We start from the raw sequence: 72,089 nt of genomic DNA on the forward strand, positions 1-72,089 counted from the left end.
AATCAATAACTAGTGTCACAGGAATGGTTCGAAACATAAACAGTAAAAAGAGTCAGTTTTCTTGTGCTTATGTCGGCATTGTGCCTTTTGTATTTAGTTCCGATGCAATTTCTGTGTTTCATCGTCAATAAGAAGGTCAGAGGGATACAGAAAAACCTGAAGTGAAGCATCGGAATCTATAACTAGTGTCACAGGAATGGTTCAAAACATAGACAGTAAGAAGGGTCAGTTTTCCTGTACTTAAGTCGGCATTGTGCCTTTTGTATGTAATTCCGATGCAATTTGTGTTTCATCGTCAATTAGAAGGTCAAAGGGATACAGTAAACCTGAAGTGAAGCATCGGAATCTTTAACTAGTGTCACAGGAATGGTTCAAAACATTGACAGTAAGAAGAGTCAATTTTCTTGTACTTAAGTCGGCATTGTGCCTTTTTCTATTAAATTCCGATGCAATTTCTGTGTTTCATCGTCAATAAGAAGGTCACAGAGAATACAGTAAACCTGGAGTGAAGCATCGGAATCTATAACTAGTGTCACAGAAATGGTTCAAAACATAGACAGTAAGAAGAGTCAGTTTTCTTGTACTTAAGTCGGCATTGTGTGTTTTGTAATTAATTCCGATGCAATTTCTGTGTTTCATCGTCAATAAGAAGGTCACAGGGATACAGTAAACCTGTAGTGAAGCATCGGAAATCTATAACTATTGTCACAGGAATGGTTCAAAGCATAAACAGTAAGAAGAGTCAGTTTTCTTGTACTTAGGTCGGCATTGTGCTTTTGTATTTAATTCCGATGCAATTTCTGTGTTTCATTGTCAATAAGAAGGTCAGAGGGATACAGTAAACCTGAAGTGAAGCATCGGAATCTATAACTAGTGTCACAGGAAAGGTTCAAAACATAGATATTAAGAAGAATCTGTTTTCTTGTACTTAAGTCGGCATTGTGCCTTTACTATTTAATTCCGATGCAATTTCTGCGTTTCGTCGTCAATAACAAGGTCCAAGGGATACAATTAACCTGAAGTGAAGCATCGGAATCTAAAACCGGTCTCACAGGAAAGGTTCAAACATAGACAGTATGAAGAGCCAGTCTTCTTGTACTTGAGTCGGCATTGTGCCTTTTGTATTTAATTCCGATGCAATTTCTGTGTTTCATCGTCAGTACGACGGTCAGAGGGATACAGTAAACCTGAAGTGAAGCATCGGAATCTATAATAGTGTCACAGGAATGGTTCAAAACATAGACAGTGAGAAGAGTCAGTCTTCTTGTACTTAAGTCGGCATTGTAACCTTTTGTATTTACTTCCGAAGCAATGTCTGTCTTTCTTCGTCAATAAGAAGGTCAGAGGATACAGTGTTCCTGAAGTGAAGCATCGGAATCTATAACTAGTGTCACAGGAATGGTTCAAAACATAGACAGTAATAAGAGTCAGACTTCTTGTACTTAAGTCGGCATTGTGCCTGTTGTATTTAATTTCCGATGCAATTTCTGTGTTCCATCGTCAATAAGAAGGTCAGAGGGATGCAGTAAACCTGAAATTAAACCATAACAAGGTCGAAGGGATACAATTAACCTGAAGTGAAGCATCGGAATCTAAAACCGGTCTCACAGGAAAGGTTCAAACATAGACAGGAGGTATAGCCAGTCTTCTTGTACTTGAGTCGGCATTGTGCCTTTTGTATTTACTTCCGAAGCAATGTCTGTCTTTCTTCGTCAATAAGAAGGTCAGAGGGATACAGTAAACCTGAATTGAAGCATCGGAATCTATAACTAGTGTCACAGAAATGGTTCAAAACATAAACAGTAAGAAGAGTCAGTTTTCTTGTACTTAGGTCGGCATTGTGCCTTTTGTATTTCATTCCGATGCAATTTCTGTGTTTCATTGTCAATAAGGAGGTCAGAGGGATACAGTAAACCTGAAGTGAAGCATCGGAATCTATAACTAGTGTCACAGGATAGGTTCAAAAGCATAGACAGTAAGAAGAGTCATTTATCTTGTACTTAAGTCGGCAATTGTGATTTTGTATATAATTCCGATGCAATATCTGTCTTTCGGCGTCGATAAGAAGGTCCAAGGGATACAGTAAACCTGAAGTGAAGCATCGGAATCTAAAACCGGTCTGAGAGGAAAGGTTCAAAACACAGGCAGTAAGAAGAGCCAGTCTTCTTGTACATGAGTCGGCAATTGTGCCTTTTGTATTTTAATCCGATGCAATTTTTGTGTTTCATCGTCAAACGACGGTCAGAGGGATACAGTAAACCTGAAGTGAAGCATCGGCATCTATAACTAGTGTCACAGGAATGGTTCAGAACATAGACAGGAGGTATAGCCAGTCTTCTTGTACTTGAGTCGGCATTGTGCCTTTTGTATTTAATTCCGATGCAATTTCTGTGTATCATCGTCAATACGAAAGTCAGAGGGATACAGTGAACCTGAAGTGAAGTATCGGAATCAATAACTTGTGTCACAGGAATGGTTCAAAACATAGACAGTAAGAAGAGTCAGTCTTCTTGTACTTAAGTCGGCATCGTGCCTTTTTTATTTAATTCCGATGCAATTTCTGTGTTTCATCGTCAATGAGATGGTTAGGGGGATACAGTAAACCTGAAGTGAAGCATCGGAATCTATAACTAGTGTCACAGGAATGGTTCAAAACATAGACAGTAAGTAGAGTCTGTTTTCTTGTACTTAAGTCGGCATTGTGCCTTTTCTATTCAATTCCGATGCAATTTCTGTGTTTCGTCGTCAATAACAATGTCCAAGGGATACAGTAAACCTGAAGTGAAGCATCGGAATCTAAAACCGGTCTCACAGGAAAGGTTCAAAGCATGGACAGTAAGAACAGCCAGTCTTCTTGTATTTGAGTCGGCATTGTGCCTTTTGTATTTAATTCTGATGCAATTTCTGTGTTACATCCTCAGTACGACGGTCAGAGGAATACAGTAAACCTGAAGTGAAGAATCGGAATCTATAACTAGTGTCACAGGAATGGTTCAAACATAGACAGAAAGAAGAGTCAGTCTTCTTGTACTTAAGTCTGCATTGTGCATTTTGTATATAATTCCAATGCAATTTCTGTGTTTTATCGTCAATAAGAAGCTCAGAGGGATACAGTAAACCTGAAGTGAAGCATCGGAATCTATAACTAGTGTCACAGGAATGGTTCAAACATTGACAGTAAGAAGAGTCTGTTTTCTTGTACTTAAGTCGGCATTGTGCCTTTTGTATTTAATTTCGATGCAATTTCTGTGTTTCATCGTCAATAAGAAGGTCAGAGGGATACAGTAAACCTGAGGTGAAGCATCGAAATCTATAACTAGTGTCACAGGAATGGTTCAAAACATAGACAGTAAAAAGTGTCAGTCTTTTTGTACTTAAGTCTGCATTGTGCCTTTTGTATTTAATTCCGATGCAATTTCTGTGTTCCATCGTCAATAATAAAGTCAGGGGGATACAGTAAACCTGAAATGAAGCATCGGAATCTATATCTAGTGTCACAGGAATGGTTCAAAACACTAGACAGTAAGAAGAGTCAATTTTCTTGTACTCAAGTGGCATTGTGCCTTTTCTATTAAATTCCGATGCAATTTCTGTGTTTCGGCGTCAATAAGAAGGTCCAAGGGATACAGTAAACCTGAAGTGAAGCATCGGAGTCTAAACCGGTCTCAGAGGAAAGGTTCAAAACATAGACAGTAAGAAGAGCCAGTCTTCTTGTACATGAGTCGGCATTGTTCCTTTTGTATTTAATTGCGATGCAATTTCTGTGTTTCATCGTCAATAAGAAGGTCAGCTGGATACAGTGAACCTGAAGCGAATCATCGGAATCTATAACTAGTGTCACAGGAATGGTTCATAACATAGACAGGAAGTATAGCCAGTCTTCTTGTACTTGAGTCGGCATTGTGCCTTTTGTATTTAATTCCGAAGCAATTTCTGTGTTTCATCGTGAATACGACGGTGAGAGGGATACAGTAAACCTGAAGTGAAGCATCGGAATCTATAACTAGTGTCACAGGAATAATTCAAATCATAGACAGTAAGAAGAGTCAGTCTTCTTTTACTTAAGTCGGCATTGTGCCTTTTGTATACATTTCCGATGCAATTTCTGTGTTTCATCGTCAAAAAGAAGGTCAGAGGGATACAGTAAACCTGAAGTGAAGCAACGGAATCTATAACTAGTGTCACAGGAATGGTTCAAAAAATAGACAGTAAGAAGAGTCAGTGTTCTTGTTCTGAAGTCGGCATTGTGCCTTTTGTATTTAGTTAAGATGAAATTTCTGTGTTTCATCGTCAATAATAAGGTCAGAGGATACCAGTATACCTGAAGTGAAGCATCGGAATCTATAACTAGTGTCACAGGAATGGTTCAAAACGTAGACAGTAAGAAGAGTCAGTCTTCTTGTACTTAAGTCGGCATTGTGCCTTTATTATATAATTCCGATGCAATTTCTGTGTTTCATCGTCTATAAGAAGCTCAGAGGGATACATTAAACCTCAAGTGAAGCATCGGAATCTATAACTAGCGTCACAGGAATGGTTCAAAACATAGACAGTAAGTAGAGTCAGTTTTCTTGTACTTAAGTCGGCATTGTGCCTTTTGTATTTAATTCCCATGCTATTTGTGTGTTTCATCGTCAACAAGAAGGTCAGAGGGATACAGTAAACCTGAAGTGAAGCTTCGGAATCTATAACTAGTGTCACAGGAATGGTTCAAAACATAGACAGTAAGAAGAGTCAGTCTTTTTGTACTTAAGTCGGCATTGTGCCTTTTGTATTTAATTCCGATGCAATTTCTGTGTTTCATCGTCAATACGAAAGTCAGAGGGATACAGTAAACCTGAAGTGAAGCATCGGAATCTATAACTAGAGTCACAGGACTGGTTCAAAGCATAGACAGTAAGAAGAGTTTGTTTTCTTGTACTTAAATCGGCATTGTGCCTTTTTTATTTAATTCCGATACAATTTCTGTGTTTCGTCGTCAACAACAATGTCCAAGGGATACAGTAAACCTGAAGTGAAGCATCGGAATCTAAAACCGGTCTCACAGGAAAGGTTCAAAGCATGGACAGTAAGAAGAGCCAGTCTTCTTGTATTTTTGTCGGCATTGTGCTTTTGTATTTAATTCCGATGCAATTTCTGTGTTTCATCGCCAATACGAAGGTCAGAGGGATACAGTAAACCTGAAGTGAAGTATCGGAATCAATAACTTGTGTCACAGGAATGGTTCAAAACATAGATTGTAAGAAGAGTCAGTCTTCTTGTACTTAAGTCGGCATTGTGCCTTTTGTATTTAATTCCGATGCAATTTCTGTGTTTCATCGTCAATGAGATCGCCAGGGGCATACAGTAAACCTGAAGTGCAGCATCGGAATCTATAACTAGTGTCACAGAAATGGTTCAAATCATAGACAGTAAGAGGAGTCAGTCTTTTTGTACTTAAGTCGGCATTGTGCCTTTTGTATTTAGTTCCGATGCAATTTCTGTGTTTCATCGTCAATAAGAAGGTCAGAGGGATACAGAAAAACCTGAAGTGAAGCATCGGAATCTATAACTAGTGTCACAGGAATGGTTCAAAACATATACAGTAAGAAGGGTCAGTTTTCCTGTACTTAAGTCGGCATTGTGCCTTTTGTATGTAATTCCGATGCAATTTCTGTGTTTCATCGTCAATTAGAAGGTCAAAGGGATACAGTAAACCTGAAGTGAAGCATCGGAATCTTTAACTAGTGTCACAGGAATGGTTCAAAACATAGACAGTAAGAAGAGTCAATTTTCTTGTACTTAAGTCGGCATTGTGCCTTTTCTATTAAATTCCGATGCAATCTCTGTGTTTCGGGTCGATAAGAAGGTCCAAGGGATACAGTAAACCTGAAGTGAAGCATCGGGATATATAACTAGTGTCACAGGAATGGTTCAAAACATAGACAGTATGAAGAGTCAGTCTTGTTGTACTTAAGTCAGCATTGTGCCTTTTGTATTTAATTCCGATGCAATTTACGTGTTTCATCTTCAATATAGAGGTCAGAGGAATACAGTAAACCAGAAGTGAAGCATCGCAATTTATAACTAGTGTGACTGGAATGGTTCAAAACATAGACAGTAAGAAGAGTCAGTTTTCTTGTACTTAAGTCGGCATTGTGTGTTTTGTAATTAATTCCGATGCAATTTCTGTGTTTCATCGACAATAAGAAGGTCACAGGGATACAGTAATCCTGTAGTGAAGCATCGGAATCTATAACTATTGTCACAGGAATGGTTCAAAGCATAAACAGTAAGAAGAGTCAGTTTTCTTGTACTTAGGTCGGCATTGTGCTTTTGTATTTAATTCCGATGCAATTTCTGTGTTTCATTGTCAATAAGAAGGTCAGAGGGATACAGTAAACCTGAAGTGAAGCATCGGAATCTATAACTAGTGTCACAGGAAAGGTTCAAAGCATAGATATTAAGAAGAATCTGTTTTCTTGTACTTAAGTCGGCATTGTGCCTTTACTATTTAATTCCGATGCAATTTCTGCGTTTCGTCGTCAATAACAAGGTCCAAGGGATACAATTAACCTGAAGTGAAGCATCGGAATCTAAAACCGGTCTCACAGGAAAGGTTCAAACATAGACAGTATGAAGAGCCAGTCTTCTTGTACTTGAGTCGGCATTGTGCCTTTTGTATTTAATTCCGATGCAATTTTTGTGTTTCATCGTCAGTACGACGGTCAGAGGGATACAGTAAACCTGAAGTGAAGCATCGGAATCTATAATAGTGTCACAGGAATGGTTCAAAACATAGACAGTGAGAAGAGTCAGTCTTCTTGTACTTAAGTCGGCATTGTACCTTTTGTATTTAATTAAGATGCAATTTCTGTGTTTCACCGTCAATAATAAGGTCAGAGGGATACAGTATTCCTGAAGTGAAGCATCGGAATCTATAACTAGTGTCACAGGAATGGTTCAAAACATAGACAGTAAGAGGAGTCAGTCTTCGTGTACTTAAGTCGGCATTGTGCCTTTTGTATTTAATTCCGATGCAATTTACGTGTTTCATCGACAATAAGAAGGTCAGAGGGATACAGTAAACCTGAAGTGAAGCATCGGAATCTATAACTAGTGTCACAGGAATGGTTCAAAGCATAGACAGTAAGAGGAGTCAGTCTTCTTGTACTTAAGTCGGCATTGTGCCTTTTTTATTTAATTCCGATGCAATTTCTGTGTTTCATCGTCAATAAGAAGGTCACAGAGATACAGTAAACCTGAAGTGAAGCATCGGAATCAATAACTAGTGTCCCAGGAATGGTTCGAAACATAAACAGTAAAAAGAGTCATTTATCTTGTACTTAAGTCGGCATTGTGATTTTTGTATGTAATTCCGATGCAATATCTGTCTTTCGGCGTCAATAAGAAGGTCCAAGGGATACAGTAAACCTGAAGTGAAGCATCGGAATCTAAAACCGGTCTCAGGGGAAAGGTTCAAAACACAGGCAGTAAGAAGAGCCAGTCTTCTTGTACATGAGTCGGCATTTTGCCTTTTGTATTTTAATCCGATGCAATTTCTGTGTTTCATCGTCAAACGACGGTCAGAGGGATACAGTAAACCTGAAGTGAAGCATCGGAATCTTTAACTAGTGTCACAGGAATGGTTCAAAACATAGACAGTAAGAAGAGTCAATTTTCTTGTACTTAAGTTTGCATTGAACCTTTTCTATTAAATTCCGATGCAATTTCTGTGTTTCGGGTCGATACGAAGGTCCAAGGGAAACAGTAAACCTGAAGTGAAGCATCGGTATCTAAAGCCGGTCTCAGAGGAAAGGTTCAAAACATAGACAGTAAGAAGAGCCAGTCTTCTTGTACATGAGTCGGCATTGTGCCTTTTGTATTTAATTCCGATGCAATTTCTGTGTATCATCGTCAATAAGAAGGTCAGCTGGATACAGTAAACCTGAAGCGAAGCATCGGAATCTATAACTAGTGTCACAGGAATGGTTCAAAACATAGACAGGTAGTATAGCCAGTCTTCTAGTACTTGAGTCGGCATTGTGCCTTTTGTATTTAATTCCGAAGCAATTTCTGTGATTCATCGTCAATAAGAAGGTCCAAGGAATAGAGTAAACCTGAAGTGTAACATCGGAATCTATAATAGGGTCACAGGAATGGTTCAAAACATAGACAGTAATAAGAGTCAGTCTTCTTGTACTTAAGTCGGCATTGTGCCTTTTGTATTTAATTAAGATGCAATTTCTGTGTTTCATCGTCAATAATAAGGTCAGAGGGATACAGTAAACCTGAAGTGAAGCATCGGAATCTATAACTAGTGTCACAGGAATGGTTCAAAACATAGATATTAAGAAAAGTCTGTTTTCTTGTACTTAAGTCGGCATTGTGCCTTTACTATTAATTTCCGATGCAATTTCTGTGTTTCGTCGTCAATAACAAGGTCCAAGGGATACAATTAACCTGAAGTGAAGCATCGGAATCTAAAACCGGTCTCACAGAAAGGTTCAAAACATAGACAGTAAGAAGAGTCAGTCTTCTTGTACTTGAGTCGGCATTGTGCCTTTTGTATTTAATTCCGATGCAATTTCTGTGTTTCATCGTCAGTACGACGGTCAGAGGGATACAGTAAACCTGAAGTGCAGCATCGGGATCTATAATAGTGTCACAGAAATGGTTCAAAACATAGACAGTGAGAAGAGTCAGTCTTCTTGTACATAAGTCGGCATTGTACCTTTTGTATTTAATTAAGATGCAATTTCTGTTTTTCACCGTCAATAATAAGGTCAGAGTTATAGAGTGTACCTGAAGTGAAGCATCGGAATCTATAACTAGTGTCACAGGAATGGTTCAAAAAATAGACAGTAAGAAGAGTCAGTGTTCTTGTACTGAATTCGGCATTGTGCCATTTGTATTTAATTAAGATGCAATTTCTGTGTTTCATCGTCAATAATAAAGTTCAGAGGGATACAGTATAACTGAAGTGAAGCATCGGAATCTATAACTAGTGTCACAGGAATGGTTCAAATCATAGACAGTAAGAAGAGTCAGTCTTCTTGTACTTAAGTCGGCATTGTGCCTTTTGTATTTAATTCCGATGCAATTTCTGTGTTTCGTCGTCAATACGAAGGTCAGAGAGATACAGTAAACCAGAAGTGAAGCATCGGGATCTATAACTAGTGTCACAGGAGTGGTTCAAAAATAGACAGTATGATGAGTCAGTCTTCTTGTACTTAAGTCAGCATTGTGCCTTTTGTATTTAATTCCGATGCAATTTCTGTGTTTCGTCGTCAATAACAAGGTCCAAGGGATACAATTAACCTGAAGTGAAGCATCGGAATCTAAAACCGGTCTAACAGGAAAGGTTCAAAGCATAGACAGTAAGAAGAGCCATGCTTCTTGTACTTGAGTCGGCATTGTGCCTTTTGTATTTAATTCCGATGCAATTTCTGTGTTTCATCGTCAGTATGACGTCAGAGGGATACAGTAAACCTGAAGTGAAGCATCGGAATCTATAATAGTGTCACAGGAACGGTTCAAAACATAGACAGTAATAAGAGTCAGTCTTCTTGTACTTAAGTCGGCATTGTGCCTTTTGTATTTATTTAAGATGCAACTTCTGTGTTTCATCGTCAATAATAAGGTCAGAGGGATACAGTATAACTGAAGTGAAGCATCGGAATCTATAATTAGTGTCACAGGAATATTTCAAAACATAGACAGTAATAAGAGTCAGTCTTCTTGTACTTAAGTCGGCATTGTGCCTTTTGTATATAATTCCGATGCAATTTCTGTGTTCCATCGTCAATAAGAAGGTCAGAGGGATACAGTAAACCTGAAATGAAACAACTGAATCTATAACTAGTGTCACAGGAATGGTTCCAAACATAGACAGAAAGAGGAGTCAGTCTTCTTGTACTTAAGTCGTCATTGTGCCTTTTGTATTTAATTCCGATGCAATTTACGTGTTTCATCGTCAATAAGAATGTCAGAGGGATACAGTAAACCTGAAGTGAAGCATCGGAATCTATAACTAGTGTCACAGGAATAGTTCAAAACATAAACGTTAAAAAGAGTCAGTTTTCTTGTTCTTATGTCGGCATTGTGCCTTTTGTATTTAGTTCCGATGCAATTTCTGTGTTTCATCGTCAATAAGAAGGTCAGAGGGATACAGAAAAACCTGAAGTGAAGCATCGGAATCTATTACTAGTGTCACAGGAATGGTTCAAACATAGACAGTAAGAAGAGTCAGTTTTCCTGTACTTATGTCGGCATTGTGCCTTTTGTATGTAATTCCGATGCAATATCTGTGTTTCATCGTCAATTAGAAGGTCAAAGGGATACAGTAAACCTGAAGTGAAGCATCGGAATCTTTAACTATTGTCACAGGAATGGTTCAAATCATAGACAGTAAGAAGAGTCAATATTATTGTACTTAAGTCGGCATTGTGCCTTTTTTATTAAATTTCCTATGCAATTTCTGTGTTTCGGGTCGATAAGAAGGTCCAAGGGATACAGTAAACCTGACGTGAAGCATCGGTATCTAAAACCGGTCTCAGAGGACAGGTTCAAAACATAGACAGTAAGAAGAGCCAGTCTTCTTGTACTTGAGTCGGCATGGTGCCTTTTGTATTTAATTCCGATGCAATTTCTGTGATTCATCGTCAATAAGAAGGTCCAAGGAATACAGTAACCCTAAAGTGTGGCATCGGAATCTATAATAGGGTCACAGGAATGGTTCAAAACATAGACAGTAAGAAGAGTCAGTCTTCTTGTACTTTAATCCCCATTGTGCGTTTTGTATTTAATTAAGATGCAATTTCTGTGTTTCATCGTCAATAATAAGGTCAGAGGGATACAGTATACCTGAAGTGAAGCATCGGAATGTAAAACTAGTGTCACAGGAATGGTTCAAAACATAAACAGTAATAAGAGTCAGTCTTCTTGTACTTAAGTCGGCATTGTGCCTTTTGTATATAAGTCCGATGCAATTTCTGTGTTTCATCGTCAATAAGAAGGTCAGAGGGATACAGTAAACCTGAAGTGAAGCAACGGAATCTATAACTAGTGTCACAGGAATGGTTCAAAAAATAGAGAGTAAGAAGAGACAGTGTTCTTGTACTGAAGTCGGCATTGTGCCATTTGTATTTAATTAAGATGCAATTTCTGTGTCTCATCGTCAATAATAAAGTTCAGAGGGATACAGTATACCTGAAGTGAAGCATCGGAATCTATAACTAGTGTCACAGGAATGGTTCAAATCATAGACAGTAAGAAGAGTCAGTCTTCTTGTACTTAAGTCGGCATTGTGTGTTTTGTATTTAATTCCGATGCAATTTCTGTGTTTCATCATCAATAAGAAGGTCACAGGGATACAGTAAACCTGAAGTGAAGCATCGGAATCTATAACTATTGTCACAGGAATGGTTCAAAACATAAACAGTAAGAAGAGTTAGTTATCTTGTACTTAGGTCGGCATTGTGCCTTTTGTATATAAGTCCGATGCAATTTCTGTGTTTCATCGTCAATAAGAAGGTCAGAGGGATACAGTAAACCTGAAGTGAAGCATCGGAATCTAAAACTAGTGTCACAGGAATGGTTCAAAACATAGATATTAAGAAGAGTCTGTTTTCTTGTACTTAAGTCGGCATTGTGCCTTTACTATTTAATTCCGATGCAATTTCTGTGTTTCGTCGTCAATAACATGGTCCAAGGGATACAATTAACCTGAAGTGAAGCATCGGAATCTAAAACCGGTCTCACAGGAAATGTTCAAAACATAGACAGTAAGAAGAGCCAGTCTTCTTGTACTTCAGTCGGCATTGTGCCTTTTGTATTTAATTCCGATGCAATTTCTGTGTTTCATCGTCAGTACGACGGTCAGAGGGATACAGTAAACCTGAAGTGAAGCATCGGAATCTATAATAGTATCACAGGAATGGTTCAAAACATAGACAGTGAGAAGAGTCAGTCTTCTTGTACTTAAGTCGGCATTGTACCTTTTGTATTTAATTAAGATGCAATTTCTGTGTTTCACCGTCAATAATAAGGTCAGAGGGATACAGTATACCTGAAGTGAAGCATCGGAATCTATAACTAGTGTCACAGGAATGGTTGAAAACATAGACAGTAATAAGAGTCAGTCTTCTTGTACTTAAGTCGGCATTGTGCCTTTTGTATATAATTCCAATGCAATTTCTGTGTTTCATCGTCAATAAGAAGCTCAGAGGGATACAGTAAACCTGAAGTGATGCAACGGAATCTATAACTAGTGTCACAGGAATGGTTCAAAACATAGATATTAAGAAGAGTCTGTTTTCTTGTACTTAAGTCGGCATTGTGCCTTTACTATTTAATTCCGATGCAATTTCTGTGTTTCGTCGTCAATAACATGGTCCAAGGGATACAATTAACCTGAAGTGAAGCATCGGAATCTAAAACCGGTCTCACAGGAAATGTTCAAAACATAGACAGTAAGAAGAGCCAGTCTTCTTGTACTTCAGTCGGCATTGTGCCTTTTGTATTTAATTCCGATGCAATTTCTGTGTTTCATCGTCAGTACGACGGTCAGAGGGATACAGTAAACCTGAAGTGAAGCATCGGAATCTATAATAGTGTCACAGGAATGGTTCAAAACATAGACAGTGAGAAGAGTCAGTCTTCTTGTACTTAAGTCGGCATTGTACCTTTTGTATTTAATTAAGATGCAATTTCTGTGTTTCACCGTCAATAATAAGGTCAGAGGGATACAGTATACCTGAAGTGAAGCATCGGAATCTATAACTAGTGTCACAGGAATGGTTGAAAACATAGACAGTAATAAGAGTCAGTCTTCTTGTACTTAAGTCGGCATTGTGCCTTTTGTATATAATTCCAATGCAATTTCTGTGTTTCATCGTCAATAAGAAGCTCAGAGGGATACAGTAAACCTGAAGTGATGCAACGGAATCTATAACTAGTGTTACAGGAATGGTTCAATAAATAGACAGTAAGAAGAGTCAGTGTTCTTGTACTGAAGTCGGCATTGTGCCATTTGTATTTAATTTAGATGCAATTTCTGTGTTTTATCGTCAATAATAAAGGTCAGAAGGATACAGTATACCTGAAGTGAAGCATCGGAATCTATAACTAGTGTCACAGGAATGGTTCAAATCATAGACTGTAAGAAGAGTCAGTCTTCTTGTACTTAAGTCGGCATTGTGCCTTTTGTATTTAATTCCGATGCAATTTCTGTGTTACATCGTCTATACGAAGGTCAGAGGGATACAGTAAACCAGAAGTGAAGCATCGGGATCTATAACTAGTGTCACAGGAATGGTTCAAAACATAGACAGTATGAAGAGCCAGTCTTCTTGTACTTAAGTCAGCATTGTGCCTTTTGTATTTAATTCCGATGCAATTTACGTGTTTCATCGTCAATAAGAAGGTCAGAGGGATACAGTAAACCAGAAGTGAAGCATCGCAATCTATAACTAGTGTCACAGGAATGGTTCAAAACATAGACAGTAAGAAGTGTCAGTTTTCTTGTACTTAAGTCGGCATTGTGTGTTTTGTATTTAATTCCGATGCAATTTCTGTGTTTTATCGTCAATAAGAAGGTCACAGGGATACAGTAAACCTGAAGTGAAGCATCGGAATCTATAACTATTGTCACAGGAATGGTTCAAAACATAAACATAAAGAAGAGTCAGTTTTCTTGTACTTAGGTCGGCATTGTGCCTTTTGTATTTAATTCCGATGCAATTTCTGTGTTTCATTGTCAATAAGAAGTTCAGAGGGATGCAGTAAACCTGAAATTAAACAACTGAATCTATAACTAGTGTCACAGGAATGGTTCAAAACATAGACAGTAAGAGGAGTCAGTTTTCTTGTACTAAAGTCGGCATTGTGCCTTTTGTATTTAATTCCGATGCAATTTACGTGTTTCATCGTCAATAAGAAGGTCAGAGGGATACAGTAAACCTGAAGTGAAGCATCGGAATCTATAACTAGTGTCACAGGAATGGTTCAAAACATAGACAGTAAGAGGAGTCAGTCTTCGTGTACTTAAGTCGGCATTGTGCCTTTTGTATTTAATTCCGGTGCAATTTACGTGTTTCATCGACAATAAGAAGGTCAGAGGGATACAGTAAACCTGAAGTGAAGCATCGGAATCTATAACTAGTGTCACAGGAATGGTTCAAAGCATAGACAGTAAGAGGAGTCAGTCTTCTTGTACTTAAGTCGGCATTGTGCCTTTTGTATTTAATTCCGATGCAATTTCTGTGTTTCATCGTCAATAAGAAGGTCACAGAGATACAGTAAACCTGAAGTGAAGCATCGGAATCAATAACTAGTGTCCCAGGAATGGTTCGAAACATAAACAGTAAAAAGAGTCATTTATCTTGTACTTAAGTCGGCATTGTGATTTTTGTATGTAATTCCGATGCAATATCTGTCTTTCGGCGTCAATAACAAGGTCCAAGGGATACAGTAAACCTGAAGGGAAGCATCGGAATCTAAAACCGGTCTCAGAGGAAAGGTTCAAAACACAAGCAGTAAGAAGAGCCAGTCTTCTTGTACATGAGTCGGCATTGTGCCTTTTGTATTTTAATCCGATGCAATTTCTGTGTTTCATCGTCAAACGACGGTCAGAGGGATACAGTAAACCTGAAGTGAAGCATCGGAATCTTTAACTAGTGTCACAGGAATGGTTCAAAACATAGACAGTAAGAAGAGTCAATTTATTTGTACTTAAGTTTGCATTGAACCTTTTCTATTAAATTCCGATGCAATTTCTGTGTTTCGGGTCGATACGAAGGTCCAAGGGAAACAGTAAACCTGAAGTGAAGCATCGGTATCTAAAGCCGGTCTCAGAGGAAAGGTTCAAAACATAGACAGTAAGAAGAGCCAGTCTTCTTGTACATGAGTCGGCATTGTGCCTTTTGTATTTAATTCCGATGCAATTTCTGTGTATCATCGTCAATAAGAAGGTCAGCTGGATACAGTAAACCTGAAGCGAAGCATCAAAATCTATAACTAGTGTCACAGGAATGGTACAAAACATAGACAGGTAGTATAGCCAGTCTTCTTGTACTTGAGTCGGCATTGTGCCTTTTGTATTTAATTCCGAAGCAATTTCTGTGATTCATCGTCAATAAGAAGGTCCAAGGAATAGAGTAAACCTGAAGTGTAACATCGGAATCTATAATAGGGTCACAGGAATGGTTCAAAACATAGACAGTAATAAGAGTCAGTCTTCTTGTACTTAAGTCGGCATTGTGCCTTTTGTATTTAATTAAGATGCAATTTCTGTGTTTCATCGTCAATAATAAGGTCAGAGTGATACAGTAAACCTGAAGTGAAGCATCGGAATCTATAACTAGTGTCACAGGAATGTTTCAAAACATAGATATTAAGAAGAGTCTGTTTTCTTGTACTTAAGTCGGCATTGTGCCTTTACTATTTAATTCCGATGCAATTTCTGTGTTTCGTCGTCAATAACAAGGTCCAAGGGATACAATTAACCTGAAGTGAAGCATCGGAATCTAAAACCGGTCTCACAGGAAAGGTTCAAAACATAGACAGTAAGAAGAGCCAGTCTTCTTGTACTTGAGTCGGCATTGTGCCTTTCGTATTTAATTCCGATGCAATTTATGTGTTTCATCGTCAGTACGACGGTCAGAGGGATACAGTAAACCTGAAGTGAAGCATCGGAATCTATAATAGTGTCACAGGAATGGTTCAAAACATAGACAGTGAGAATAGTCAGTCTTCTTGTACTTAAGTCGGCAATGTGCCTTTTGTATTTAATTCCGATGCAATTTCTGTGTTTCATCGTCAATACGAAGGTCAGAGGGATACAGTAAACCAGAAGTGAAGCATCGGGATCTATAACTAGTGTCACAGGAATGGTTCAAAAACATAGACAGTATGAAGAGTCAGTCTTCTTGTACTTAAGTCAGCATTGTGCCTTTTGTATTTAATTCCAATGCAAATTACGTGTTTTATCGTCAATAAGAATGTCAGAGGGATACAGTAAACCTGAAGTGAAGCATCGCAATCTATAACTAGTGTCACAGGAATGGTTCAAAGCATAGACAGTAAGAAGAGTCAGTTTTCTTGTACTTAAGTCGGCATTGTGTGTTTTGTATTTAATTCCGATGCAATTTCTGTGTTTCATCGTCAATAAGAAGGTCACAGGGATACAGTAAACCTGAAGTGAAGCATCGGAATCTATAACTATTGTCACAGGAATGGTTCAAAACATAAACAATAAGAAGAGTCAGTTTTCTTGTACTTAGGTCGGCATTGTGCCTTTTGTATTTAAATCTGATGCAATTTCTGTGTTTCATTGTCAATAAGAAGGTCAGAGGGATACAGTAAACCTGAAGTGAAGCATTGGAATCTATAACTAGTGTCACAGGAATGGTTCAAAACATAGATATTAAGAAAAGTCTGTTTTCTTGTACTTAAGTCGGCATTGTGCCTTTACTATTAATTTCCGATGCAATTTCTGTGTTTCGTCGTCAATAACAAGGTTTAAGGGATACAATTAACCTGAAGTGAAGCATCGGAATCTAAAACCGGTCTCACAGGAAAGGTTCAAAACATAGACAGTAAGAAGAGTCAGTCTTCTTGTACTTGAGTCGGCATTGTGCCTTTTGTATTTATTTCCGATGCAATTTCTGTGTTTCATCGTCAGTACGACGGTCAGAGGGATACAGTAAACCTGAAGTGCAACATCGGGATCTATAATAGTGTCACAGAAATGGTTCAAAACATAGACAGTGAGTAGAGTCAGTCTTCTTGTACATAAGTCGGCATTGTACCTTTTGTATTTAATTAAGATGCAATTTCTGTTTTTCACCGTCAATAATAAGGTCAGAGTTATAGAGTGTACGTGAAGTGAAGCATCGGAATCTATAACTAGTGTCACAGGAATGGTTCAAAAAATAGACAGTAAGAAGAGTCAGTGTTCTTGTACTGAAGTCGGCATTGTGCCATTTGTATTTAATTAAGATGCAATTTCTGTGTTTCATCGTCAATAATAAAGTTCAGAGGGATACAGTATAACTGAAGTGAAGCATCGGAATCTATAACTAGTGTCACAGGAATGGTTCTAATCATAGACAGTAAGAAGAGTCAGTCTTCTTGTACTTAAGTCGGCATTGTGCCTTTTGTATTTAATTCCGATGCAATTTCTGTGTTTCGTCGTCAATACGAAGGTCAGAGAGATACAGTAAACCAGAAGTGAAGCATCGGGATCTATAACTAGTGTCACAGGAATGGTTCAAAACATAGACAGTATGATGAGTCAGTCTTCTTGTACTTAAGTCAGCATTGTGCCTTTTGTATTTAATTCCGATGCAATTTCTGTGTTTTGTCGTCAATAACAAGGTCCAAGGGATACAATTAACCTGAAGTGAAGCATCGGAATCTAAAACCGGTCTAACAGGAAAGGTTCAAAGCATAGACAGTAAGAAGAGCCATGCTTCTTGTACTTGAGTCGGCATTGTGCCTTTTGTATTTCATTCCGATGCAATATCTGTGTTTCATAGTCAGTATGACGGTCAGAGGGATACAGTAAACCTGAAGTGAAGCATCGGAATCTATAATAGTGTCACAGCAACGGTTCAAAACATAGGCAGTAATAAGAGTCAGTCTTCTTGTACTTAAGTCGGCATTGTGCCTTTTGTATTTATTTAAGATGCAAATTCTGTGTTTCATCGTCAATAATAAGGTCAGAGGGATACAGTATAACTGAAGTGAAGCATCGGAATCTATAACTAGTGTCACAGGAATATTTCAAAACATAGACAGTAATAAGAGTCAGTCTTCTTGTACTTAAGTCGGCATTGTGCCTTTTGTATATAATTCCGATGCAATTTCTGTGTTCCATCGTCAATAAGAAGGTCAGAGGGATACAGTAAACCTGAAATGAAACAACTGAATCTATAACTAGTGTCACAGGAATGGTTCCAAACATAGACAGAAAGAGGAGTCAGTCTTCTTGTACTAAAGTCGTCATTGTGCCTTTTGTATTTAATTCCGATGCAATTTACGTGTTTCATCGTCAATAAGAATGTCAGAGGGATACAGTAAACCTGAAGTGAGCATCGGAATCTATAACTAGTGTCACAGGAATAGTTCGAAACATAAACGTTAAAAAGAGTCAGTTTTCTTGTTCTTATGTCGGCATTGTGCCTTTTGTATTTAGTTCCGATGCAATTTCTGTGTTTCATCGTCAATAAGAAGGTCAGAGGGATACAGAAAAACCTGAAGTGAAGCATCGGAATCTATTACTAGTGTCACAGGAATGGTTCAAAACATAGACAGTAAGAAGAGTCAGTTTTCCTGTACTTATGTCGGCATTGTGCCTTTTGTATGTAATTCCGATGCAATATCTGTGTTTCATCGTCAATTAGAAGGTCAAAGGGATACAGTAAACCTGAAGTGAAGCATCGGAATCTTTAACTATTGTCACAGGAATGGTTCAAATCATAGACTGTAAGAAGAGTCAATATTATTGTACTTAAGTCGGCATTGTGCCTTTTTTATTAAATTTCCTATGCAATTTCTGTGTTTCGGGTCGATAAGAAGGTCCAAGGGATACAGTAAACCTGACGTGAAGCATCGGTATCTAAAACCGGTCTCAGAGGAAAGGTTCAAAACATAGACAGTAAGAAGAGCCAGTCTTCTTGTACTTGAGTCGGCATTGTGCCTTTTGTATATAATTCCGATGCAATTTCTGTGTTTCATCGTCAATAAGAAGGTCAGAGGGATACAGTAAACCTGAAGTGAAGCAACGGAATCTATAACTAGTGTCACAGGAATGGTTCAAAAAATAGAGAGTAAGAAGAGACAGTGTTCTTGTACTGAAGTCGGCATTGTGCCATTTGTATTTAATTAAGATGCAATTTCTGTGTCTCATCGTCAATAATAAAGTTCAGAGGGATACAGTATACCTGAAGTGAAGCATCGGAATCTATAACTAGAGTCACAGGAATGGTTCAAATCATAGACAGTAAGAAGAGTCAGTCTTCTTGTACTTAAGTCGGCATTGTGTGTTTTGTATTTAATTCCGATGCAATTTCTGTGTTTCATCATCAATAAGAAGGTCACAGGGATACAGTAAACCTGAAGTGAAGCATCGGAATCTATAACTATTGTCACAGGAATGGTTCAAAACATAAACAGTAAGAAGAGTTAGTTATCTTGTACTTAGGTCGGCATTGTGCCTTTTGTATTTAATTCCGATGCAATTTCTGTGTTTCATTGTCAATAAGAAGGTCAGAGGGATACAGTAAACCTGAAGTGAAGCATTGGAATCTAAAGCTAGTGTCACAGGAATGGTTCAAAACATAGATATTAAGAAGAGTCTGTTTTTTTGTACTTAAGTCGGCATTGTGCCTTTACTATTTAATTCCGATGCAATTTCTGTGTTTCGTCGTCAATAACATGGTCCAAGGGATACAATTAACCTGAAGTGAAGCATCGGAATCTAAAACCGGTCTCACAGGAAATGTTCAAAACATAGACAGTAAGAAGAACCAGTCTTCTTGTACTTCAGTCGGCATTGTGCCTTTTGTATTTAATTCCGATGCAATTTCTGTGTTTCATCGTCAGTACGACGGTCAGAGGAATACAGTAAACCTGAAGTGAAGCATCGGAATCTATAATAGTGTCACAGGAATGGTTCAAAACATAGACAGTAATAAGAGTCAGTCTTCTTGTACTTAAGTCGGCATTGTGCCTTTTGTATATAATTCCAATGCAATTTCTGTGTTTCATCGTCAATAAGAAGCTCAGAGGGATACAGTAAACCGGAAGTGATGCAACGGAATCTATAACTAGTGTCACAGGAATGGTCCAATAAATAGACAGTAAGAAGAGTCAGTGTTCTTGTACTGAAGTCGGCATTGTGCCATTTGTATTTAATTAAGATACAATTTCTGTGTTTTATCGTCAATAATAAAGATCAGAAGGATACAGTATACCTGAAGTGAAGCATCGGAATCTATAACTAGTGTCACAGGAATGGTTCAAATCATAGACAGTAAGAAGAGTCAGTCTTCTTGTACTTAAGTCGTCATTGTGCCTTTTGTATTTAATTCCGATGCAATTTCTGTGTTTCATCGTCTATACGAAGGTCAGAGGGATACAGTAAACCAGAAGTGAAGCATCGGGATCTATAACTAGTGTCACAGGAATGGTTCAAAACATAGACAGTATGAAGAGCCAGTCTTCTTGTACTTAAGTCAGCATTGTGCCTTTTGTATTTAATTCCGATGCAATTTACGTGTTTCATCGTCAATAAGAAGGTCAGAGGGATACAGTAAACCAGAAGTGAAGCATCGCAATCTATAACTAGTGTCCCAGGAATGGTTCAAAACATAGACAGTAAGAAGTGTCAGTTTTCTTGTACTTAAGTCGGCATTGTGTGTTTTGTATTTAATTCCGATGCAATTTCTGTGTTTTATCGTCAATAAGAAGGTCACAGGGATACAGTAAACCTGATGTGAAGCATCGGAATCTATAACTATTGTCACAGGAATGGTTCGAAACATAAACATAAAGAAGAGTCAGTTTTCTTGTACTTAGGACGGCATTGTGCCTTTTGTATTTAATTCCGATGCAATTTCTATGTTTCATTGTCAATAAGAAGTTCAGAGGGATACAGTAAACCTGAAGTGAAGCATCGGAATCTATAACTAGTGTCACAGGAATGGTTCAAATCATAGATATTAAGAAGAGTCTGTTTTCTTGTACTTAAGTCTCCATTGTGCCTTTTCTATTTAATTCCGATGCAATTTCTGTGTTTCGTCGTCAATAACAAGGTCCAAGGGACACAATTAACCTGAAGTGAAGCATCGGAATCTAAAACCGGTCTCACAGGAAAGGTTCAAAACATAGACAGTAAGAAGAGCCAGTCTTCTTGTACTTGAGTCGGCATTGTGCCTTTTGTTTTTAATTCCGATGCAATTTCTGTGTTTCATCGTCAGTACGACGGTCAGAGGGATACAGTAAACCTGAAGTGAAGCATCGGAATCTATAATAGTGTCACAGGAATGGTTCAAAACATAGACAGTGAGAAGAGTCAGTCTTCTTGTATTTAAGTCTGCATTGTACCTTTTGTACTTAGTTAAGATGCAATTTCTGTGTTTCACCGTCAATAATAAGGTCAGAGGGATACAGTATACCTGAAGTGAAGCATCGGAATCTATAACTAGTGTCACAGGAATGGTTCAAAACATAGATAGTAAGAAGAGTAAGTTTTTTTGTACTTAAGTCGGCGTTGTGCATTTTGTATTTAATTCCGATGCAATTTCTGTGTTTCATCGTCAACAAGAAGGTCAGAGGGATACAGTAAACCTGAAGTGAAGCATCGGAATCTATAACTAGTGTCACAGGAATGGTTCAAAACATAGACAGTGAGAAGAGTCAGTCTTTTTGTACTTAAGTCGGCATTGTGCCTTCTGTATTTAATTCCGATGCAATTTCTGTGTTTCATCTTCAATACGAAGGTCAGATGGATACAGTAAAACTGAAGTGAAGCATCGGAATCTATAACTAGTGTCACAGGAATGGTTCAAAACATAGACAGTAGGAAGAGTCAGTCCTCTTGTACTTAAGTCGGCATTGTGCCTATTGTATTTAATTCCGAAGCAATATCTGTGTTTCTTTGTCAATAAGAAGGTCAGAGGGTTACAGTAAACCAGAAGTGAAGCATCGCAATCTATAACCAGTGTCACAGGAATGGTTCAAAACATAGACAGTAAGAAGAGACAGTTTTCTTGTACTTAAGTCGGCATTGTGTGTTTTGTATTTAATTCCGATGCAATTTCTGTGTTTCATCGTCAATAAAAAGGTCAGAGGGATACAGTAAACCTGAAGTGAATCATCGGAATCTATAACTATTGTCACAGGAATGGTTCAAAACATAAACAGTAAGAAGAGTCAGTTTTCTTGTACTTAAGTCGGTATTGTGCCTTTTGTATATAATTCCGATGCAATTTCTGTGTTTCATCGTCAATAAGAAGGTCAGAGGGATACAGTAAACCTGAAGTGATGCTACGGAATCTATAACTAGTGTCACAGGAATGGTTCGATAAATAGACAGTAAGAAGAGTCAGTGTTCTTGTACTGAAGTCGGCATTGTGCCATTTGTATTTAATTAAGATGCAATTTCTGTTTTATCGTCAATAATAAAGGTCAGAGGGATACAGTATACCTGAAGTGAAGCATCGGAATCTATAACTAGTGTCACAGGAATGGTTCAAAGCATAGATATTAAGAAGAATCTTTTTTCTTGTACTTAAGTCGGCATTGTGCCTTTTCTATTTAATTCCGATGCAATTTCTGTGTTTCGTCGTCAATAACAAGGTCCAAGGGATACAATTAACCTGAAATGAAGCATCGGAATCTAAAACCGGTCTCACAGGAAAGGTTCAAAACATAGACAGTAAGAAGAGCCAGTCTTCTTGTACTTGAGTCGGCATTGTGCCCTTTGTATTCAATTCCGATGCAATTTCTGTGTTTCATCGTCAGTACGACGGTCAGAGGGATACAGTTAACCTGAAGGGAAGCATCGGAATCTATAATAGTGTCACAGGAATGGTTCAAAACATAGACAGTGAGAAGAGTCAGTCTTCTTGTACTTAAGTCGGCATTGTGCATTTTGTATTTAATTAAGATGCAATTTCTGTGTTTCATCGTCAATAATAAGGTCAGAGGGATACAGCATACCTGAAGTGAAGCATCGGAATCTATAACTAGTGTCACAGGAATGGTTCCAAACATAGACAGTAATAAGACTCAGTCTTCTTGTACTTAAGTCGGCATTGTGCCTTTTTTATTTAATTAAGATGCAATATCTGTGTTTCATCGTCATTAATAAGGTCAGAGGGATACAGTATACCTGAAGTGAAGCATCGGAATCTATAACTAGTGTCACAGGAATGGTTCAAAGCATAGACAGTAATAAGAGTCAGTCTTCTTGTACTTAAGTCGGCATTGTGCCTTTTGTATATAATTCCGATGCAATATCTGTGATTCATCGTCTAAAAGAAGCTCAGAAGGATACAGTAAACCTGAAGTGAAGCTCAGAATCTATAACTAGTGTCACAGGAATGGATCAAAACATAGATAGTAAGAAGAGTCAGTTTTCTTGTACTTAAGTCGGCTTTGTGCATTTTGTATTTAATTCCGATGCAATTTCTGTGTTTCATCGTGCAACAAGAAGGTCAGAGGGATACAGTAAACCTGAAGTGAAGCATCGGAATCTATAACTAGTGTCACAGGGATGGTTCTAAACATAGGCAGTGAGAAGAGTCAGTCTTTTTGTACATAAGTCTGCATTGTGCCTTTTGTATTTAATTCCGATGCAATATCTGTGTTTCATCGTCAATACGAAGGTCAGAGGGATACAGTAAAACTGAAGTGAAGCATCGGAATCTATAACTAGTGTCACAGGAATGGTTCAAAACATAGACAGTAGGAAGAGTCAGTCCTCTTGTACTTAAGTCGGCATTGTGCCTTTTGTATTTAATTCCGAAGCAATATCTGTGTTTCTTCGTCAATAAGAAGGTCAGAGGGTTACAGTAAACCTGAAGTGAAGCATCGGAATCTATAACTAGTGTCGCAGGAATGGTTCAAAACATAACCAGTAAGAAGAGTCAGTTTTCTTGTACTTAAGTCGCCATTGTGCTTTTTGTATTTAATTCCGATGCAATTTCTGTGTTTCATTGTCAATAAGAAGGTCAGAGGGATACAGTAAACCTGAAGTGAAGCATCGGAATCTATAACTAGTGTCACAGGAATGGTTCAAAACATAGACAGTGTGAAGAGTCAGGCTTCTTGTACTTAAGTCGGCATTGTGTGTTTTGTATTTAATTCCGATGCAATTTCTGTGTTTATTCGTCAATAAGAAGGTCACAGGGATACAGTAAACCTGAAGTGAAGCATCGGAATCTATAACTAGTGTCACAGGAATGGTTCAAAACATAACCAGTAAGAAGAGTCAGTTTTCTTGTACTTAAGTCGCCATTGTGCCTTTTGTATTTAATTCCGATGCAATTTCTGAGTTTCATTGTCAATAAGAAGGTCAGAGGGATATAGTAAACCTGAAGTGAAGCATCGGAATCTATAACTAGTGTCACAGGAATGGTTCAAATCATAGACAGTAATAAGAGTCAGTCTTCTGGTTCTTAAGTCGGCATTGTGCCTTTTGTATATAATTCCGATGCAATTTCTGTGTTTCATCGTCAATAAGGAGGTCAGAGGGATACAGTAAACCTGAAGTGAAGCAACGGAATCTATAACTAGTGTCACAGGAATGGTTCAAAGAATAGACAGTAAGAAGAGTCAGTGTTCTTGTTCTGAAGTCGGCATTGTGCCATTTGTATTTAATTAAGATGCAATTTCTGTGTTTAATCGTCAATAATAAGGTCAGAGGGATACAGTATACCTGAAGTGAAGCATCGGAATCTATAACTAGTGTCACAGGAATGGTTCAAATCATAGACAGTTAGAAGAGTCAGTCTTCTTGTACTTAAGTCGGCATTGTGCCTTTTGTATTTAATTCCGATGCAATTTCTGTGTTTCATCGTCAATACGAAGGTCGGAGGGATACAGTAAACCTGAAGTGAAGCATCGGAATCTATAACTAGTGTCACAGGAATGGTTCAAAACATAGATATAAAGAAGAGTCTGTTTTCTTGTACTTAAGTCGGCATTGTGCCTTTTCTATTTAATTCCGATGCAATTTCTGTGTTTTGTCGTCAACAACAAGGTCCAAGGGATACAATTAACCTGAAGTGAAGCATCGGAATCTAAAACCGGTCTCACAGGAAAGGTTCAAAACATAGACAGTAAGAAGAGCCAGTCTTCTTGTACTTAAGTCGGCATTGTGCCTTTTGTATTTCATTCCGATGCAATTTCTGTGTTTCATCGTCAATAAGAAGGTCAGAGGGATACAGTAAACCTGAAGTGAAACATCGGAATCTATAACTAGTGTCACAGGAATGGTTCAAAACATAGACAGTAGGAAGAGTCAGTCCTCTTGTACTTAAGTCGGCATTGGGCCTTTTGTATTTAATTCCGAAGCAATATCTGTGTTTCTTCGTCAATAAGATGGTCAGAGGGATACAGTAAACCTGAAGTGAAGCATCGGAATCTACAACTAGTGTCACAGAGATGGTTCAGAACATAGACAGTAAGAAGAGGCAGTCTTCTTGAACTTGAGTCGGCATTGTGCCTTTTGTATTTCATTCCGATGCAATTTCTGTGTTTCATCGTCAATAAGAAGGTCAGAGGGATACAGTAAACCTGAAGTGAAGCATCGGAATCTATAACTAGTGTCACAGGAAATGTTCAAAACATAGACAGTATGAAGAGTCAGTGTTCTTGTACTTAAGTCGACATTGTGCCTTTTGTATTTAATTCCGATGCAATGTACGTGTTTCATCGTCAATAAGAAGGTCGGAGGGATACAGTAAATCTGAAGTGAAGCATCCGAATCTATAACTAGTGTCACAGGAATGGTTTATAACATAGCCAGTAAGAAGAGTCAGTTTTCTTGTACTTAAGTCGGCATTGTGTGTTTTGTATTTAATTCCGATGCAATTTCTGTGTTTCAACGTCAATAAGAAGATCAGAGGGATACAGTAAACCTGAAGTGAAGCATCGGAATCTATAACTAGTGTCACAGGAAAGGTTCAAAACATAACCAGTAAGAAGAGTCAGTTTTCTTGTACGTAGGTCGGCATTGTGCCTTTTGTATTTAATTCCGATGCAATTTCTGTGTTTCATTGTCAATAAGAAGGTCAGAGGGATACACTAAACCTAAAGTGAAGCATCGGAATCTATTACTAGTGTCACAGGAATGGTTCAAAACATAGACAGTAAGAAGAGTCAGTTTGCTTGTAATAAAGTCGGCATTGTGCGTTTTGTATGTAATTCCGATGCAATTTCTGTGTTTCATCGTCAATAAGAAGGTCAGAGGGAAACAGTAAACCTGAAGTGAAGCATCGGAATCTATAACTAGTGTCACAGGAATGCTTCAAAACAAAGGCAGTAAGAAGAGTCAATTTTCTTGTACTTAAGTCGGCATTGTGCCTTTTCTATTTAATTCCGATGCAATTTCTGTCTTTAGGCGTCAATAAGAAGGTCCAAGGGATACAGTAAACCTGAAGAGAAGCATCCGAATCTAAAACCGGTCTCAGAGGAAAGGTTCAAAACATAGACAGTAAGAAGAGCCCGTCTTCTTGTACTTGAGTCGGCATTGTGCCTTTGTATTTAATTCCGATGCAATTTCTGTGTTTCATCGTCAGTACGACGGTCGGAGGGATACAGTAATCCTGAAGTGTAGCATAGGAATCTATAATAGTGTCACAGGAATGGTTCAAAACATAGACAGTAAGAAGAGTTAGTCTACTTGTACTTAAGTCGGCATTGTGCATTTTGTATGTAATTCCGATGCAATTTCTGTGTTTCATCGTCAATTAGAAGGTCAGAGGAATACAGTAAACCTGAAGTGAAGCATCGGAATCTTTAACTAGTGTCACAGGAATGGTTCAAAACATAGACAGTAAGAAGAGTAAATTTTCTTGTACTTAAGTCGGCATTGTGCCTTTTCTATTAAATTCCGATGCAATTTCTGTGTTTCGGCGCCGATAAGAAGGTCCAAGGGCTACAGTAAACCTGAAGTGACGCATCGGTATCTAAAACCGGTCTCAGAGGAAAGGTTCAAAACATAGACAGTAAGAAGAGCCAGTCTTCTTGTACACGAGTCGGCATTGTGCCTTTTGTATTTAATTCCAATGCAATTTCTGTGTATCATCGTCAATAAGAAGGTCAGCTGGATACAGTAAACCTGAAACGAAGCATCGGAATCTATAACTAATGTCACAGGAATGGTTCAAAACATAGACAGTAAGAGGAGTCAGTCTTGTAGTACTTAAGTCGGCATTGTGGTTTTTGTATTTAATTCCAATGCATTTTCTGTGTTTCATCGTCAATAAGGGGGTCAGAGGGATACAGTAAACCTGAAGTGATGCATCGGAATCCATAACTAGTGTCACAGGAATGGTTCATAACATAGACATTAAGAAGAGTCAGTCTTTTTGTACTTAAGTCTACTTTGTGCCTTTTGTATTTAATTCCGATGCAATTTCTGTGTTTCATCGTCAATACGAATGTCAGAGGGATACAGTAAACCTGAAATGAAGCATCTGAATCTATAACTAGTGGCACAGGAATGGTTCTAAACATAGACAGCAATAAGAGTCAGTCTTCTTGTACTAAAGTCGGCATTGTGCCTTTTGTATATATTTCCGATGCAATTTCTGTGTTTCATCGTCCATAAGAAGGTCAGAGGTATACAGTAAACCTGAAGTGAAGCAACAGAATCTATAACTAGTGTCACAGGAATGGTTCAAAAAAAAGAGTAAGAAGAGTCAGTGTTCTTGTTCTGAAGTCGGGATTGCGCCTTTTGTATTTAATTAAGATGCAATTTCTGTGTTTCATCGTCAATAATAAGGTCAGAGGGATACAGTATACCTGAAGTGAAGCATCGGAATCTATAACTAGCGTCACAGAACTGGTTCAAAACATAGACAGTAAGAAGAGTCAGTTTTCTTGTATCTAAATCTTCATTGTGTGTTTTGTATTTAATTCCGATGCAATTTCTGTGTTTCATCGTCAATAAATAGGTCACAGGGATACAGTAAACCTGAAGTGAAGCATCGGAATCCATAAGTAGTGTCACAGGAATGGTTCAAAACAGAGACAGTAAGAAGAGTCAATTTTCTTGTACTTAAGTCAGCATTGTGCCTTTTCTATTTAATTCCGATGCAATTTCTGTCTTTCGGCGTCAATAAGAAGGTCCAAGGGATACAGTAAACCTGAAGTTAAGCTTCGGAATCTAAAACCGGTCTCAGAGGAAAGGTTCAAAACACAGGGAGTAAGAAGAGCCAGTCTTCTTGTACATGAGTCGGCATTGTGCCTATTGTATTTAATTCCGATGCAATTTCTGTGTTTCATCGTCAATAAGAACGTCAGCGGATACAGTAAACCTGAAGTGAAGCATCGGAATCTCTTACTAGTGTCACAGGAATGTTTCAAAACATAGACAGAGAGTATGGCCAGTCTTCTTGTACTTGAGTCGGCAATGTGCCTTTTTTATTTAATTCCGATGCCACTTCTGTGTTTCATCGTCAATACGACGGTCAGAGGGTTACAGTAACCTGAAGTGAAGCATCGGAACTTATAACTAGTGTCACAGGAATGGTTCAAAATATAGACAGTAAGAAGAGTCAGTCTTCTTGCACTTAAGTCGACATTGTGCTTTTTGTATTTAATTCCGATGCATTTACTGTATTTCATCGTCAATAATGGGGTCAGAGGGATACAGTAAACCAGAAGTGGTGCATCGGAATCCATAACTAGTGTCACAGGAATGGTTCAAAACATAGATATTAAGAAGAGTCTGTCTTCTTGTACTTAAGTCGGCATTGTGCCTTTTGTATTTAATTCCGATGCAATTTCTGTGTTTCATCGTCAATACGAAGGTCAGAAGGATACAGTAAACCTGAAGTGAAGCATCTTAATCTATATCTAGTGTCACAGGAATGGTTCAAAACATAGACAGTAAGAAGAGTCAGTCTTCTTGCACTTAAGTCGGCATTGTGCTTTTTGCATTTAATTCCGATGCAATTTCTGTGTTTCATCGTCAATAAGAAGGTCACAGGTATACAGTAAACCTGAAGTGAAGCATGGGAATCTATAACTAGTGTCACAGGAATTGTTGAAAACATAAACAGTAAGATGAGTCAGTTTTCTTGTACTTAGGTCGGCATTGTGCCTTTTGTATTTAATTCCGAAGCAATTTCTGTGTTTCTTCGTCAATAAGAAGGTCAGAGGGATACAGTAAACCTGAAGTGAAGCTTCGGAATCTATAACTAGTGTCACAGGAATGGTTCAAATCATAGACAGTAAGAAGAGTCAGTTGTCTTGTACTTAAGTCGGCGTTGTGCCTTTTGTATTTAATTACGATGCAATTTCTGTGTTTCATCGTCAATAAGAAGGTCAGAGGGATACAGTAAACCTGAAGTGAATCATCGGAATCTATAACTAGTGTCACAGGAATGGTTCAAAACGTAGACAGTAAGATGAGTCAGTCTTCTTGTACTTGAGTGGGCATTGTGCCATTTGTATTTAATTCCGATGCAATATCTGTGTTTCATCGTCAATAAGAAGGTCAGAGGGATACAGTAAACCTGAAGTGAAGCATCGGAATCTATAACTAGTGTCACAGGAATGGTTCAAAACATAGACAGTGTGAAGAGTCAGGCTTCTTGTACTTAAGTCGGCATTGTGTGTTTTGTATTTAATTCCGATGCAATTTCTGTGTTTATTCGTCAATAAGAAGGTCACAGGGATACAGTAAACCTGAAGTGAAGCATCGGAATCTATAACTAGTGTCACAGGAATGGTTCAAAACATAACCAGTAAGAAGAGTCAGTTTTCTTGTACTTAAGTCGCCATTGTGCCTTTTGTATTTAATTCCGATGCAATTTCTGAGTTTCATTGTCAATAAGAAGGTCAGAGGGATACAGTAAACCTGAAGTGAAGCATCGGAATCTATAACTAGTGTCACAGGAATGGTTCAAATCATAGACAGTAATAAGAGTCAGTCTTCTGGTTCTTAAGTCGGCATTGTGCCTTTTGTATATAATTCCGATGCAATTTCTGTGTTTCATCGTCAATAAGAAGGTCAGAGGGATACAGTAAACCTGAAGTGAAGCAACGGAATCTATAACTAGTGTCACAGGAATGGTTCAAAGAATAGACAGTAAGAAGAGTCAGTGTTCTTGTTCTGAAGTCGGCATTGTGCCATTTGTATTTAATTAAGATGCAATTTCTGTGTTTAATCGTCAATAATAAGGTCAGAGGGATACAGTATACCTGAAGTGAAGCATCGGAATCTATAACTAGTGTCACAGGAATGGTTCAAATCATAGACAGTTAGAAGAGTCAGTCTTCTTGTACTTAAGTCGGCATTGTGCCTTTTGTATTTAATTCCGATGCAATTTCTGTGTTTCATCGTCAATACGAAGGTCGGAGGGATACAGTAAACCTGAAGTGAAGCATCGGAATCTATAACTAGTGTCACAGGAATGGTTCAAAACATAGATATAAAGAAGAGTCTGTTTTCTTGTACTTAAGTCGGCATTGTGCCTTTTCTATTTAATTCCGATGCAATTTCTGTGTTTTGTCGTCAACAACAAGGTCCAAGGGATACAATTAACCTGAAGTGAAGCATCGGAATCTAAAACCGGTCTCACAGGAAAGGTTCAAAACATAGACAGTAAGAAGAGCCAGTCTTCTTGTACTTAAGTCGGCATTGTGCCTTTTGTATTTCATTCCGATGCAATTTCTGTGTTTCATCGTCAATAAGAAGGTCAGAGAGATACAGTAAACCTGAAGTGAAACATCGGAATCTATAACTAGTGTCACAGGAATGGTTCAAAACATAGACAGTAGGAAGAGTCAGTCCTCTTGTACTTAAGTCGGCATTGGGCCTTTTGTATTTAATTCCGAAGCAATATCTGTGTTTCTTCGTCAATAAGATGGTCAGAGGGATACAGTAAACCTGAAGTGAAGCATCGGAATCTACAACTAGTGTCACAGAGATGGTTCAGAACATAGACAGTAAGAAGAGGCAGTCTTCTTGAACTTGAGTCGGCATTGTGCCTTTTGTATTTCATTCCGATGCAATTTCTGTGTTTCATCGTCAATAAGAAGGTCAGAGGGATACAGTAAACCTGAAGTGAAGCATCGGAATCTATAACCAGTGTCACAGGAAATGTTCAAAACATAGACAGTATGAAGAGTCAGTGTTCTTGTACTTAAGTCGACATTGTGCCTTTTGTATTTAATTCCGATGCAATGTACGTGTTTCATCGTCAATAAGAAGGTCGGAGGGATACAGTAAATCTGAAGTGAAGCATCCGAATCTATAACTAGTGTCACAGGAATGGTTTATAACATAGCCAGTAAGAAGAGTCAGTTTTCTTGTACTTAAGTCGGCATTGTGTGTTTTGTATTTAATTCCGATGCAATTTCTGTGTTTCAACGTCAATAAGAAGATCAGAGGGATACAGTAAACCTGAAGTGAAGCATCGGAATCTATAACTAGTGTCACAGGAAAGGTTCAAAACATAACCAGTAAGAAGAGTCAGTTTTCTTGTACGTAGGTCGGCATTGTGCCTTTTGTATTTAATTCCGATGCAATTTCTGTGTTTCATTGTCAATAAGAAGGTCAGAGGGATACACTAAACCTAAAGTGAAGCATCGGAATCTATTACTAGTGTCACAGGAATGGTTCAAAACATAGACAGTAAGAAGAGTCAGTTTGCTTGTAATAAAGTCGGCATTGTGCGTTTTGTATGTAATTCCGATGCAATTTCTGTGTTTCATCGTCAATAAGAAGGTCAGAGGGAAACAGTAAACCTGAAGTGAAGCATCGGAATCTATAACTAGTGTCACAGGAATGCTTCAAAACAAAGGCAGTAAGAAGAGTCAATTTTCTTGTACTTAAGTCGGCATTGTGCCTTTTCTATTTAATTCCGATGCAATTTCTGTCTTTAGGCGTCAATAAGAAGGTCCAAGGGATACAGTAAACCTGAAGAGAAGCATCCGAATCTAAAACCGGTCTCAGAGGAAAGGTTCAAAACATAGACAGTAAGAAGAGCCCGTCTTCTTGTACTTGAGTCGGCATTGTGCCTTTGTATTTAATTCCGATGCAATTTCTGTGTTTCATCGTCAGTACGACGGTCGGAGGGATACAGTAATCCTGAAGTGTAGCATAGGAATCTATAATAGTGTCACAGGAATGGTTCAAAACATAGACAGTAAGAAGAGTTAGTCTACTTGTACTTAAGTCTGCATTGTGCATTTTGTATGTAATTCCGATGCAATTTCTCTGTTTCATCGTCAATTAGAAGGTCAGAGGAATACAGTAAACCTGAAGTGAAGCATCGGAATCTTTAACTAGTGTCACAGGAATGGTTCAAAACATAGACAGTAAGAAGAGTAAATTTTCTTGTACTTAAGTCGGCATTGTGCCTTTTCTATTAAATTCCGATGCAATTTCTGTGTTTCGGCGCCGATAAGAAGGTCCAAGGGCTACAGTAAACCTGAAGTGACTCATCGGTATCTAAAACCGGTCTCAGAGGAAAGGTTCAAAACATAGACAGTAAGAAGAGCCAGTCTTCTTGTACACGAGTCGGCATTGTGCCTTTTGTATTTAATTCCAATGCAATTTCTGTGTATCATCGTCAATAAGAAGGTCAGCTGGATACAGTAAACCTGAAGCGAAGCATCGGAATCTATAACTAATGTCACAGGAATGGTTCAAAACATAGACAGTAAGAGGAGTCAGTCTTGTAGTACTTAAGTCGGCATTGTGGTTTTTGTATTTAATTCCAATGCATTTTCTGTGTTTCATCGTCAATAAGGGGGTCAGAGGGATACAGTAAACCTGAAGTGATGCATCGGAATCCATAACTAGTGTCACAGGAATGGTTCATAACATAGACATTAAGAAGAGTCAGTCTTTTTGTACTTAAGTCTACTTTGTGCCTTTTGTATTTAATTCCGATGCAATTTCTGTGTTTCATCGTCAATACGAATGTCAGAGGGATACAGTAAACCTGAAATGAAGCATCTGAATCTATAACTAGTGTCACAGGAATGGTTCAAAACTTAGACAGTAATAGGAGTCAGTCTTCTTGTACTTAATTCGGCATTGTGCCTTTTGTATTTAATTCCGATGTAATTTACGTGTTTCATCGTCAATAAGAAGGTCAGAGGTATACAGTAAACCTGAAGTGAAGCATCGGAATCTATAATTAGTGTCACAGGAATGGTTCAAATCATAGACAGTGAGATGAGTCAGTATTCTTGTACTTAAGTCGGCATTGTGCCATGTGTATTTATGTAAGATGCAATTTCTGTGTTTCATCGTCAATAATGAGGTCAGAGGGATACAGTATACCTGAAGTGAAGCATCAGAATCTATAACTAGTGGCACAGGAATGGTTCTAAACATAGACAGCAATAAGAGTCAGTCTTCTTGTACTAAAGTCGGCATTGTGCCTTTTGTATATATTTCCGATGCAATTTCTGTGTTTCATCGTCCATAAGAAGGTCAGAGGTATACAGTAAACCTGAAGTGAAGCAACAGAATCTATAACTAGTGTCACAGGAATGGTTCAAAAAAAAGAGTAAGAAGAGTCAGTGTTCTTGTTCTGAAGTCGGGATTGCGCCTTTTGTATTTAATTAAGATGCAATTTCTGTGTTTCATCGTCAATAATAAGGTCAGAGGGATACAGTATACCTGAAGTGAAGCATCGGAATCTATAACTAGCGTCACAGAACTGGTTCAAAACATAGACAGTAAGAAGAGTCAGTTTTCTTGTATCTAAATCTTCATTGTGTGTTTTGTATTTAATTCCGATGCAATTTCTGTGTTTCATCGTCAATAAATAGGTCACAGGGATACAGTAAACCTGAAGTGAAGCATCGGAATCCATAAGTAGTGTCACAGGAATGGTTCAAAACAGAGACAGTAAGAAGAGTCAATTTTCTTGTACTTAAGTCAGCATTGTGCCTTTTCTATTTAATTCCGATGCAATTTCTGTCTTTCGGCGTCAATAAGAAGGTCCAAGGGATACAGTAAACCTGAAGTTAAGCTTCGGAATCTAAAACCGGTCTCAGAGGAAAGGTTCAAAACACAGGGAGTAAGAAGAGCCAGTCTTCTTGTACATGAGTCGGCATTGTGCCTATTGTATTTAATTCTGATGCAATTTCTGTGTTTCATCGTCAATAAGAACGTCAGCGGATACAGTAAACCTGAAGTGAAGCATCGGAATCTCTTACTAGTGTCACAGGAATGTTTCAAAACATAGACAGAGAGTATGGCCAGTCTTCTTGTACTTGAGTCGGCAATGTGCCTTTTTTATTTAATTCCGATACCACTTCTGTGTTTCATCGTCAATACGACGGTCAGAGGGTTACAGTAACCTGAAGTGAAGCATCGGAACTTATAACTAGTGTCACAGGAATGGTTCAAAATATAGACAGTAAGAAGAGTCAGTCTTCTTGCACTTAAGTCGACATTGTGCTTTTTGTATTTAATTCCGATGCATTTACTGTATTTCATCGTCAATAATGGGGTCAGAGGGATACAGTAAACCAGAAGTGGTGCATCGGAATCCATAACTAGTGTCACAGGAATGGTTCAAAACATAGATATTAAGAAGAGTCTGTCTTCTTGTACTTAAGTCGGCATTGTGCCTTTTGTATTTAATTCCGATGCAATTTCTGTGTTTCATCGTCAATACGAAGGTCAGAAGGATACAGTAAACCTGAAGTGAAGCATCTTAATCTATATCTAGTGTCACAGGAATGGTTCAAAACATAGACAGTAAGAAGAGTCAGTCTTCTTGAACTTATGTCGGCTTTGTGCATTTTGTATTTAATTCCGATGCAATTTACGTGTTTCATCGTCAATAAGAAGGGCAGAGGGATACAGTAAACCTGCAGTGAAGTATCGGATTCTATAACTAGTGTCACAGGAATGGTTCAAAACATAGACAGTAAGAAGGGTCAGTTTTCTTGCACTTAAGTCGGCATTGTGCTTTTTGCATTTAATTCCGATGCAATTTCTGTGTTTCATCGTCAATAAGAAGGTCACAGGTATACAGTAAACCTGAAGTGAAGCATGGGAATCTATAACTAGTGTCACAGGAATTGTTGAAAACATAAACAGTAAGATGAGTCAGTTTTCTTGTACTTAGGTCGGCATTGTGCCTTTTGTATTTAATTCCGAAGCAATTTCTGTGTTTCTTCGTCAATAAGAAGGTCAGAGGGATACAGTAAACCTGAAGTGAAACTTCGGAATCTATAACTAGTGTCACAGGAATGGTTCTAATCATAGACAGTAAGAAGAGTCAGTTGCCTTGTACTTAAGTCGGCGTTGTGCCTTTTGTATTTAATTACGATGCAATTTCTGTGTTTCATCGTCAATACGAAGGTCAGAGGGATACAGTAAACCTGAAGTGAATCATCGGAATCTATAACTAGTGTCACAGGAATGGTTCAAAACGTAGACAGTAAGATGAGTCAGTCTTCTTGTACTTGAGTGGGCATTGTGCCATTTGTATTTAATTCCGATGCAATATCTGTGTTTCATCGTCAATAAGAAGGTCAGAGGGACACAGTAAACCTGAAGTGAAGCATCGGAATCTATAACTAGTGTCACAGGAGTTGTTAAAAAATAGACAGTATGATGAGTCAGTTTTCTTGTACTTAAGTCGGCATTGTGCCTTTTGTATTTAATTACGATCCAATTTACGTGTCTCATCGTCATTAAGAAGGTCAGATTCATACAGTAAACCTGAAGTGAAGAATCGGAATCTATAACTAGTGTCACAGGAATGGTGCAAAACATAGACAGTAAGAAGAGTCAGTTTTCTTGTACCTAAGTCGGCATTGTGTGTTTTGTATTTAATTCCGATGCAATTTCTTTGTTTCATCATCAATAAGAAGGTCACAGGGATACAGTAAACCTGAAGTGAAGCATCGTAATCTATAACTAGTGTCACAGGAATGGTTCAAAACATAGACAGTAAGAAGAGTCAGTTTTCTTGTACCTAAGTCGGCATTGTGTGTTTTGTATTTAATTCCGATGCAATTTCTGTGTTTCATCGTCAATAAGAACGTCAGCTGGATACAGTAAACCTGAAGTGAAGCATCGGAATCTATTACTAGTGTCACAGGAATTGTTCAAAACATAGACAGAAAGTATAGCCAGTCTACTTGTACTTGAGTCGGCATTGTGCACTTTTTATTTAATTCCGATGCCATTTCTGTGTATCATCGTCTTTACGACGGTCAGAGGGATACAGTAACCTGAAGTGAAGCATCGGGATCTATAACTAGTGTTACAGGAATGGTTCAAAACATAGACAGTAAGAAGAGTCAGTCTTCTAGTACTTAAGTCGGCATTGTGCTTTTTGTATTTAATTCCGATGCATTTTCTGTGTTTCATCGTCAATAAGGGGGTCAGAGGGATACAGTAAACCTGAAGTGGTGCATCGGAATCCATAACTAGTGTCACAGGAATGGTTCAAAACATAGATATTAAGAAGAGTCTGTTTTCTTGCACTTAAGTCGGCATTGTGCCTTTTCTATTTCATTCCGATGCAATTTCTGTTTTTCGTCGTCAATAACAAGGTACAAGAGATACAGTAAACCTGAAGTGAAGCATCGGAATCTAAAACCGGTCTCACAGGAAAGGTTCAAAACATAGACAGTAAGAAGAGGCAGTCTTCTTGTACTTGAGTCGGCATTGTGCCATTTGTATTTAATTCCGAAGCAATTTCTGTGTTTCATCGTCAGTACGACGCTCAGAGGGATACAGTAAAGCTGAAGTGAAGCATCGGAATCTATAACTAGTGTCACAGGAATGGTTCAAAACATAGACAGTATGAAGAGTCAGTCTTCTTGTACTTAAGCGGCATTGTGCCTTTTGTATTTAATTCCGATGCAATTTACGTGTTTCATCGTCATTAAGAAGGTCAGAGGCATACAGTAAACCTGAAGTGAAGCATCGGAATCTATAACTAGTGTCACAGGAATGGTTCAAAACATAGACAGTAAGAAGAGTCAGTTTTCTTGTACCTAAGTCGGCAGTGTGTGTTTTGTATTTAATCCGATGCAATTTCTTTGTTTCATCGTCAATAAGAAGGTCACAGGGATACAGTAAACCTGAAGTGAAGCATCGGAATCCATAACTAGTGTCACAGGAATGGTTCAAAACATAGACAGTAAGAAGAGACAGTTTTCTTGTACCTAAGTCGGCATTGTGTGTTTTGTATTTAATTCCGATGCAATTTCTGTGTTTCATCGTCAATAAGACCGTCAGCTGGATACAGTAAACCTGAAGTGAAGCATCGGAATCTATTACTAGTGTCACAGGAATTGTTCAAAACATAGACAGAAAGTATAGCCAGTCTACTTGTACTTGAGTCGGCATTGTGCACTTTTTATTTAATTCCGATGCCATTTCTGTGTTTCATCGTCTTTACGACGGTCAGAGGAATACAGTAACCTGAAGTGAAGCATCGGGATCTATAACTAGTGTCACAGGAATGGTTCAAAACATAGACAGTAAGAAGAGTCGGTCTTCTTGTACTTAAGTTGGCATTGTGCTTTTTGTATTTAATTCCGATGCATTTTCTGTGTTTCATCGTCAGTAATGGGGTCAGAGGGATACAGTAAACCTGAAGTGAAGCATCGGAATCTATAACTAGTGTCACAGGAATGGTTCAAGACATAGACAGTAAGAAGAGTCAGTCTTCTTGAACTTAAGTCGGCTATGTGCATTTTGTATTTCATTCCGATGCAATTTACGTGTTTCATCGTCAATAAGAGGGTCAGAGGGATACAGTAAACCTGAAGTGAAGTATCGGATTCTATAACTGGTGTCACAGGAATGGTTCGAAACATTGACAGTAGGAAGGGTCAGTTTTCTTGCACTTAAGTCGGCATTGTGCCTTTTGCATTTAATTCCGATGCAATTTCTGTGTTTCATCGTCAATAAGAAGGTCACGGGTATACAGTAAACCTGAAGTGAAGCATCGGAATCTATAACTAGTGTCACAGGAATGGTTGAAAACATACACTGTAAGATGAGTCAGTTTTCTTGTACTTAGGTCGGCATTGTGCCTTTTGTATTTAATTCCAAAGCAATTTCTGTGTTTCTTCGTCATTAAGAAGGTCAGAGGGATACAGTAAACCTGAAGTGAAGCATCGGAATCTATAACTAGTGTCACAGGAATGGTTCAAAACATAGACAGTAAGAAGGGTCAGTCTTCTTGTACTTAAGTCGGTATTGTGCTTTTTGTAGTTATCTCCGAAACAATATCTGTGTTTCTTCGTTAATAAGAAGGTCAGAGGGATACAGTAAACCTGAAGTAAAGCATCGGAATCTATAACTAGTGTCACAGAAGTGGTTCAAAGCATAGACAGTAAGAAGTGTCAGTTTTCTTGTACTTAGGCCGGCATTGTGCTTTTTGTATTTAATTTCGATGAAATTTCTGTGTTTCATCGTCAATAAGAAGGTCAGAGGGATACAGTAAACCTGAAGTGAAGCGTTGGAATCTATAACTAGTGTCACAGGAATGGTTCAAATCGTAGACTGTAAGAAGAGTCAGTCTTCTTGTACTTAAGTCGGCATTGTGCCTTTTGTATTTAATTCCGATGCAATTTACGTATTTCATCGTCAATAAGAAGGTCAGAGGGATACAGTAAACCTGAAGTGAAGCTTCGGAATCTATGACTAGTGTCACAGGAATGGTTCTAAACTTAGACAGTAAGAAGAGTCTGTTTTCTTGTATTTAAGTCGGCATTGTGCCTTTTGTATTTAATTCCGATGCAATTTCTGTGTTTCATCGTCAATAAGAAGGTCACAGGGATACAGTAAACCTGAAGTGAAGCATCGCAATCTATAACTAGTGTCACAGGAATGGTTCAAAACTTAAACAGTAAGAAGAGTCAGTCCTCTTGTAGTTAAGTCGGCATTGTGCCTTTTGTATTTATTTCCGATGCAATTTCTGTGTTTCATCGTCAATAAGAAGGTCCAAGGGATACAGTAAACCTGAAGTGTAGCATCGGAATCTAAAACTAGTGTCACAGGAATGGTTCAAAACATTCACAGGAAGTATAGCCAGTCTTCTTGTACTTGAGTCGGCTTTGTGCCTTTTGTATTTAATTCGGATGCAATTTCTGGGTTTCATAGTGAATACGAATGTCAGAGGGATACAGTAAACCTGAAGAGATGCATCGGAATCCATAACAAGTGTCACAGGAATGGTTCAAAACATAGATATTAAGAAGAGTCGTTTTTCTTGTACTTAAGTCGGCATTGTGCCTTTTCTATTTAATTCCGAAGCAATTTCTGTGTTTCGTCGTCAATAACAAGATCCAAGGGATACAGTAAAACTGAAGTGAAGCATCGGAATCTAAAACCGGTCTCACAGGAAAGGTTCAAAACATAGACAATAAGAACAGCCAGTCTTCTTGTACTTGAGTCGGCATTGTGCCATTTGTATCTAATTCCGATGCAATATCTGTGTTTCATCGTCAGTACGACGGTCAGAGGGTTACAGTCAACCTGAAGTGAAGCATCGGAATCTATAACTAGTGTCACAGGAATGGTTCAAAATATAGACAGTAAGAAGAGTCAGTTTTCTTGTACTTAAGTCGGCATTGTGCCTTTTGTATATGATTCCTATGGAATTTCTGTGTTTCATCGTCAATAAGAAGGTCAGAGGGATACAATAAACCTGGAGTGAAGCATCGGAATCTATCACTAGTATCACAGGAATGGTTCAAATCATAGACAGTAAGAAGAGTCAATTTTCTTGTACTTAAGTCGGCATTGTGCCTTTTCTATTTAATTCCGATGAAATTTCTGTGTTTCGGCGCCAATAAGTAGGTCCAAGGGATACCGTAAACCTGAAGGGAAGCATCGGAATCTAAAACTGGTCTCACAGGAAAGATTCAAAACATAGACAGTAAGAAGATCCAGTCTTCTTGTACTTGAGTCGGCATTGTGCCTTTTGTATTTAATTCCGATGCAATTTCTGTGTTTCATCGTCAATAAAAGTGCCAGGTGGATACAGTGAACCTGAAGTGAAGCAACGGAATCTATAACTAGTGTAACAGGAATGGTTCAAACTTAGACAGGAAGTATAGCCAGTCTTCTTGTACTTGAGTCGGCATTGTGCCTCTTGTATTTAATTCCGATGCAATTTCAGTATTTCATCGTCAATAAAAGTGCCAGCTGGATACAGTGAACCTGAAGTGAAGCATCGGAATCTATAACCAGTGTCACAGGAATGGTTCAAAACATAGACAGTAGGAAGAGTCGGTCCTCTTGTACTTAAGTCGGCATTTTGACTTTTGTATTTAATTCCGAAGCAATATCTGTGTTTCTTCGTCAATAAGAAGGTCAGAGGGATACAGTAAATCTGAAGTGAAGCATCGGAATCTATAACTAGTGTCACAGAAATGTTTCAAACATAGACAGTAAGAAGAGCCAGTCTCCTTGTACTTGAGTCGGCATTGTGCCTTTTGTATTTAATTCCGATGCAATTTCTGTGTTTCATCGTCAATAAGAAGGTCAGAGGGATACAGTAAACCTGAAGTGAAGCATCGGAATCTATAACTAGTGTCACAGGAATTGTTCAAAACATAGACAGTATGAAGAGTCAGTCTTCTTGTACTTAAGTCGGCATTGTGCCTTTTGTATTTAATTCCGATGCAATTCACGTGTTTCATCGTCATTAAGAAGGTCAGAGGCATACAGTAAACCTGAAGTGAAGCATCGGAATCTATAACTAGTGTCACAGGAATGGGTCAAAACATAGACAGTAAGAAGAGTCAGTTTTCTTGTACCTAAGTCGGCATTGTGTGTTTTGTATTTAATTCCGATGCAATTTCTGTGTTTCATCGTCAATAAGGAGGTCACAGGGATACAGTAAACCTGAAGTGAAGCATAGGAATCTATAACTAGTGTCACAGGAATGGTTCAAAACATAGACAGTAAGAAGAGTCAATTTTCTTGTACTTAAGTCGGCATTGTGCCTTTTCTATTTAATTCCGATGCAATTTCTGTCTTTCGGGATCAATAAGAAGGTCCAAGGGATACAGTAAACCTGAAGTGAAGCATGGGAATCTAAAACCGGTCTCAGAGGAAAGGTTCAAAACACAGGGAGTAAGAAGAGCCAGTCATCTTGTACATGAGTCGGCATTGTGCCTATTGTATTTAATTCCGATGCAATTTCTGTGTTTCATCGTCATTAAGAACGTCAGCTGGATATAGTAAACCTGAAGTGAAGCATCGGAATCTATAACTAGTGTCACAGGAATGGTTCAAAACACAGACAGTATGAAGAGTCAGTCTTCTTGTACTTAAGCGGCATTGTGCCTTTTGTATATAATACGATGCAATTACTGTGTTTCATCGTCAATAAGAAGCTCAGAGGGATACAGTAAACCTGAGGTGAAGCATCGGAGACTATAACTAGTGTCACAGGAATGGTTCAAATCATAGACAGTAACAAGAGTCAGTTTACTTGTACTTATGTCGGCATTGTGCCTTTTGTATTTAATTCCGATGCAATTTCTGTGTTTCATCGTCAATAAGAAGGTCAGAGGGATATAGTAATCCTGAAGTGAAGCATCGGAATCTATAACTAGTGTCACAGGAATGGTTCAAAACATAGAGAGTAAGAAGAGTCAGTCTTTTTGTACTTAAGTCGGCATTGTGCCTTTTGTATTTAATTCCGATGCAATTTCTGTGTTTTAACGTCAATACGAAGGTCAGAAGGATACAGTAAACCCGAAGTGAAGCATCGGAATCAATAACTAGTGTCACAGGAATGGTTCAAAACATAGACAGTAACAAGAGTCAATCTTCTTGAACTTAAGTCGGCTTTGTGCATTTTGTATTTAATTCCGATACAATTTACGTGTTTCATCGTCAATAAGAAGGTCAGAGGGATACAGTAAACCTGAAGTGAACTACCGGATTCTATAACTAGTGTCACAGGAATGGTTCAAACATAGACAGTAAGAAGGGTCAGTTTTCTTGCACTTAAGTCGGCATTGTGCCTTTTGCATTTAATTCCGATGCAATTTCTGTGTTTCATCGTCAATAAGAAGGTCACAGGGATACAGTAAACCTGAAGTGAAGCATCGGAATTTATAACTAGTGTCACAGGAATGGTTCAAAACATAGACTGTAAGAAGAGTCAGTTTTCTTGAACATAAGTCGGCGTTGTGCCTTTTGTATTTAATTACGATGTAATTTCTGTGTTTCATCGTCAATAAGAAGGTCAGAGGGATACAGTAAACCTGAAGTGAATCATCGGAATCTATAACTAGTATCACAGGAATGGTTCAAAACATAGACAGTGAGATGAGTCAGTCTTTTTGTACGTAAGTCGGCAATGTGCCTTTTGTATTTAATTCCGATGCAATTTCTGTGTTTAATCGTCAACACGAAGGTCAGAGGGATACAGTAAACCTGAAGTGAAGCATCGGAATCTATAACTAGTGTCACAGGAATGGTTCAAAACATAGACAGTAGGAAGAGTCAGTCCTCTTGTACTTAAGTCGGCATTGTGCCTTTTGTATTTAATTCCGAAGCAATATCTGTGTTTCTTCGTCAATAAGAAGGTCAGAGGGATACAGTAAACCTGAAGTGAAGCATCGGAATCTATAACTAGTGTCACAGAAATGGTTCAAAACATAGACAGTAAGAAGAGCCAGTCTTCTTGTACTTGAGTCGTCATTGTGCCTTTTGTATTTAATTCCGATGCAATTTACGTGTTTCATCGTCATCAAGAATTTCAGAGGCATACAGTAAACCTGAAGTGAAGCATCGGAATCTATAACCAGTGTCACAGGAATGGTTCAAAACATAGACAGTAAGAAGAGTCAGTCTTCTAGTACTTGAGTCGGCATTGTGCTTTTTGAATTTAATTCCCAAGCATTTTCTGTGTTTCATCGTCAATAAGGGGGTCAGAGGGATACAGTAAACCTGAAGTGGTGCATCGGAATCCATAACTAGTGTCACAGGAATGGTTCAAAGCATAGATATTAAGAAGAGTCTGTTTTCTTGTACTTAAGTCGGCATTGTGCCTTTTCTATTTAATTCCGATGCAATTTCTGTGATTCGCCGTCAATACCAAGGTCCAAGGAATAAAGTAAACCTGAAGTGAAGCTTTGGAATCTAAAACCGGTCTCACAGGTAAGGTTCAAAACATAGACAGTAAGAAGAGGCAGTCTTCTTGTACTTGAGTCGGCATTGTGCCATTTGTATTTAATTCCGAAGCAATTTCTGTGTTTCATGGTCAGTACGACGGTCAGAGGGATACAGTAACCCTGAAGTGAAGCATCGGAATCTATAATTAGTGTCACAGGAATGGTTCAAAAAATAGACAGTAAGAAGAGTCAGTCTTCTTGTACTTAAGCGGCATTGTGCCTTTTGTATATAATACCGATGCAATTACTGTGTTTCATCGTCAATAAGAAGCTCAGAGGGATACAGTAAACCTGAGGTGAAGCATCGGAGACTATAACTAGTGTCACAGGAATGGTTCAAATCATAGACAGTAAGAAGAGTCAGTTTACTTGTACTTATGTCGGCGTTGTGCCTTTTGTATTTAATTCCGATACAATTTCTGTGTTTCATCGTCAATAACAAGGTCAGAGGGATATAGTAATCCTGAAGTGAAGCATCGGAATCTATAACTAGTGTCACAGGAATGGTTCAAACATAGAGAGTAAGAAAAGTCAGTCGTTTTGTACTTAAGTCGGCATTGTGCCTTTTGTATTTAATTCCGATGCAATTTCTGTGTTTCATCGTCAATACGAAGGTCAGAAGGATACAGTAAACCTGAAGTGAAGCATCGGAATCTATAACTAGTGTCACAGGAATGGTTCAAAACATAGACATTAAGAAGGGTCAGTTTTCTTGCACTTAAGGCGGCATTGTGCCTTTTGCATTTAATTCCGATGCTATTTCTGTGTTTCATCGTCAATAAGAAGGTCACAGGGATACAGTAAACCTGAAGTGAAGCATCGGAATTTATAACTAGTGTCACATAAATGGTTCAAAACATAGACAGTAAGAAGAGTCAGTTTTCTTGTACTTAGGTCGGCATTGTGCTTTTTGTATTTAATTTCGTTGCAATTTCTGTGTTTCATCGTCAATAAGAAGGTCAGAGGGATACAGTAAACCTGAAGTGAAGCGTTGGAATCTATAACTAGTGTCACAGGAATGGTTCAAAACGTAGACTGTAAGAAGAGTCAGTCTTCTTGTATTTAAGTCGGCATTGTGCCTTTTGTATTTAATTCCTATGCAATTGCTGTGTTTCATCGTCAATAAGAAGGTCCCAGATATACAGTAAACCTGAAGTGAAGCATCGCAATCTATAACTAGTGTCACAGGAATGGTTCAAAACTTAAACAGTAAGAAGAGTCATTTTTCTTGTACTTAGGTCGGCATTGTGCTTTTTGTATTTAATTCCGATGCAATTTCTGTGTTTCATTGTCAATAAGAAGGTCAGAGGGATACAGTAAACCTGAAGTTAAGCATCAGAATCTAAAACCGGTCTCAGAGGAAAGGTTCAAAACATAGGCAGTAAGAAGAGCCAGTCTTCTTGTACTTGAGTCGGCATTGTGCCATTTGTATCTAATTCCGATGCAATTTCTGTGTTTCATCGTCAGTACGACGGTCAGAGGGTTACAGTCAACCTGAAGTGAAGCATCGGAATCTATAACTAGTGTCACAGGAATGGTTCAAAACATGGACAGTAAGAAGAGTCAGTTTTCTTGTACTTAAGTCGGCATTGTGCCTTTTGTATGTGATTCCAATGCAATTTCTGTGTTTCATCGTTAACAAGAAGGTCAGAGGGATACAATAAACCTGGAGTGAAGCATCGGAATCTATCTCTAGTATCACAGGAATGGTTCAAATCATAGACAGTAAGAAGAGTCAATTTTTTTGCACTTAAGTCGGCATTGTGCCTTTTCTATTTAATTCCGATGAAATTTCTGTGTTTCGGCGTCAATAATAAGGTCCAAGGGATACAGTAAACCTGAAGGGAAGCATCGCTAACTAAAACTGGTCTCACAGGAAAGATTCAAAACATAGACAGTAAGAAGAGCCAGTCTTCTTGTACTTGAGTCGGCATTGTGCCTTTTGTATTTAATTCCGATGCAATTTCTGTGTTTCATCGTCAATAAGAATGTCAGCTGGACACAGTGAACCTGAAGTGAAGCAACGGAATCTATAACTAGTGTCACAGGAATGGTTCAAAGCATAGACAGTAGGAAGAGTCAGTCTTCTTGTACTTACGTCGGCATTGTGCCTTTTGTATTTAATTCCGATGCAATTTCTGTGTTTCATCGTCAATAAGAAGGTCAGAGGGATACAGTAAATCTGAAGTGAAGCATCAGAATCTATTACTAGTGTCACAGGAATGGTTCAAAACATAGACAGTAAGAGGAGTCAGTTTTCTTGTACTTAAGTCGGCATTGGGCCTTTTGTATTTAATTCCGATGCTATCTCTGTGTTTCATTGTCAATAAGAAGGACACAGGGATACAGGAAACCTGAAGTGAAGCATCGGAATCTAAAACTAGTGTCACAGGAATGGTTCAAAACATTCACAGGAAGTATAGCCAGTCTTCTTGTACTTGAGTCGACTTTGTGACTTTTGTATTTAATTCAGATGCAATTTCTGTGTTTCATCGTGAATACGACGGTCAGAGGGATACAGTAAACCTGAAGAGATGCATCGGAATCCATAACTAGTGTCACAAGAATGGTTCAAAACATAGATATTAAGAAGAGTCGGTTTTCTTGTACTTAAGTCGGCATTGTGCCTTTTCTATATAATTCCGATGCAATTTCTGTGTTTCGTCGTCAATAACAAGGTCCAAGGGATACAGTAAACCTGAAGTGAAGCATCGGAATCTAAAACCGGTCTCACAGGAAAGGTTCAAAACATAGACAATAAGAACAGCCAGTCTTCTTGTACTTGAGTCGACATTGTGCCCTTTGTATTTAATTCCGATGCAATTTACGTGTTTCATCGTCAATATGAAGGTCAGAGGGATACAGTAAACCTGAAGTGAAGCATCGGAATCTATGACTAGTGTCACAGGAATGGCTCAAAACTAAGACAATAGGAAGAGACTGTTTTCTTGTATTTAAGTCGGCATTGTGCCTTTTGTATTTAATTCCGATGCAATTTCTGTGTTTCATCGTCAATAAGAAGGTCACAGGGATACAGTAAACCTGAAGTGAAGCATCGCAATCTTAAACTAGTGTCACAGGAATGGTTCAAATCTTAAACAGTAAGAAGAGTCAGTTTTCTTGTACTTAGGTCGGCATTGTGCCTTTTGTATTTAATTCCGATGTAATTTCTGTCTTTCATTGTCAATACGAAGGTCAGAGGGATACAGTAAACCTGAAGTGAAGCACCGGAATCTATAACTAGTGTCACAGGAATAGTTCAAAACATAGACAGTAAGAGGAGTCAGCTTTCTTGTACTTAAGTCGGCATTGTGCCTTTTCTATTTAATTCCGATGCAATTTCTGTGTTTCATCGTCAATAAGAAAGTCAGAGGGATACAGTAAACCTGAAGTGATGCATCGGAATCTATAACTAGTGTCACAGGAATGGTTAAAACATAGATATTAAGAAGAGTCTGTTGTCCTGTACTTAAGTCGGCATTGTGCCGTTTCGATTTAATTCCGATGCAATTTCTGCGTTTCGTCGTGAATAAGAAGGTCCAAGGGATACAGTAAACCTGCAGTTAAGCATCGAATTCTAAAACCGGTCTCACAGGAAAGGTTCAAAGCATAGACAGTAAGAAGAGACAGTCTTCTTGTACTTGAGTCGGCATTTTGCCTTTTGTATTTAATTCCAATGCAATTTCTGTGTTTCATCGTCAGTACGACGGTAAGAGGGATACAGTAAACCTGAAGTGAAGCATCGGAATCTATAACTAGTGTCACATTAATGGTACAAATCATAGACAGTAAGAAGAGTCAGTCTTCTTTTACTTGAGTCGGCATTGTGCCTTTTGTATTTAATTCTGATGCAATTTCAGTATTTCATCGTCAATTAGAAGGTCGGAGGGATACAGTAAAACTGAAGTGAAGCATCGGAACCTATAAGTAGTGTCACAGGAATGGTTCAAGACATAGACAGTAAGAAGAGTCAGTTTTCTTGTACTTGAGTCGGCATTGTGCCTTTTGTATTTAATTCCGATGCAATTTCTGTGTTTCATCGTCAATAAGACGGTCAGAGGGATACAGTAAACCTGAAGTGAAGCATCGGAATTTATAACTAGTGTCAAAGGAATGGTTCAAAACATAGACAGTAAGATGAGTCAGTTTTCTTGTACTTAAGTCGGCATTGTGCCTTTTCTATTTAATTCCGATGCAATTCCTGTGTTTCGGCGTCAATAAGAAAGTCCAAGGGATACAGGAAACCTGAAGTGAAGCATCGTAATCCAAAACCGTTCTCACAGGAAGGGATCAAAACATAGCCTTTAAGAAGAGCCAGTCTTCTTGTACTTCAGTCGGCATTATGCCTTTTGTATTTAATTCAGATGCTGTTTCTGTGTTTCATCGTTTATAAGAACGTCAGAGGGATACAGTAAACCTGAAGGGAAGCATCGGAATCTATAACTAGTGTCACAGGAATGGTTCAAACATTGACAGTAAGAGGAGCCAGTCTTCTTGTACTTGAGTCGGCATTGTGCCTTTTGTATTTAATTCAGATGCAACTTTTGTGTTTCATCGTCAATAAGAAGGTCATAGGGATACAGTAAATCTGAAGTGAAGCATCGTAATCTATAACTACTGTCACAGGAATGGTTCAAACATAGAAAGTAAGAAGAGTCAGTTTTCTTTTACTTAAGTCCGCATTGTGCCTTTTGCATTTAATTCCGATGCAATTTCTGTGTTTCATATTCAATAAGAAGGTCCAAGATATACAGTAAACCTTATGTGAAGCATAGGAATCTAAAACCGGTCTCACAGGAATGGTTCAAAACATAGACAGTAAGAAGAGCCAGACTTCTCGAACCTGAGCCGCCATTGTGCCTTTTGTATTTAATTCCGATGCAATTTCTGTGTTTCATCGTCAATTAGACGGTCAGAGGGTAACAGTAAACCTGAAGTGAAGCATCGGAATCTATAACTAGTGTCACAGGAATGGTTGAAAGCATAGACAGTAAGAAGAGTCTGTTTTCGTATACTTAAGTCGGCATTGTGCCATTTGTATTTAATTCCGATGCATTTTCTGTGCATCATCGTCAATAAGAAGGTCAGAGGCATACAGTAAATCTGAAGTGAAGCATCGGAATCTATAACTAGTGTCACAGGAAAGGTTCAAGACATAGACAGTAAGAAGAGTCAGTTTTCTTGTACTTAAGACGGCATCGTGCCTTTTGTAATTAATTCCGATGCAATTTCTGTGTTTCATCGTCAATAAGGAGGTCAGAGGGATACAGTAAACCTGAAGTGAAGCATCGGAATCTATAACTAGTGTCTCAGGAATGGTTCAAACATAGACAGTAAGAAGAGTCAGTTTTCTTGCACTTAAGTCATCAATGTGCCTTTTGTATATAATTCCGATGCATTTTCTGTGTTTCATCGTCAATAAGGTCAGAGGGATACAGTAAACCTGAAGTGATGCATCGGATCTATAACTAGTGTTACAGGTATGGTTCAAAACATAGACAGTAGGAAGAGTCAGTCTTCTTGTACTTAAGTCGGCATTGTCATTTTTGTATTTAATTCCGATGCAATATCTGTGCTTCATCGTCAATAAGAAGCTCAGCTGGATACAGTAAACCTGAAGTGAAGCATCGGAATCTATAACTAGTGTCACAGGAATGGTTCAAAACATAGACAGGAAAAAGAGAGAGTTTTATTGTACTTAAGTCGGTCTTTTGCATTTTCTATTTAATTCCGATGCAATTTCTCTGTTCATCGTCAACACGAAGGTCCAAGCAATACAGTACACCTGAAGTGAAGCATCGGAATCTAAAACCGGTGTCACAGGAAAAGTCCAAAACAAAGACAGAAAGAAGAGCCAGTCTTCTTGTACTTGAGTCGGCATTGTGCCTTTTGTATTTAATTCCGATGCAATTTCTATGTTTCATCGTCAATAAGGAGGTCAGAGGGATACAGTAAACCTGAAGTGAAGCATCGTAATCTATAACTACTGTCACAGGAATGGTTCAAACATAGAAAGTAAGAAGAGTCAGTTTTCTTTTACTTAAGTCCGCATTGTGCCTTTTGCATTTAATTCCGATGCAATTTCTGTGTTTCATATTCAATAAGAAGGTCCAAGATATACAGTAAACCTTATGTGAAGCATAGGAATCTAAAACCGGTCTCACAGGAATGGTTCAAAACATAGACAGTAAGAAGAGCCAGACTTCTCGAACCTGAGCCGCCATTGTGCCTTTTGTATTTAATTCCGATGCAATTTCTGTGTTTCATCGTCAATTAGACGGTCAGAGGGTAACAGTAAACCTGAAGTGAAGCATCGGAATCTATAACTAGTGTCACAGGAATGGTTGAAAGCATAGACAGTAAGAAGAGTCTGTTTTCGTATACTTAAGTCGGCATTGTGCCATTTGTATTTAATTCCGATGCATTTTCTGTGCATCATCGTCAATAAGAAGGTCAGAGGCATACAGTAAATCTGAAGTGAAGCATCGGAATCTATAACTAGTGTCACAGGAAAGGTTCAAGACATAGACAGTAAGAAGAGTCAGTTTTCTTGTACTTAAGACGGCATCGTGCCTTTTGTAATTAATTCCGATGCAATTTCTGTGTTTCATCGTCAATAAGGAGGTCAGAGGGATACAGTAAACCTGAAGTGAAGCATCGGAATCTATAACTAGTGTCTCAGGAATGGTTCAAACATAGACAGTAAGAAGAATCAGTTTTCTTGTACTTAAGACGGCATCGTGCCTTTTGTAATTAATTCCGATGCAATTTCTGTGTTTCATCGTCAATAAGGAGGTCAGAGGGATACAGTAAACCTGAAGTGAAGCATCGGAATCTATAACTAGTGTCTCAGGAATGGTTCAAAGCATAGACAGTAAGAAGAGTTAGTTTTCTTGTACTTAAGACGGCATCGTGCCTTTTGTAATTAATTCCGATGCAATTTCTGTGTTTCATCGTCAATAAGGAGGTCAGAGGGATACAGTAAACCTGAAGTGAAGCATCGGAATCTATAACTAGTGTCTCAGGAATGGTTCAAACATAGACAGTAAGAAGAATCAGTTTTCTTGTACTTAGGTCATCATTGTGCCTTTTGTATTTAATTCCGATGCATTTTCTGTGTTTCATCGTCAATAAGAAGGTCAGAGGGATACAGTAAACCTGAAGTGATGCATCGGAATCTATAACTAGTGTCACAGGAATGGTTCAAAACATAGACAGTAAGAAGAGTCAGTGTTCTTGTACTTAAGTCGGCATTGTGCCTTTTGTATATATTTCCGATGCAATTTCTGTGTTTCATCGTTTATAAGAAGGTCAGAGGGATACAGTTAACCTGAAGGGAAGCATCGGAATCTATAACTAGTGTCACAGGAATGGTTCAAACATTGACAGTAAGAGGAGCCAGTCCTCTTGTACTTGAGTCGGCATTGTGCCTTTTGTATTTAAATCCCATGCAATTTCTGTGTTTCATCGTCAATAAGAAGGTCCAAGGGATACAGTAAACCTTATGTGAAGCATAGGAATCTAAAACCGGTCTCACAGGAAAGGTTCAAAGCATAGGCAGTAAGAAGAGCCAGACTACTTGAACCTGAGCCGGCATTGTGCCTTTTATATTTAATTCCGATGAAATATGTGTGTTTCATCGTCAATAAGACGGTCAGAGGGATACAGTAAACCTGAAGTGAAGCATCGGAATCTATAACCAGTGTCACAGGAATGGTTCAAACATAGACAGTAACAAGAGTCTGTTTTCTTATACTTAAGTCAGCATTGTGCCTTTTGTATTTAATTCCGATGCATTTTCTGTGTTTCATCGTCAATAAGAAGGTCAGAGGGATACAGTAAATCTGAAGTGAAGCATCGTAATCTATAACTAGTGTCACAGGAAAGGTTCAAAACATAGACAGTAACAAGAGCCAGTCTTCTTGTACTTGAGTCGGCATTGTGCCTTTTATATTTAATTCAGATGGAACTTCTGTGTTTCATCGTCAATAAGGTCAGAGGGATACAGTAAACCTGAAGTGATGCATCGGAATCTATAACTAGTGTCACAGGTATGGTTCAAAACATAGACAGTAGGAAGAGTCAGTCTTCTTGTACTTAAGTCGGCATTGTCATTTTTGTATTTAATTCCGATGCAATATCTGTGCTTCATCGTCAATAAGAAGCTCAGCTGGATACAGTAAACCTGAAGTGAAGCATCGGAATCTATAACTAGTGTAACAGGAATGGTTCAATACATAGACAGGAAAAAGAGAGAGTATTCTTGTACTTAAGTCGGTCTTTTGCATTTTCTATTTATTCCGATGCAATTTCTCTGTTCATCGTCAACAATAAGGTCCAAGCAATACAGTATACCTGAAGTGAAGCATCGGAATCTAAAACCGGTGTCACAGGAAAAGTCCAAAGCAAAGACAGAAAGAAGAGCCAGTCTTCTTGTTCTTGAGTCGGCATTGTGCCTTTTGTATTTAATTCCGATGCAATTTCTGTGTTTCATCGTCAATAAGGAGGTCAGAGGGATACAGTAAACCTGAAGTGAAGCATCGTAATCTATAACTACTGTCACAGGAATGGTTTAAACATAGACAGTAAGAAGAGTCAGTTTTCTTTTACTTAAGTCCTCATTGTGCCTTTTGTATTTAATTCCGATGCAATTTCTGTGTTTCGTCTTCAATAAGAAGGTCCAAGATATACAGTAAACCTTATGTGAAGCATAGGAATCTAAAACCGGTCTCACAGTAATGGTTCAAAACATAGACAGTAAGAAGAGCCAGACTTCTCGAACCTGAGCCGCCATTGTGCCTTTTGTATTTAATTCCGATGCAATTTCTGTGTTTCATCGTCAATTAGACGGTCAGAGGGATACAGTAAACCTGAAGTGAAACATCGGAATCTATAACTAGTGTCACAGGAATGGTTCAAAGCATAGACAGTAAGAAGAGTCTGTTTTCGTATACTTAAGTCGGAATTGTGCCATTTGTATTTAATTCCGATGCATTTTCTGTGCTTCATCCTCAATAAGAAGGTCAGAGGGATACAGTAAATCTGAAGTGAAGCATTGGAAACTATAACTAGTGTCACAGGAAAGGTTCAAAACATAGACAGTAAGAAGAGCCAGTCTTCTTGTACTTGAGTCGGTATTCTGCCTTTTGTTTTTAATTCAGATGCAACTTCTGTGTTTCATCGTCAATAAGAAGGTCAGAGGGATACAGTAAACCTGAAGTGAAGCATCGGAATCTATAACTAGTGTCACAGGAATGGTTCAAAACATAGACAGTAAGAAGAGTCAGTTTTCTTGTACTTAAGAAGGCATTGTGCATTTTGTATTTAAATCCGATGCAATTTCTGTGTTTCATCGTCAATAAGGAGGTCAGAGGGATACAGTAAAACTGAAGTGAAGCATCGGAATCTATAACTAGTGTCTCAGGAATGGTTCAAACATAGACAGTAAGAAGGGTCAGTTTTCTTGTACTTAGGTCATCATTGTGCCTTTTGTATTTAATTCCGATGCATTTTCTGTGTTTCATCGTTAATAAGAAGGTCAGAGGGATACAGTAAACCTGAAGTGATGCATCGGAATCTATAACTAGTGTCACAGGAATGGTTCAAAACATAGACAGTAAGAAGAGTCAGACTTCTTGTACCTGAGTCGGCATTGTGCCTTTTGTATTTAATTCCGAAGCAATTTCTGTGTTTCCTCGTCAATAAGACGGTCAGAGGGATACAGTAAACATGAAGTGAAGCATCGGAATCTATAACTACTGTCACAGGAATGGTTCAAAACATAGACAGTAGGAAGAGTCAGTCTTCTTGTACTTAAGTCGGCATGGTAATATTTGTATTTCATTCCGTGCAATATCTGTGCTTCATCGCCAATAAGAAGCTCAGCTGGATACAGTAAACCTGAAGTGAAGCATCGGAATCTATAACTAGTGTCACAGGAATGGTTCAAAACATAGATATTAAGAAGAGTCTTTTTTCTTGTATTTAAGTCGGCATTGTTCCTTTTCTATGTAATTCTGATGCAATTTCTGTGTTTCGTCGTCAATAAGAAGGCCCAAGGGATACAGTAAATCTGAAGTGAAGCATCGGAATCTATAACTAGTGTCATAGGAATGGTTCAAAACATAGACAGTAAGAAGAGCCAGTCTTCTTGTACTTGAGTCGGCTTTGTGCCTTTTGTATTAAATTCCGATCAATTTTCTGTGTTTGATCGTCAATAAGAAGCTCAGAGGGATACAATAAACCTGAAGTGAAGCATCGGAACCTATAACTAGTGTCATAGGAATGGTTCAAACATAGACAGTAAGAAGAGTCAATTTTCTTGTCCTTAAGTCGGCATTGTGTCTTATGTACTTAATTTCGATGCGATTTCTGTGTTTCATCGTCAATAAGAAGGTCAGAGGGATACAGTAAACGTGAAGTGAAGCATCGGAATCTATAACTAGTGTCACAGGAATGGTTCAAAGCATAGACAGTAAGAAGAGTCAGTTTTCTTTTACTTAAGATGGCATTGTGCATTTTGTATTTAATTTCGATGCATTTTCTGTGTTTCGTCGTCAATAGGACGGTCAGAGGGATACAGTAAACTTCAGGTGATGCATCGGAATCTATAACTAGTGTCACAGGAATGGTTCAAAAGATAGATAGTAAGAAGAGACAGTTTTCTTGTACTTATGTCGGCATTGTGCTTTTTCTATTTAATTCCGATGCAATTTCTGTGTTTCGTCTTCAATAAGAAGGTCAGAGGGATACAGTAAACCTGAAGTGAAGGATCGGAATCTAAAACCGGTCTCACAGGAAATGTTTAAATCATAGACAGTAAGAAGAGCCGGTCTTTTTGTACTTCAGTCGGCATTGTGCCTTTTGTATTTAATTCCGATGCAATTTCTGTGTTTCATCGTCAATAAGATGGCCAGCTGGATACAGTAAACCTGAAGTGAACCATCGGAATCTATAACTAGTGTCACAGGAATGGTTCAAAACATAGGCAGTAAAAAGAGGCAGTCTTCTTGTACTCGAGTCGGCATTGGGCCTTTTGTATTTAATTTCGATGAAATTTCTGTGTTTGATCGTCAATAGGAAGGTCAGAGGGATACAGTAAACCTGAAGTGAAGCATCGGAATCTATAACTAGTGTCACAGGAATGGTTCAAAACATAGACAGTAAGAAGTGTCAGTCTTCTTGTACTTAAGTCGGCATTGTGCCATTTGTATTTCATTAAGATGCAATTTCTCTGTTTCATCGTCAATACAAAGGTCAGAGGGAAACAGTAAAACTGAAGTGAAGCATCGGAACCTATTACTAGTGTCACAGGAAAAGTTCAAAACATAGACATTAAGAAGAGTCAGTCTTCTTGTACCTAAGTCGGCATTGTGCCTTTTGTATATAATTCTGATGCAATTTCTGTGTTTCATCGTCAATAAGAAGGTCAGCAGGAGACAGTAAACCTGAGGTGAAGCATCGAAATCTATAACTAGTGTCACAGTAATGGTTCAAACCATAGTTTGTAAGAAGGGCCAGTCTTTTGTACTTGAGTCGGCACTGTGCCTTTTGTAATTAACTCCGATGCAATTTCTGTGCTTCATCATCAATAAGAAGGTCAGCCGGATACAGTATACCTGAAGTGCAGCATTTGATTCTATAACTAGTGTCACAGGAATGGTTCAAACCATAGACAGTAAGAAAAGTCAGTCATCTTGTACTTATGTCGGCATTGTGCCATTTGTATCTAATTAAAATGCAATTTCTGTGTTTCATCGTCAATAAGAAGGTCAGAGGGATACAGTAAACCTAATGTGAAGCATCGTAATCTATAACTAGTGCCACAGGAATGGTTCAAAAACATAGACAGTAAGAAGAGTCAGTTTTCCTGTACTTAAGTCGGCATTGTGCCATCTGTATATAATTCTGAAGCATTTTCTAGTTTCATCGTCAATAAGAAGGTCAGGGGGATACAGTAAACCTGAAGTGAAGCATCGCAATCTAAAACTAGAGTCACAGGAATGGTTCAAAACGTAGACAGTAGGAAGAGTCAGTCTTCTTGAACTTAAGTCGGTATTGTGCATTTTGTATTTAATTCCGATGCAATTTCTGTGATTCATCGTCAATAAGAAGGTCAGAGGGATACAGTAAACCTGAAGTGAAGCATCGGAATCTATAACTAGTGTCACAGGAAGGTTTCAAAACATAGACAATAAGAAGAGTCAGTCTTCTTGTACTTAAGTCGGCATTGTGCTTTTGTATTTAAGTAAGATGCAATTTCTGTGTTTCATCGTCAAAAAGGAGGTCCGAGGGATACGGTAAACCTGAAGTGAAGCATCGGAATTTAAAACAAGTGTCACAGGAATGGTTCTAAACATAGACAGTAGGAAGAGTCAGTCTTCTTGTACTTCAGTCGGCATTGTGCCTTTTGTATTTAATTCCGATTCAATTTCTGTGTTTCATCGTCCATTAGAAGGTCAGAGGGATAGAGTAAAACTGAAGTGAAGCATCGGAATCAATTAGTAGTGTCACAGGAATGGTTCAAAACATAGACAGTAGGAAGAGTCAGTCTTCTTGTACTTAAGTCGGCATTGTGCATTTTGTATTTAATTCCGATGCAATTTCTGTGCTTCATCATCAATAAGAAGGTCAGCTGGATACAGTATACCTGAAGTGCAGCCTCTGAATCTAAAACTAGTGTCACAGGAATGGTTCAAACCATAGACAGTAAGAAGAGTCAGTCTTCTTGAACTTAAGTCGGCATTGTGCCTTTTGTATTAAATTGTGATGCAATTTCTGTATTTCATCGACAATAAGAAGGTCCAAGGGATACAGTAAACCTGAAGTGATGCATCGGAATCTATTACTAGTGTCACAGGAATGGTTCAAAACGTAGACAGTAAGAAGAGTCAGTCTTCTTGTACTTAAGTCGGCATTGTGCCATTTGTATTTAATTCCGAAGCAATATCTGTGTTTCATCGTCAATAAGAAGGTCATCTGGATACAGTAAACCTGAAGTGAAGCATCGGAATCTATAACTAGTGTCACAGGAATGGTTCAAAACATAGATATTAAGAAGAGTCTTTTTTCTTGTACTTAAGTCGGCATTGTTCCTTTTCTATGTAATTCCGAACCAATTCCTGTGTTTCGTCGTCATCAAGAAGGTCCAAGGTATACAGTAAACCTGAAGTGAAGCATCGGAATCTAAAACCGGTCTCACAGGAAAGGTTCAAAACATAGACAGTAAGAAGAGCCAGACTTCTTGTACCTGAGTCGGCATTGCGCCTTTTGTATTTAATTCCGATGCAATTTCTGTGTTTCATCGTCAGTAAGACGGTCAGAGGGATACAGTAAACATGAAGTGAAGCATCGGAAACTATAACTAGTGTCACAGGAATGGTTCAAAACATAGACAGTAGGAAGAGTCAGTCTTCATGTACTTAAGTCGGGATTGTGATATTTGTATTTAATTCCGATGCAATGTCTGTGCTTCATCGTCAATAAGAAGCTCAGCTGGATGCAGTAAACCTGAAGTGAAGCATCGGAATCTATAACTCGTGTCACAGGAATGGTTCAAAACATAGATGTTAATAAGATTCTTTTTTCTTGTACTTAAGTCGGCATTGTGCCTTTTCTATTTAATTCCGATGTAATATCTTTGTTTCGTCGTCAATAAGAAGGTCCAAGGGATACAGTAAACCTTATGTGAAGCATAGGAATCTAAAACCGGTCCCACAGGAACGGTTCAAAACATAGACAGTAAGAAGAGCCAGACTTCTTGTACCTGAGCCGGCATTGTGCCTTTTGTATTTAATTCCGATGCAATTTCGGAGTTTCATCGTCAATACGACGGTCAGAGGGATACGGTAAACCTGAAGTGAAGCATCGGAATCCATAACTAGTGTCACAGGAATGGTTCAAAGCATAGAAAGGAAAAAGAGTGAGTTTTCTTGTACTTAAGTCAGCGTTGTGCATTTTCTATTTAATTCCGATGCAATTTCTGTGTTCGTTGTCAATAAGAAGGTCCAAGGTATACAGTAAACCTGAAGCAAAGCATCGGAATCTAAACCCGGTGTCACAGGAAGAGTTCAAACATAGACAGTAAGAAGAGCCAGACTACTTGTACTTGAGTCGGCATTGTGATTTTCGTATTTGATTCCGATGCAATTTCTGTGTTTCATCCCAATAAGACGGTCACAGGGATACTGTAAAACTGAAGTGAAGCATCGGAATCTATAACTAGTGTCATTGGAATGGTTCAAACATAGACAGTAAGAAGAGTCAGTTGTCTTATACTTGAGTCGGCCTAGTGTCTTATGTATTAATTGCCGATGCAAATTCGGTGTTTCATCGACAATAAGAAGGTCAGAGGGATACAGTAAACCTGAAGTGAAGCATCATAGTCTAAAACCCGTCACACATGAAAGGTTCAAAACTTCTACAGTAAGAAGAGCCAGTCTTCTTGTGCTTGAGTCGGCATTGTGCTTTTTTTTTTAATTCTGATGCAACTTCTGTGTTTCATCGTCAATAAGAAAGTCAGAGGGACACAGTAAACCTGAAGTGAAGCATCGGAATCTATAACTAGTGTCACAGGAATGGTACAAAGCATAGACAGTAAGAAGAGTCAGTTTTCTTGTACTTAAGACGGCATTGTGCCTTTTGTATTTAATTCCGATGGAATTTCTGTGTTTCATCGTCAATAAGGAGGTCAGAGGGATACAGTAAACCTGAAGTGAAGTATCGGAATCTATAACTAGTGTCACAGGAATGGTTCATAACATAGACAGTAAGAAGAGTCAGTCTTCTAGTACTTGAGTCAGTATTGTGCCTTTTGTATTTCATTCCAATGCAATTTCTAAGTTTCATCGTCAATATGAAAGTCAGAGGGATACAGTAAACCCGAAGTGAAGCATCGGAATCAATAACTAGTGTCACAGGAATGGTTCAAACATAGACAGTAAGAAGAATCAATTTTCTTGTACTTAAATCGGCATTGTGCTTTTCTATTTAATTCCGATGCAATTTCTGTGTTTCGGCGTCAATAAGAAGGTCCAAGAGATACAGTAAACTTGAAGTGAAGCATCGGAATCTATAAATAGTGTCACAGGAATGGTTCATAACATAGACAGTAAGAAGAGTCAGTCTTCTAGTACTTGAGTCAGTATTGTGCCTTTTGTATTTCATTCCAATGCAATTTCTAAGTTTCATCGTCAATATGAAAGTCAGAGGGATACAGTAAACCCGAAGTGAAGCATCGGAATCAATAACTAGTGTCACAGGAATGGTTCAAACATAGACAGTAAGAAGAATCAATTTTCTTGTACTTAAATCGGCATTGTGCTTTTCTATTTAATTCCGATGCAATTTCTGTGTTTCGGCGTCAATAAGAAGGTCCAAGAGATACAGTATACTTGAAGTGAAGCATCGGAATCTATAAATAGTGTCACAAGAATGGTTCAAAACATAGACAGTAAGAAGAGTCAGTCATCTTGTAATTGAGTCGGCATTGTGCTATTTGTATTTAATTCCGATGCAATTTCTGTGTTTCATCGTCAATAAGAAGGTAAGCTGGACATAGTAAACCTGAAGTGTAGCGGCGGATTGTATAACTAGTGACACAGGAATGGTTCAAAACATAGATGTTAATAAGAGTCTTTTTTCATGTACTTAAGTCGGCATTGAGCGTTTTCTATTTAATTCCGAAGTTATTTCTGTGTTTCGTCGTCAATAAGAAGGTCCAAGGGATACAGTAAACCTTATGTGAAGCATAGGAAACCAAAACCGGTCTCACAGGAAAGGTTCAAAACATAGACAGTAAGATGAGCCAGACTTCTTGAACCTGAGCCGGCATTGTGCCTTTTATAATTAATTCCGATGCAATATCTGTGTTTCATCGTCAATAAGACGGTCAGAGGGATACAGCTAACCTGAAGTGAAGCATCGGAATCTATAACTAGTGTCACAGGAATGGTTCAAAACATAGACAGTAGGAAGAGTCTGTTTTCTTATACTTAAGTCAGCATTGTGCCTTTTGTATTTAATTCCGATGCATTTTCTGTGATTCATCGTCAATAAGAAGGTCAGAGGGATACAGTTAATCTGAAGTGAAGCATCGTAATCTATAACTAGTGTCACAGGAAAGGTTCAAAACATAGACAGTAAGAAGAGCCAGTCCTCTTGTACTTGAGTCGGCATTGTGCCTTTTGTATTTACTTAAGATGCAACTTCTGTGTTTCATCGTCAATACGAAGGTCATAGGGATACAGTAACCCTGAAGTGAAGCATCGGAATCTATAACTAGTGTCTCAGGAGTGGTTCAAACATAGACAGTAAGAGGAGTCAGTTTTCTTGCACTTAAGTCATCAATGTGCCTTTTGTATTTAATTCCGATGCAATTTCTGTGTTTCATCGTCAATAAGGAGGTCAGAGGGATACAGTAAACCTGAAGTGAAGCATCGTAATCTATAACTACTGTCACAGGAATGGTTCAAACATAGACAGTAAGAAGAGTCAGTTTTCTTTTACTTAAGTCCGCATTGTGCTTTTTGTATTTAATTCCGATGCAATTTCTGTGTTTCGTCTTCAATAAGAAGGTCCAAGATATACAGTAAACCTTATGTGAAGCATAGGAATCTAAAACCGGTCTCACAGGAATGGTTCAAAACATAGACAGTGAGAGGAGCCAGACTTCTCGTACCTGAGCCGCCATCGTGCCTTTTGTATTTAATTCCGATGCAATTTCTGTGTTTCATCGTCAATTAGACGGTCAGAGGGATACAGTAAACCTGAAGTGAAGCATCGGAATCTATACCTAGTGTCACAGGAATGGTTCAAAGCATAGACAGTAAGAAGAGTCAGTTTTCTTGTACTTGAGTCGGCATTGTGCCTTTTGTTGTTAATTCAGATGCAACTTCTGTGCTTCATCTTCAATAATAAGGTCAGAGGGATACAGTAAACCTGAAGTGAAGCATCGGGATCTATAACTAGTGTCACAGGAATGGTTCAAAACATAGACAGCAAGAAGAGTCAGTTTTCTTGTACTTGAGTCGGCATTGTGCCTTTTGTTGTTAATTCAGATGCAACTTCTGTGCTTCATCTTCAATAATAAGGTCAGAGGGATACAGTAAACCTGAAGTGAAGCATCGGGATCTATAACTAGTGTCACAGGAAAGGTTCAAAACATAGACAGTAAGAAGAGCCAGTCTTCTTGTACTTGAGTCGGCATTGTGCCTTTTGTTGTTAATTCAGATGCAACTTCTGTGCTTCATCTTCAATAATAAGGTCAGAGGGATACAGTAAACCTGAAGTGAAGCATCGGGATCTATAACTAGTGTCACAGGAATGGTTCAAAACATAGACAGTAAGAAGAGTCAGTTTTCTTGTACTTAAGACGGCATTGTGCCTTTTGTATTTAATTCCGATGCAATTTCTTTGTTTCATCGTCAGTAAGGAGGTCAGAGGGATACAGTAATCCTGAAGTGAAGCATCGGAATCTATAACTAGTGTCTCAGGAATGGTTCAAACATAGACAGTAAGAAGAGTCAGTTTTCTTGTACATAGGTCATCATTGTGCCTTTTGTATTTAATTCCGATGCATTTTCTGTGTTTCATCGTCAATAAGAAGGTCAGAGGGATAAAGTAAACCTAAAGTGATGCATCGGAATCTATAACTAGTGTCACAGGAATGGTTCAAAACATAGACAGTGAGAAGAGTCAGTCTTCTAGTACTTGAGTTGGCATTGTGCCATTTGTATTTATTTCCGATGCAATATCTGTGTTTCATCGTCAATAAGAAGGTCAGAGAGATACAGTAAAACTGAAGTGAAGCATCGGAAACTATAACTAGTGTCACAGGAATGTTTCAAAACATAGACAGTAAGAAGAGTCAGTCTTCTTGTACTTAAGTCAGCATTGTGCCATTTGTATTTAATTCCGAAGCAATTTCTGTGTGTCATCGTCAATAAGAAGCTCAGCTGGATACAGTAAACCTGAAGTGAGACATCGGAAACTATAACTAGTGTCACAGGAATGGTTCAAAACATAGATATTAAGAAGAGTCTTTTTTCTTGTACTTAAGTCGGCATTGTTCCTTTTCTATGTAATTCCGATGCAATTTCTGTGCTTCGTCCTCAATAAGAAGGTCCAAGGGATACAGTAAACCTGAAGTGAAGCATCGGAATATAAAACCGGTCTCACAGGAAAGGTTCAAAACATAGACAGTAAGAAGAGTCAGTCTTCTTGTACCTGAGTCGGCATTGTGCCTTTTGTATTTAATTCCGATGCAATTTCTGTGTTTTATCGTCAATAAGACGGTCAGAGGGATACAGTAAACATGAAGTGAAGCATCGGAATCTATAACTAGTGTCACAGGAATGGTTCAAAACAAAGACAGTAGGAAGAGTCAGTCTTCTTGTGCTTAAGTCGGCATTGTGATTTTTGTATTTCATTCCGATGCAATATCTGTGCTTCATCGTCAATAAGAAGCTCAGCTGGATACAGTAAACCTGAAGTGAAGCATCGGAATCTATAACTAAAGTCACAGGAATGGTTCAAAACATAGATATCAAGAAGAGTCTTTTTTCTTGTACTTAAGTCGGCATTGTTCCTTTTCTATGTAATTCCGATGCAATTTCTGTGTTTCGTCGTCAATAAGAAGGCCCAAGGGATACAGTAAACCTGAAGTGAAGCATCGGAAACTAAAACCTGTCTCACAGGAAAGGTTCAAAACATAGACAGTAAGAAGAGCCTGACTTCATGTACCTGAGTCGGCATTGTGCCTTTTGTATTTAATTCCGATGCAATTTCTGTGTTTCATCGTCAATAAGACGGTCAGAGGGATACAGTAAACCTGAAGTGAAGCATCGGAATCTATAACTAGTGTCACAGGAATGGTTCAAAACATAGACAGTAGGAAGAGTCAGTCTTCTTGTACTTAAGTCGGCATTGTGATTTTTGTATTTATTTCCGATGCGATATCTGTGCTTCATCGTCAATAGGAAGCTCAGCTGGATACAGTAAACCTGAAGTGAAGCATCGGAATCTATAACTAGTGTCACAGGAATGGTTCAAAACATAGACAGGAAAAAGAGAGACTTTTCTTGTACTTAAGTCGGCGTTTTGCATTTTCTATTTAAATCCGATGCAATATCTGTGTTCATCGTCAATAAGAAGGTCCAAGCAATACAGTATACGTGAAGTGAAGCATCGGAATCTAAAACCGGTGTCACAGGAAAAGTTCAAAACATAGACAGAAAAAAAGAGCCAGATTTCTTGTACTTGAGTCGGCATTGTGATTTTCGTAATTAATTCCGATGCAATTTCTGTGTTTCATCGTCAATAAGACGGTCACAGGGATACAGTAAAACTGAAGTGAAGCATCAGAATCTATAACTAGTCTCATAGGAATGGTTCAAAACATAGACAGTAAGAAGAGCCAGTCTTCTTGTACTTGAGTCGGCATTGTGCCTTTTGTATTAAATTCCAATCAATTTTCTGTGTTTGATCGTCAATAAGAAGGTCAGAGGGATACAATAAACCTGAAGTGAAGCATCGGAACCTATAACTAGTGTCATAGGAATGGTTCAAACATAGACAGTAAGAAGAGTCAGTTTTCTTGTCCTTAAGTCGGCATTGTGTCTTATGTATTTAATTTCGATGCAATTTCTGTGTTTCATGGTCAATAAGAAGGTCAGAGGGATACAGTAAACCTGAAGTGAAGCATCGGAATCTGTAACTAGTGTCACAGGAATGGTTCAAAGCATAGACAGTAAGAAGAGTATATTTTCTTATACTTAAGTCGGCATTGTGCCTTTTGTATTTAATTTCGATGCATTTTCTGTGTTTCGTCGTCAATAGGACGGTCAGAGGGATACAGTAAACTTCAAGTGATGCATCGGAATCTATAACTAGTGTCACAGGAATGGTTCAAAGCATAGATATTAAGAAGAGTCAGTTTTCTTGTACTTAAGTCGGCATTGTGCTTTTTCTATTTAATTCCGATGCAATTTCTGTGTTTCGTCTTCAATAAGAAGGTCAGAGGGATACAGTAAACCTGAAGTGAAGCATCGGAATCTAAAACCGGTCTCACAGGAAATGTTTAAATCATAGACACTATGAAGAGCCGGTCTTCTTGTACTTTAGTCGGCATTGTGACTTTTGTATTTAATTCCGATGCAATTTCTGTGTTTCATCGTCATTAAGAAGGTCAGCTGGATACAGTAAACCTGAAGTGAAGAATCGGAATCTATAACTAGTGTCACAGGAATGGTTCAAAACATAGACAGTAAAAAGAGGCAGTCTTCTTGTACTTGAGTCGGCATTGGGCCTTTTGTATTTAAATCCGATGAAATTTCTGTGTTTGATCGTCACTAGGAAGGTCAGAGGGATACAGTAAACCTGAAGTGAAGCATCGGAATCTATAACCAGTGCCTCAGGAATGGTTCAAACATAGACAGTAAGAAGAGCCAGTCTTCTTGTACTTGAGTCGGCATTGTGCCTTTTGTTTTTAATTCAGATGCAACTTCTGTGTTTCATCGTCAATAAGAAGGTCAGAGGGATACAGTAAACCGGAAGTGAAGCATCGGAATCTATAACTAGTGTCACAGGAATGGTTCAAAACATAGACAGCAAGAAGAGTCAGTTTTCTTGTACTTAAGACGGCATTGTGCCTTTTGTATTTAATTCCGATGCAATTTCTGTGTTTCATCGTCAGTAAGGAGGTCAGAGGGATACAGTAAACCTGAAGTGAAGCATCGGAATCTATAACTAGTGTCTCAGGAATGGTTCAAACATAGACAGTAAGAAGAGTCAGTTTTCTTGTACTTAGGTCATCATTGTGCCTTTTGTATTTAATTCCGATGCAATTTCTGTGTTTCGTCGTCAATAAGAAGGTCCAAGGGATACAGTAAACCTAAAGTGAAGCATCGGAATATAAAACCGGTCTCACAGGAAAGGTTCAAAACATAGACTGTAAGAAGAGTCAGACTTCTTGTACCTGAGTCGGCATTGTGCCTTTTGTATTTAATACCGATGCAATTTCTGTGTTTCATCGTCAATAAGACGGTCAGAGGGATACAGTAAACATGAAGTGAAGCATCGGAATCTATAACTAGTGTCACAGGAATGGTTCAAAACATAGACAGTAGGAAGAGTCATTCTTCTTGTACTTAAGTCGGCATTGTGATTTTTGTATTTCATTCCGATGCTATATCTGTGATTCATCGTCAATAAGAAGCTTAGCTGGATACAGTAAACCTGAAGTGAAGCATCGGAATCTATAACTAGTGTCACAGGAATGGTTCAAAACATAGATATTAAGAAGAGTCTTTTTTATTGTAATTAAGTCGGCATTGTTCCTTTTCTATGTAATTCCGATGCAATTTATGTGTTTCGTCGTCAATAAGAAGCCCCAAGGGATACAGTAAACCTGAAGTGAAGCATCGGAATCTAAAACCGGTCCCACAGGAAAGGTTCAAAACATAGACAGTAAGAAGAGCCAGACTTCATGTACCTGAGTCGGCATTGTGCCTTTTGTATTTAATTCCGATGCAATTTCTGTGTTTCATCGTCAATAAGACGGTCAGAGGGATACAGTAAACCTCAAGAGAAGCATCGGAATCTATAACTAGTGTCACAGGAATGGTTCAAAACATAGGCAGTAAAAAGAGGCAGTCTTCTTGTACTTGAGTCGGCATTGGGCCTCTTGTATTTAATTCCGATGAAATTTCTGTGTTTGATCGTCAATAGGAAGGTCAGAGGGATACAGTAAACCTGAAGTGAAGCATCGGAATCTATAACTAGTGTCACAGGAATGTTTCAAAACATAGGCAGTAAGAACTGTCAGACTTCTTGTACTTAAGTCGGCATTGTGGGATTTGTATTTAATTAAGATGCAATTTCTCTGTTTCATCGTCAATACAAAGGTCAGAGGGAAATAGTAAAACTGAAGTGAAGCATCGAATCTATTACTAGTGTCACAGGAAAAGTTCATAACATAGACAGTAAGAAGAGTCAGTCTTCTTGTACCTAAGCCGGCATTGTGCCTTTTGTATATAATTCTGATGCAATTTCTGTGTTTCATCGTCAAAAAGAAGGTCAGCTGGATACAGTAAACCTGAAGTGAAGCATCGAAATCTATTACTAGTGTCACAGTAACTGTTCAAACCATAGTTAGTAAGAAGGGCCAGTCTTTTGTACTTGAGTCGGCATAGTGCCTTTTGTAATTAACTCCGATGCAATTTCTGTGCTTCATCATCAATAAGAAGGTCAGCTGGATACAGTGTACCTGAAGTGCAGCATTTGATTCTATAACTAGTGTCACAGGAATGGTTCAAACCGTAGACAGTAAGAAGAGTCAGTCATCTTGTACTTATGTTGGCATTGTGCCAATTGTATCTAATTAAGATGCAATTTCTGTGTTTCATCGTCAATAAGAAGGTCAGAGGGATACAGTAAACCTGAAGTGAAGAATCGGAATCTATAACTAGTGTCACAGGAATGGTTCAAAACGTAGACATTAAGAAGAGTCAGTCTTCTTGTACTTAAGTCGTTATTGTGCCTTTTGTATATATTTCCGATGCAATTTCTGTGTTTCATCGTTTATAAGAAGGTCAGAGGGACACAGTAAACCTGAAGTGAAGCATCGGAATCTATAACTAGTGTCACAGGAATGGTTCAAAACATTGACAGTAAGAGGAGCCAGTCTTCTTGTACTTGAGTCGTCATTGTGCCTTTTGTATTTAATTCCGATGCAATTTCTGTGTTTCATCGTCAAGAAGAAGGTCAGAGGGATACAGCAAACCTGAAGTGAAGCATCGGAATCTATATCTAGTGTCACAGGAATGGTTCAAATCATAGACAGTAGGAAGAGTCAGTCTTCTTGTACTTAAGTCGGCATTGTGCCTTTTGTATTTAAGTCCGATGCAATTTCTGTGTTTTATCGTCAATAAGAAGGTCAGAGGGATACAGTAAATCTAATGTGAAGCATCGTAATCTATAACTAGTGCCACAGGAATGGTTCAAAACATAAACAGTAAGAAGAGTCAGTTTTCTTGTACTTAAGTCGGCATTGTGCCATCTGTATATTATTGCGAATCAATTTCTTGTTTCATCGTCAATAGAAGGTCACAGGGATACAGTAAACCTGAGGTGAAGCATCGGAATCTATAACTAGTGCCACAGGAATGGTTCAAAACATAGACAGTAAGAAGAGTCAGTTTTCCTGTACATAAGTCGGCATTGTGCCATCTGTATATAATTCCGAAGCAATTTCTTGTTTCATCGTCAATAAGAAGGTCAGGGGGATACAGTAAACCTGAAGAGAAGCATCGCAATCTAAAACTAGAGTCACAGGAATGGTTCAAAACGTAGACAGTAGGAAGAGTCAGTCTTCTTGAACTTAAGTCGGTATTGTGTATTTTGTATTTAATTCCGATGCAATTTCTGTGTTTCATCATCAACAAGATGGTCAGAGGGATACAGTAAAACTGAGGTGAAGCATCGGAATCTATAACTAGTGTCACAGGAATGGTTCGATTCATAGACAGTAAGAAGAGTCAGTCTTCTTGTACCTAAGTCGGCATTGTACCTTTTGTATATAATTCCGATGCAATTTCTGTGTTTCATCGTCAATAAGACGGTACGAGGGATACAGTCAAACTGAAGTGAAGCATCGGAATCAGTAATTAGTATCACAGGAATTGTTCAAAGACATAGACAGTAAGAGGAGTCAGTCTTCTTGTTCCTGTGTCGGCATTGTGCCTTTTGTATATAATTCCGATGCAATATCTGTGTTTCATCGTCAATAAGAAGGTCAGCTGGATTCAGTAAACCTGAAGTGAAGCATCGGAATCTATAACTACTGTCACAGGAATGGTTCAAACATAGACAGTAAGAAGAGTCAGTTTTCTTTTACTTAAGTCCGCATTGTGCCTTTTGTATTTAATTCCGATGCAATTTCTGTGTTTCGTCTTCAATAAGAAGGTCCAAGATGTACAGTAAACCTTATGTGAGGCATAGGAATCTAAAACCGGTCTCACAGGAATGGTTCAAAACATAGACAGTAGGAGGAGCCAGACTTCTCGTACCTGAGCCGCCATTGTGCCTTATGTATTTAATTCCGATGGAATTTCTGTGTTTCATCGTCAATTAGACGATCAGCTGGATACAGTAAACCTGAAGTGAAGCATCGGAATCTATAACTAGTGTCACTGGAATGGTTCAAAGCATAGACAGTAAGAAGAGTCTGTTTTCGTATACTTAAGTCGGCATTGTGCCATTTGTATTTAATTCCGATGCATTTTCTGTGTTTCATCGTCAATAAGAAGGTCAGAGGGATACAGTAAATCTGAAGTGAAGCATCGGAAACTATAACTAGTGTCACAGGAAAGGTTCAAATCATAGACAGTAAGAAGAGCCAGTCTTCTTGTACTTGAGTCGGCATTGTGCCTTTTGTTTTTAATTCAGATGCAACTTCTGTGTTTCATCGTCAATAAGAAGGTCAGAGGGATACAGTAAACCTGAAGTGATGCATCGGAATCTATAACTAGTGTCACAGGAATGGTTCAAAACATAGACAGTAAGAAGAGTCAGTCTTCTAGTACTTGAGTCGGCATTGTGCCTTTTGTATTTAATTCCGATGCAATTTCTGTGTTTCATCGTCAATAAGAAGGTCAGCTGGATACAGTAAACCTGAAGTGAAGCATCGGAAACTATAACTAGTGTCACAGGAATGGTTCAAAACATAGATATTAAGAAGAGTCTTTTTTCTTGTACTTAAGTCGGCATTGTTCCTTTTCTATGTAATTCCGATGCAATTTCTGTGTTTCGTCGTGAATAAGAAGGTCCAAGGGAACAGTAAACCTGAAGTGAAGCATCGGAATATAAAACCGGTCTCACAGGAAAGGTTCAAAACATAGACAGTAAGAAGAGTCAGACTTCTTGTACCTGAGTCGGCATTGTGCCTTTTGTATTTAATTCCGATGCAATTTCTGTGTTTCATCGTCAATAAGACGGTCAGAGGGATACAGTAAACCTGAAGTGAAGCATCGGAATCTATAACTAGTGTCACAGGAATGGTTCAAAACACAGATAGTAAGAAGAGTCAGTTTTCTTGTACTTAAGTCGGCATTGTCCTTTTTCTATTTAATTCCGATGCAATTTCTGTGTTTCGTCTTCAATAAGACGGTCAGAGGGATACAATAAACCTGAAGTGAAGCATCGGAATCTATAACTAGTGTCATAGGAATGGTTCAAACATAGACGGTAAGAAGAGTCAGTTTTCTTGTCCTTAAGTCGGCATTGTGTCTTATGTATTTAATTTCGATGCAATTTCTGTGTTTCATCGTCAATAAGAAGGTCAGAGGGATACAGTAAACCTGAAGTGAAGCATCGGAATCTATAACTAGTGTCACAGGAATGGTTCAAAGCATAGTCAGTAAGAAGAGTCTGTTTTCTTATACTTAAGTGGGCATTGTGCCTTTTGTATTTAATTTCGATGCATTTTCTGTGTTTCGTCGTCAATAGGACGGTCAGAGGGATACAGTAAACTTCAAGTGATGCATCGGAATCTATAACTAGTGTCACAGGAATGGTTCAACACATAGATAGTAATAAGAGTCAGTTTTCTTGTACTTAAGTCGGCATTGTGCTTTTTCTATTTAATTCCGATGCAATTTCTGTGTTTCGTCTTCAACAAGACGGTCAGAGGGATACAGTAAACCTGAAGTGAAGCATCGGAATCTAAACCCGGTCTCACAGGAAATGTTTAAATCTTAGACAGTAAGAAGAGCCGGACTTCTTGTACTTGAGTCGGCATTGTGCCTTTTGTATTTAATTCCGATGCAATTTCTGTGTTTCATCGTCAATAAGAAGGTCAGCTGGATACAGTAAACCTGAAGTGAAGCATCGGAATCTATAACTAGTGTCACAGGAATGGTTCAAACCATAGGCAGTAAAAAGAGGCAGTCTTCTTGTACTTGAGTCGGCATTGGGCCTTTTGTATTTAATTCCGATGAAATTTCTGTGTTTGATCGTCAATAGGAAGGTCAGAGGGATACAGTAAACCTGAAGTGAAGCATCGGAATCTATTACTAGTGTCACAGGAATGGTTCAAAACATAGACAGTAAGAAGTGTCAGTCTTCTTGTACTTATGTCTGCATTGTGCCATTTGTATTTAATTAAGATGCAATTTCTCTGTTTCATCGTCAGTACAAAGGTCAGAGGGAAACAGTAAAACTGAAGTGAAGCATCGGAATCTATTACTAGTGTCACAGGAAAAGTTCAAAACATAGACAGTAAGAAGAGTCAGTCTTCTTGTACCTAAGTCGGCTTTGTGCCTTTTGTATATAATTCTGATGCAATTTCTGTGTTTCATTGTCAATAAGAAGGTCAGAGGGATACAGTAAACCTGAAGTGAAGAATCGAAATCTATAACTGGTGTCACAGGAATGGTTCAAAACTTAGACATTAAGAAGAGTCAGTCTTTTTGTACTTAAGTCGGCATTGTGCCTTTTGTATATATTTCCGATGCAATTTCTGTGTTTCATCGTTTATAAAAAGGTCAGAGGGATACAGTAAACCTGGAGTGAAGCATCGGAATCTATAACTAGTATCACAGCAATGGTTCAAAACATTGACAGTAAGAGGAGCCAGTCTTGTTGTACTTGAGTCGGCATTGTGCCTTTTGTATTTAATTCCGATGCAATTTCTGTGTTTCATCGTCAATAAGAAGGTCAGAGGGATACAGCAGACCTGAAGTGAAGCATCGGAATCTATAACTAGTGCCACAGGAATGGTTCAAAACATCGACAGTAAGAAGAGTCAGTTTTCTTGTACTTAAGTCGGCATTGTGCCATCTGTATATAATTCCGAAGCAATTTCTTGTTTCATCGTCAATAGAAGGTCACAGGGATACAGTAAACCTCAGGAGAAGCATCGGAATCTATAACTAGTGCCACAGGAATGGTTCAAAACATAGACAGTAAGAAGAGTCAGTTTTCCTGTACTTAAGTCGGCATTGTGCCATCTGTATATAATTCCGCAGCAATATCTTGTTTCATCGTCAATAAGAAGGTCAGGGGGATACAGTAAACCTCAGGAGAAGCATCGGAATCTATAACTAGTGTCACAGGAATGGTTCAAAGCATAGACAGTAAGAAGAGTCTGTTTTCTTATACTTAAGTCGGCATTGTGCATTTTGTATTTAATTTCGATGCATTTTCTGTGTTTCGTCGTCAATAGGACGGTCAGAGGGATACAGTAAACTTCAAGTGATGCATCGGAATCTATAACTAGTGTCACAGGAATGGTTCAAATCATAGATAGTAAGAAGAGTCAGTTTTCTTGTACTTAAGTCGGCATTGTGCTTTTTCTATTTAATTCCGATGCAATTTCTGTGTTTCGTCTTCAATAAGAAGGTCAGAGGGATACAGTAAACCAGAAGTGAAGCATCGGAATCTAAAACCCGTCTCACAGGAAATGTTTAAATCATAGACAGTAAGAAGAGCCGGTCTTCTTGTACTTGAGTCGGCATTGTGCCTTTTGTATTTAGTTCCGATGCAATTTCTGTGTTTCATCGTCAATAAGAAAGTCAGCTGGATACAGTAAACCTGAAGTGAAGCATCGGAATCTATAACTAGTGTCACAGGAATGGTTCAAAACATAGGCAGTAAAAAGAGGCAGTCTTCTTGTACTTGAGTCGTCATTGGGCCTTTTGTATTTAATTCCGATGAAATTTCTGTGTTTGATCGTCAATAGGAAGGTCAGAGGGATACAGTAAACCTGAAGTGAAGCATCGGAATCTATAACTAGTGTCACAGGAATGGTTCAAAACATAGACAGTAAGAAGTGTCAGACTTCTTGTACTTAAGTCGGCATTGTGGGATTTGTATTTAATTAAGATGCAATTTCTCTGTTTCATCGTCAATACAAAGGTCAGAGGGATATAGTAAAACTGAAGTGAAGCATCGAATCTATTACTAGTGTCACAGGAAAAGTTCATAACATAGACAGTAAGAAGAGTCAGTCTTCTTGTACCTAAGCCGGCATTGTGCCTTTTGTATATAATTCTGATGCAATTTCTGTGTTTCATCGTCAAAAAGAAGGTCAGCTGGATACAGTAAACCTGAAGTGAAGCATCGAAATCTATTACTAGTGTCACAGTAACTATTCAAACCATAGTTAGTAAGAAGGGCCAGTCTTTTGTACTTGAGTCGGCATAGTGCCTTTTGTAATTAACTCCGATGCAATTTCTGTGCTTCATCATCAATAAGAAGGTCAGCTGGATACAGTGTACCTGAAGTGCAGCATTTGATTCTATAACTAGTGTCACAGGAATGGTTCAAACCGTAGACAGTAAGAAGAGTCAGTCATCTTCTACTTATGTTGGCATTGTGCCAATTGTATCTAATTAAGATGCAATTTCTGTGTTTCATCGTCAATAAGAAGGTCAGAGGGATACAGTAAACCTGAAGTGAAGAATCGGAATCTTTAACTAGTGTCACAGGAATGGTTCAAAACGTAGACATTAAGAAGAGTCAGTCTTCTTGTACTTAAGTCGGCATTGTGCCTTTTGTATATATTTCCGATGCAATTTCTGTGTTTCATCGTTTATAAGAAGGTCAGAGGGATACAGTAAACCTGAAGTGAAGCATCGGAATCTATAACTAGTGTCACAGGAATGGTTCAAAACATTGACAGTAAGAGGAGCCAGTCTTCTTGTACTTGAGTCGTCATTGTGCCTTTTGTATTTAATTCCGATGCAATTTCTGTGTTTCATCGTCAATAAGAAGGTCAGAGGGATACAGCAAACCTGAAGTGAAGCATCGGAATCTATATCTAGTGTCACAGGAATGGTTCAAATCATAGACAGTAGGAAGAGTCAGTCTTCTTGTACTTAAGTCGGCATTGTGCCTTTTGTATTTAAGTCCGATGCAGTTTCTGTGTTTCATCGTCAATTAGAAGGTCAGAGGGATACAGTAAATCTAATGTGAAGCATCGTAACCTATAACTAGTGCCACAGGAATGGTTCAAAACATAAACAGTAAGAAGAGTCAGTTTTCTTGTACTTAAGTCGGCATTGTGCCATCTGTATATTATTGCGAATCAATTTCTTGTTTCATCGTCAATAGAAGGTCGCAGGGATACAGTAAACCTGAGGTGTAGCATCAGAATCTATAACTAGTGCCACAGGAATGGTTCAAAACATAGACAGTAAGAAGAGTCAGTTTTCCTGTACATAAGTCGGCAT

The sequence above is a fragment of the Schistocerca piceifrons genome, chromosome 4, assembly GCF_021461385.2.
Source record: "Schistocerca piceifrons isolate TAMUIC-IGC-003096 chromosome 4, iqSchPice1.1, whole genome shotgun sequence".
NCBI lineage: Eukaryota > Metazoa > Arthropoda > Insecta > Orthoptera > Acrididae > Schistocerca > Schistocerca piceifrons.